Genomic DNA, 71362 nt, shown 5'->3' with positions numbered 1-71362 from the left:
TATTTTGAGGAACTCCTTCCACCACTATTGAACATTCTACAAAGTTGATTGTTTCTCTAAAAAAGAATATGCAATAATACAATCTGAAGTTATAAATCCAAATAACTCTCATAGAGAAAATATTATTATTTTTTAGATGGTTTACAACATAATTATTCTTAATGATATACAAATTATATCTTACATATCACGAATTATGTTTAATCTTTTTGTCTAAGGACAAAATACCACTATTTTCGTCAACTTTAACTTAATAGTAGAAATGAGTTAATTCCAAATTTTCTCCCAATATAAGAATAATTAATTGAAAGGAAGCTTACATTCATATACAGGTGCTAAATGGTGTCAAAACTATTGAGAAGCAATTTTAATGGCAGACGCACATAAAAAAAACATGCTGCCTCATTTATTTTGAAGATTGTTCATGAAATTGTTTTTGTAACCTTAAACGGTGTCACATTTATCAATAATCAAGTTTACATGCCGTTTACACTAGAAAAAAAAACATGTTGTCTAGTTTATCATGGAGATTGTTCACGAGATTGATATTGTTAACGTTAAATGGTGTCACAACTATCGAGAAGTACGTTAATGTGACAAATGCACTTGCACAAAACATTTTGTCATTAAGCACTTCCTAGCATTACCCCTAGGGTAAGTTGGTAACACTAAATGCTGCCACACCTATGGAGAAGTAACTTTACAACTTTTTTGCACTTTAAAAACATGTGGTAGATTAATGGTTAATTATATTTTTTAAATGTTATAATTTTTAATTTTGATTTTTATAATAAAAAGATAATTTTTAGTCGTCATAAAGTTATTAAGTAATTTATTTTAGTTTCGGTTGAAATAAAATATATTTAAGTGTATTTTAACTTTAAGAATTTTGAATGCATTTTTATAAATATATTTATAATATTATAAATAGTTATTTCAAAAAAATAAATAAAAAAATTATATCTTTGAATAAATTTAATATAATTTTTTTCAATTTAAATTAATTAAAAAATACATGTTAATTTGACACCAAAAATTAAAATTACATGCATGATAATTTTATAGAAAATAAAAAATATATTTTTATATAGCTTTTTTTAACAAAACCTCAATATAGGTAATTGCCTTTAGTAGGTATTAAAAAGATACTAATTTTATTTTAGAGAACCTAACAATCAATAAAAAAATCAAGTAAAGTAATAAAAAAAAAGTATGAGAAACAAGTAATATATAAAAAAATTTAAAAAATCAAAATAAAAAAATTAATAAAAATAAAGAAACTAAAAAATAAAATTAAAAAATACAAATCATAACATTCTCTAAAATTATTATAAAAATAAATATATTCATTAAAAGACTATTTTCATTCAAAGACTTTGATGGAAGTCATCTTTTTTTGGTGAAACTTTGATCCAAGTCATATATATATATAACAAGTCTTCAATTCAACGTCAGAGAATTGAAAATGGAATCTCTTTTATGTCATCATTATTTTTAACCATAACTGTTTTCAATTTCTTTATGAATAGTTGTAACTATGTACAAATAGTTGTGATTTTTTCATAGTCTACAAATATGTATGACAATTAATATTTTCTTTTAATAAAAATTATTTCCTTTTATAATGTAAAAAAGTCATACATTTTTCTTCTTCTTCCTAAAGTCCACAATCAACCTAACACCAACGCTCTTTTTTCACTTTCTCTATCCAAAATTCAATCCCGAACAAATCGCTTCTCTTCTTCGAATTCCAACACGCTCTTTTTTCTCAACTAAACCTAAAAAGAAAAAGCTAAAAATTCACGATTCAATAAAATGTCGCGTTTGGTAGTAGCAGCATGAACATGCTGCACATGCTAGTGTTAGAAGTTAATCATTATTACAACCAAACATGGTCTTTAAAGGAAGATTCTTCTCTTCCAAAAAATCTGATACTTCAAGTCCAGATGCTTCTTCAAACAGTCCTAGATCAATCTCTTCGAATTCTCCTTCTAGATCCGATAAGAAAAAAACTAAATCAACCGTTATTCAAACCCTAACTTCTACCGCCGGAACCACCACAAGTGGCGGAGGAGGTGGAGGAATTATTGGAGCCTCCGCTGCTAGCCGGAAAACGTTGGTTAAAGATGGAAGTAAGAAGAAAGATGTTGTTAAGGGAAAGGAGAGTGAGATTCTGCTGGAATCTCGCTCTCGTTCCGGTTTGAAGAAATTGAGTCCGGCGACGGCGATGGAGGTGAAGGAGTTACCGTTGACGTCGCCGTATTCTTCTTCTTCTTCTTCGTCGACGGCAGCGGCTTCTGTTTCGCCGATTTTGGCTTCGTCGTTAGGATTGAATAGGATAAAGACGAGATCGGGACCGTTACCGCAGGAGAGTTTCTTCGGTTTTAGAGGTGATAAAGGAGGAGCTGCGGCGGCGCTTGGTGCTAGTAATCTTTCGAGGCCTGGTGTTGGGAAGAAGAAGGATGTAGGGAGTCAGAATAGAGTAGGGTTTCGGGAAGGTTTGGGAACTGATGTTTGTGTTGATAATGGGAGTAGTTTGGATGGTATGTCGGTGGGGAGTGGTGTGCAGTCGACGGAACAGAGTCCGGTCGTGTTGCCGCCGTCGCGGTTACAGAATGGTGAATCCTCTTCTGAAGCAGGTATGATTAGTGCTAATCTGTGTTATAATCTGTTATTAAGATTATCCTTTTTTGTAATGGATGATGACATTGGTGATGGTAGTTTGGTGATGATTATGTGATGTGTGATGATGGTATGGGAATGTGTTTGCCTACTTATGAAAGAGAATTATGGATATAAAATGGATTTCATAGTTTTGTAGTCAGTTAAGTCCATTGTGATCTTAGTTTGGTAAGTTTTGATTAATGTTTTTGTCTAGAGGCATTATTAACTTGTTTTGAAGAATGGTTTAGCTTTGTTTAAATTTACTTATTTGAGCTTATCTATTGGTATAAACACACACATGTAAGACTGTTTGAGAGAACTTATAGCAAAAACTTATGACATGTCTATAAGTTATTTTTAGCTTATTTTCTTAGGCTCTCTAAGATAACTTGTGAAAATAGCTTACATAGGTTATATTGAAATAGTTTGACTTTATTTTATCTTTTGTTATTTGTTATAGAAATATAGCTTATACATAAACACTTTTATGATAAGTGCTTATGCTAAGGAATATGGAAGGAATTATTCTGATTTCTAGCGAGTAAACCGGGTAGTAATATCTTTATCGGATTATTAAGAGATGTTATCTATTGGATGGAATTACAAGTTCACACGTAGAAAGAGCCATGGCTTCAATACTTGAGAGGGGAAGGAAGAAGAGTACATGATAAAAGTGGTTGCTGGATTGTGCAACTGTGCATGCATCAAAGAAAATGATCAATTAATAATAATAGTCTATTTTGAATCCAATTCAAATGGGTGGTAGATAGAACCCCTAGATGCTCCCCAAAAGATGTGCAAAGTCATGCTTGTTTTATTTTTTTATTTTTTTATTAAAAATCAAACACACACTTGTTTTAACTTTCACCTTTTTTGCTTGGAATTGTAATTTAAAATTTCGATTATCAGAGGTGAAAGTATTAAAAACTTGTTATTTATTAATTCCATGAAATTGTGTTGACAATTGGAATTGTAATTCTGATATACACCACAAGTTATTTGGAATTCGGAGGTCCAGTTTTAATTCTGAGGCTCAAATCGAAGTTCAATTTTGTCAGACAAACAGGACCATATTGATATTGCAAGTGAGTTTAAGAGGGTACTTTTGAGGGAAAAACAGTTCTTGGGGAGAAAAGTCTTCCTCACCCACATAATATATATTATCGGAAATTGTCTGGTTTGGTGCATGGAATTTGACTTGGAAGGCCTGTTAGAATTAAAATTATAATTCTATAGAATTAAAAAAGTAACTAGCCTAATCTCTTTGCAATTCTCAGTTTGGATTGTAAAAATTATCAATTGAATTCCCAGGCATTGGAATTTGGAAATAAAGTCTTGTTTCTCCATACTTCTAAGTGTTATTTGTAGTACTGGTACAAATTATTATAAAACTTGTATATTAATGACATAATGTTCATATATATAGTTGCAAGTATGATGATATGTATTGGGATAATCCTGGGTACCGGTACCATCAATTTGATTTATATTATTTCAAAGGCGTTATCAATAAGATTGGCAGATTAGAATTATTAAGCATACATTATGACCAGCCTTCATTAAGGAGAAAAGTTGTGTAGTTCAAATAGAAAAATTATAAAATCTTCATATTACAAAACATATACTTTTCCTTTTGACATATCATATTTAGAAGGGGACCATATTGCTACTATTTTATTTAATCATTTAACGACTAAATGACACTTTTTGTGAAATTGTTGGGGGAATACAGACCAACTGAAATCACTACATTTTGAAAAAAAAAATTTTAATTGAAAACACTGAAAGTATAGTAGTCTTTTTCAGTAGATGAGGTTTGGCTGCAATAACTGAAAACCATGGAAAAAAACTAGGTCGGGTTTGACTTAATCAAGTGTTGACCTAAAAAACTAGGTCGGGTTTGACTTAATCAAGTGACTGGGCAACTAATTTGAACACCAGTGAGGTTGGAAAAACAGAATCTGATCAGGCATAAAAAAACTCATAAGTTGCAGCCAGTTTTTTGGATTTGATATAAGTCAATTAGGATTTGAAATGGCTGGTTTCCTGGCATTTAATTGGCTTCCTCGTGTTTTGACTAAAAAGCAGTTAGAAAACTAGGGCATCAGACCCCATAGAAAGAGACACTAAGTTTAAACACAAGAAGGCTAGAAATTTGCTTTGAAAATAATTTCTTCTTAGCTGTTTCATCACTTATATTATATATGACAAGCAAAGTAGATGCTGTTCAGAATTTAACACCTTTGTGAAATAACCAACCTCTGATCAAGATAAATAAATTTGTACGTAACGATAATAGTTGAAGTACCATAAAGCTCCTGCCATGGTGGGGGTTGAGGGAAGAAATACACAACTAAATGTTACTAAAATATGTTTTTTTTTGAAGTTATACAAATATTATTATTTTTTGTTACTGAAATATTACTGTGACTAAATATGGTAATTGATCCCAATATCCACAGTATGACTTCTGGACTTACTGCTGAGTATGCTGTTTTTAATACCAAAATGTTTCTTTCGCTCATCATATTACTTTAAACAGGAGCACAGGCATCATCACAGACTCAGACTGGAGACTTAAGAAGTGAAGATGTTTGCACTCCAGAGGTACTGCAGGGTGTGGAGCGTGTGATATCTTTTGTAATTGATTTGATTAAATTGAATTTGTTTGAATTAGTTTTTGTACTCTGTTCATGTGTTATGGCAAAAAGACTGATTGTTCCCTTTCCAGACAGCATATGATTTTGAAAATCCGAAAGAATCTGAATCTCCTCGTTTTCAAGCTATATTACGTGTCACAAGTGCCCCCGGAAAGAGGTTTCCTGGTGATATCAAGAGTTTTTCCCATGAGTTAAATTCCAAAGGTGTCCGGCCCTTTCCATTTTGGAAGCCTCGAAGATTAAATAATAACCTTGAGGTACTTTACTTTCCATTTTACATTGTATTGTGGAGGTTATGGTTTGTGTTGTAGGAAACATTACTTTAAAATGAATTTGCTTTTCTTTATGTGCAGGAGATCTTGGTTGTCATTAGGGCTAAATTTGATAAAGAAAAGGAAGAGGTGAACTCTGAACTGGCTATTTTTGCAGCAGACCTGGTTGGAGTTCTTGAAAAAAATGCAGATACTCATCCTGAATGGCAAGAGACAATTGAGGACTTGCTAATTTTGGCCAGGCGCTGTGCTATGACTTCATCTGGGGAGTTTTGGCTTCAGTGTGAAAGCATAGTTCAGGACTTGGATGACAGACGTCAAGAGCTACCTCCAGGGACGCTAAAGCAGCTTCACACTCGAATGCTTTTCATTCTCACACGGTGTACTAGGTTGTTGCAATTCCACAAGGAAAGTGCCTTGGCTGAGGATGAACACGTTTTCAATCTCCGTCAGTCCAGAGTCTTGCATACTACTGGAAAATGTATTCCTCCTAGTGTGGGAAGGGATCCCAAAAATTCTAGTTCTTTAAAGATCTCAAAAGCTTCATTAAAAAAAGCTCATAGCCAAGAGCAGAATACCTTGAATTGGAAGAAAGGTACTACGAAACCAGAAATTCAGCTGCCGCCTGCTGATGATGATTCTTCAAAAAACTCCGAGTCTCCTTCGGGCAGAAATCGAATGGCTTCTTGGAAAAAATTCCCATCTCCATCAGGAAGAAGCCCAAAAGAAACTGCTCAGTTGAAAGACCAAAATTATGGGACAGTTGAACCTTTGAAAACATCAGATAAAAAATTCATTTCTGATATAGATCTCTCTGTTGCCAAGCCATCTGAGCTTCTTGCTGTCAAAGATTCTCATGACCATGCTTCTAAGCACCAACACAAAGTTTCCTGGGGCTACTGGGGAGATCAGCAGAATAACAGTGAGGAAAATTCAATAATTTGTCGAATATGTGAAGAGGATGTACCTACTTCACATGTTGAAGATCATTCAAGGATTTGTGCAGTTGCTGACAGATGTGATCAGAAGGGTCTGAGTGTCAATGAGCGCCTTGTCAGAATTTCTGAAACACTAGAAAAGATGATGGAATCATCTACTCAGAAGGATTCCCAACAGATGGTTGGAAGTCCTGATGTAGCAAAAGTGTCAAATTCAAGTATGACTGAAGAATCTGATGCTCTTTCCCCTAAACTTAGTGATTGGTCTCGCAGAGGCTCAGCGGATATGCTAGACTGTTTCCCTGAAACCGAAAATTCAGTTTTTATGGATGACCTAAAGGGATTACCACTTATATCATGCAGAACTCGTTTTGGTCCCAAGTCTGACCAAGGTATGACAACATCATCTGCAGGGAGCATGACTCCTAGGTCTCCTTTAATGACACCAAGGACAAGTCAGATTGACTTGCTCTTGGCGGGGAAGGGTGCTTATTCTGAACATGATGATCTGCCACAGGCAAGCTTTTATTTTAACCTCTTTTATATACGACTATTATTTCTAATTTGTTGTCCTAAACCAATTATGCCATGGATGTCATTATCCATTAAATTCAGCATTTTGTATCAAATGGTTTTCCCTATGTGTTCAGCACTGTGTTGTGTTTGATGTTGGTGATGCACAATCCAGTGATTATAACTGTCTCTAAACCAGCCTACTATATTTTTTGGATTGTTGTAGATGAATGAACTTGCTGATATAGCGCGGTGTGCAGCCAATGTTAGTCTGGATGATGATCGCACAGCGTCGTATTTATTATCTTGTCTAGATGACTTGAGGGTTGTTGTAGAACGAAGGAAGTTCGATGCACTTACTGTGGAAACCTTTGGAACACGCATTGAAAAGCTAATTCGGTTAGTACTTCTCTGTTATATATTATGCAACATGTCTCTATAATGACAGTGCCTTATTAATAATAAGGCGCTCCTAGCGAACATTGAACTTCAGTGAGTGAATTCTCAATGAATAAATTTTGGTGTAAGTTCTAGTTGAAGACACTTTTGATGTAAAATATGATTTTTTCTAATGATCAGACCAGCTGATGTTAGTATGCTAGTTGCACTTGCTGATCTGTACCTCTTGTACTAAACCTAGTTATATATTCTTTTACTCATAAGAAAATATTAGTTATGAATTAGACTTCTTGCACATGTTATGCATGTAGAAATTTAAATTGTTTACTAAGTCGTGCCTTTTGGTCTGGCCCGGATTATATCTGAAGTTTAAAAATCTGGAGGGTATCATTATACCCCTTGGACCCCCACTCGCCCCATCATTGCCACAATTCAATATGAACTTTATGGGTTGTCCTTTGCAATTTGTCGACGATTATTCTTATTAAGTTGTAATTTGATTTTGCAGGGAGAAGTATTTGCAACTTACTGAGATGGTGGATGTCGAAAAGATAGATATAGAGAGCCCTGTAATTGATGATGATGTCATCTTGGAAGATGATGTGGTTCGCAGCTTGAGAACAAGCCCAATTCACTCTTCAAAGGATCGTACCTCTATTGATGACTTTGAGATTATAAAACCTATCAGTCGTGGGGCATTTGGAAGGGTTTTCCTGGCTAAGAAGAGGATAACTGGTGATCTTTTCGCAATAAAGGTACCTAAGCTTGTTTTGCATGTTTGATACATATGAACATCCATTAGTCCACACATTTCATTCCGAGTGTCTGTTTTTGCTGCTCATTCATGTAGCTTTTAGAAGAGTTGTTTAATAATATTGGGTTACTGTCTGTTGAATTTTGTGTGTGGTGTTTTATTAAAACTTATATGTCAATGAATAATGTATCTTTCATATTCTGCAGGCAGTGTTCCGTATGAATTTTTAGAATCTACATTACATTCTTCCAACAGAGTCTGACCATGTTTTTTTCTTCATTATTTTGCTAATTTTCCTTTCCTCTCTGGAAAGTAATCTGTACTAATTATTCTGGTATTGCGTTGTTTATTACTTTGTCATGTTCATCTTTCAATTGTACTTTTGCTTCCAAGGCAATTTTAGTTTTATTGCAATGCATTTTTGGGATATTGCTTTGTTGGGATACCTTTAACTTACTGTGTTGTAATTTTGTTTCTATTTCTTGTTTTATGCTTTCAAGCTTAATTCTTTATCATATTTAACTGTTTGCGACAGGTTCTTAAGAAGGCAGATATGATCCGTAAGAATGCTGTAGAAAGTATATTAGCAGAACGTGATATCTTAATTACAGTGCGCAATCCTTTTGTGGTGAGTGGATCTAACTTGTTAGATATTCCATTTCTATTTTGCTTTGAGAAATGGTAACCTTGTTCTAACATTTATTTTAATTTTATCAGGTCCGGTTTTTCTATTCTTTTACATGTCGTGAGAACTTGTATCTTGTCATGGAGTATCTTAATGGCGGTGATTTGTATTCGTTACTAAGGAATTTAGGTTGTCTCGATGAGGAAGTTGCCCGTGTATATATTGCTGAAGTGGTAATTATGGGCGTTCACTCCTCCTCACTCTTTCTGAAGATGTAAAATGATATTTTATTTCATTGTATTATAATACAAACTTTTCATCCAACTGTAGGTGCTTGCATTAGAGTATTTGCATTCACTGCGTGTGGTTCATCGTGACTTGAAGCCTGACAATTTATTGATTGCACATGATGGTCACATCAAGGTAACTACTGACTGGTTTACTTTCACATTGTATCCTCTTGAGTTTCGAATTGCTTGTGCCCTGTGGCTCTCTCGAATATAGTCTATACTTTATGCATGCTCAGCTAGTCAACTAAATTCTTTTTTCCTGTATCTACTTTTGCAGTTAACAGACTTTGGACTTTCAAAAGTTGGTCTCATCAACAGCACGGATGATTTGTCTGGTCCAGCAGTGAGTGGGACATCCCTACTTGGGGAGGATGAATCTTATACATCTACATCTGAGGATCAAAGGGAACGACGGAAGAAGCGTTCCGCTGTTGGCACACCTGATTACTTAGCTCCTGAGATACTTTTAGGAACTGGACATGGTTCGTATAGTCCCGTTTTTATGTTTAAGGTGGTTTGTTTTCTGTTTTCTTTTTCATCTTCTAAAATGTAGATTAAACTTATCTCTATCATGGATATTTTTAAGGAATAAAGTAAATCTTCTGTTTAAATAAACTCTTAATGATGCTAAACTGTATGGAAGGGTTATTAGAGTGAAGTAATGAAATTAAATGAACCTTTTGCTATTACAGTAGCCTGTTGATTTAGTAGTAGTTTTACTATTACATTATGTACTTGTGAATGTTGTCAGGTATTCTTCTTGTTGATTTATTATTGCAAACATAACACCAGCAAAATGTTTGTTCAAATTTTGCAGGGTATACTGCGGATTGGTGGTCTGTTGGAGTCATTTTATTTGAGTTGCTTGTCGGTATTCCACCCTTCAATGCAGAGCATCCGCAGGTTTATACCTTGCTTCTTTGTGTGGTGAATATTTATATTTTTGTTCTGTTGGTAGTTTATTGAATTCTCACTACAGATTATGTAATTTCTTGTGTTTGTAGACTATATTTGATAATATTCTTAATCGTAAGATACCTTGGCCTGAAGTTCCTGAAGAAATGAGTTTTGAAGCACATGATCTTATTGATCGGTAATGAACATGCTATGTTTTATTTGTACATTACTGTTCTTGTCATATATGTATTACGAATTTTTTTTTTTAAACTACATAATTTGTAACATCGATTCTGTGTTTGTTTAAATACTTGAGTGTATTTGCTATATGTTAGTTCAAATATGGCCTTTGCTGACATAGTGACATATTTTGTATAGCAATCTGTGTCTCAAGAAAGCCTTTGACATACTAACTAGGACTACTAAGCAATATGTAAACCTTAATATGTTCTATTTTCAGATTATTGACAGAAGATCCTAATCAAAGACTAGGAGCCAGAGGGGCATCAGAGGTGATATAATATTTTGTATCTTATAATCACAGATGCTTGTTTTCTATGATATTTTTTTTCCTTTCAAATGTTAGACTGATAGGCACTTAATAATCCAGGTGAAGCAACATGTTTTCTTTAAGGATATAAACTGGGACACACTTGCCAGGCAGAAGGTATGTAAATTGCATGTTTGGATAGAATGTCCAAATAGTCGTTGTTATCAAGTAAATTATGTTTCAACGGTTCTCATTGTGTTTGTTTGCATTTGGAGATTAAAAGTAATTCAATTCTGCGGCGAGTAGAATTGATTGTGGGAAAAAGTGAAACTTTTTAGCTTTTAAAACAAGTAGAATTGATTCTAGATTTGGGATCCACAAAACTCCCAGCATTTATAATTCAGAAGCGTTCCTACTTTATTACTCCCTCTGGTCATATATATATATATATAAGAAGTAAAAAAAAATACAAAGACCAATGAAATCATTTAATGCTATAAACATGATGGTTTATTCCAAATATGATCCTATATTTAATGTGCTTGCGGAATAGTGAGATACACTTATATAGGATAAATTCATTTCTACTAAATATAGAATAAGGCTATAAAAGTAAAATAAGTAATTAAGGCATCTTAAAATGTCTTTCTCTTCAATTTGGGACCAATAAAATTCCAAACATTTTCTTATGTATAGGACCAAAGGTTGTATCCAAAGTCAAATCTTCTAAACTCACTTTGAAAATATCATTACCAACCACAAATATTTTATTTCATTTTATTTCAATTATATAAAAATCAGTTATTTTACAATCGATTCTTTCTGAATTTATTGTACCCAAAAGCAACCCATGATAATTCACCAGAGACAAATTTTATTCTTAATATTTAATTGTACTGTCAATCACTTGATTTTGCAGGCTGCATTTGTTCCTGCTTCTGAGAGCGCTCTAGACACCAGTTACTTCACTAGTCGCTACTCATGGAATACTTCTGATGGCCTCCCATATCCTGCAAGTGATATGGAAGATTCCAGTGATGCTGATAGCTTAAGTGGCAGCAGCAGTTGCCTAAGCAATCGTCATGATGAAGTGGTACTGCATTTATTGACAATGCTAAATGTAAAATACGGACTGTTTAAGTATTGTGAGCTGACTTCCTTTTGTTAATATATCTATACACAGGGCGACGAATGTGGGGGTCTTGCGGAGTTTGATTCTAGTTCTTCTGTTAATTACTCTTTTAGTAATTTCTCCTTTAAGGTAATTCCCTCAAATCTTATTCTATTTATTTATAACCTAAATAATTATAGTAACTTTCATGAATGTTGCATGGTATATGGTCGTTGTTTTCTTATCACTTAGACTTGTATTTATTGTGGGATGAATAAGAAGAACAGCTTCTCCCCAAGCCTCCTAACTTTTTTGACATATTTTGTTTGATAATCTTTTCGACATTTTCTTTTTGGTCTTTTGCTATTTATGCTACACACATCATCGATTTTTGCCTAAAATTTGTGATTGTGGTTAATGTTTTCATAATTCTGTTTGCTTCTCAGAATCTCTCTCAGCTCGCATCAATCAATTACGATCTCACCAAGGGATGGAAAGATGATCCCTCAACAAATTCTAGTGCATAGCTGTCTCATCTTCTGTCAAAGTCCAGAATATGATTTTCGACCTATGATGCAAGCAAATTGGGAGGCATATAAATCTTTTTGTTGTTTGTATACCTTGTACATGTATGATTCTGCAGAAAACATTTTATTTCAAAATGCCTTTTGTATTTTGTATCACATAAGTCTTTCATGTGTTCTTGCTGATCTAATTTGTATTGTTGGATTTTGCAGACATTTAGAGACTCAAAGTGGTTCAGGATGTACTCTGTGTATTAGGTTACAGGACACAATAGTGAGGAGTTTCAATATGTCGGTTAATTTTGTGTATGAATTGAGGACTGTAAATTGTAAAATGCATATCACATTACCTTTCCTCACAGTGTTCTGTAATGTACTTCCCTAATATGCTAGTAATGAGAATACATCCCATTTTGTTCAGGCCACTGTAATATTATTTACTTATATATCTAAAATTGATATGTGAAATTTCTTATTGAGTCCCCTTCGAGTATCTCACTACCTTAACGATCAATTTAACCATTTACAAGCTGAAGCCATAAGCTTGCTGACATAGTTTCTAATTATTTTATTAATTCATTATGACTTTTGGACGAAGAACATTAAAAATATCCTTGCTTACAAATTTTTATTAAAGTGTGTTTATGACTGGGCAGTTTAATGGATGTCAACGATTGTTTTCTTGCATGCAATGGGAGAAATAATTCTTTCACTATTATGTAAAATAACAATTTTTTTTTTTATACAAGATAACATTTTCATTTATCTAAATCTGTCACTGCTAAGTAAATTTATTTTAAATCTTTGTAATTCTTGAATTGAGTTGACAATCTTGAGTATTTCCTAAGAAATGAAATATAGACAAAAATTTAAATAAAATATTAATAAATTTAAATTAAAAATAATAATTTATTTATTTTTGTTTGTATCTCATCATAGAGAGTAAATATTAAATTATTGAGAAATCCACATAGTGGCAATATAATCCATCAGTCTAAAGTTGTGAAGAAAGAAGAGATACTGATCCAATGTTTGTGATCTTGCCATTATATAAATTCCACTAATTTTCCTAGACAATTGCATAGAATAAGACAACAATGGTTGAATGGGCAAAAGCATCCAATGTAGCAAAATAATGGGATTGCAATCTTTGTTTCTCCTCATCATATCATCATTTGTTTTCAACCTTATTTGAATATATCACCTCAAAATCTTAACAAAAAAGAAGCATCAAAGAGTGGTCTAGATCACTCATACCAACAAAATATGGCAATGCAGTGATGCACCACAATGAGGAAACAGTAGGACCACTATATATCATAAATGCTTACTTTGAATCGCAGTACCACTCCACTATGTATTATTTTGGTCCCACCATAAAGTTACAATTTTGATAGCTTGTTTTTGGCAAGACAATTTTGGTTTGTATTCACTTGAGATAAATTTTTTGGTTTGATATTTGAATTTCAAAATCTGCATCAAGGATAAGAATGTATTTGCTTATGATAGGTACATTTACATTACCAACTAATATAGACTTTCCAAGTTTTACACTAGGTGCATAGTACTCCCTCTATTTCATATCTTTGGTAGTTTAACATTTTTGTACATATGTTGAAATGTAATTTAGTTGATGTATATTTTACTAAATTCCCTTATATTTATCATTAATTGTGATATAAATTTTCATTTTTCAATGTAAAGACTATATATATACTCAACTACAAAATATCTGGTAAACATAAATAATCTTAATTATATTAAGGGTATAACTGGAAAGTAAGAATACAATATAATTTGAATTTCTATAACACCAATTAGTTTTTTTTACTAATATAACACCAATTATTTTGAAGAAAAAATAAAGACTACCAAAGTTTTGTTGACATGGAGTATCCAACTAATTGATCCGTGTTTGTTATTAAAATTAATAATACAATTTACAATGATGTCCAAAATATATTAGCTACAATTCATCTTTATTTATATCACATACTTGAATATTTGTCTGACTCAAAAAAAAATTTATGTGGGATATTCTAAAACACATTATTTCTTCTACTTACATAAAAATTTGATGTGGAATATTCTAAAACACATTATTTCCTCTACTTACATTTTATTTTACTTCACCAATATGCAAAAGAAACCTTTTCACCTATCCATTCGATTGAGTACATTTCTTTCATAGCATATGTTTTGCAATTTCAACTCTAATTTATCACCCAATAACCGATCAATACACTTATAAGACTCTGATTACTCATCAAACATTTCATTTCTATAACTCATATATAAAAGAACAAACCATCCAATATTTTCAAAGCGTCACAATGCAAGTTCTATTATTTTTCAACCACCTTATATGAAATGTAACTAAACCACACTCATTTATGTAACATATTCTTAATTCACATATACTTCAATAATATTATTGGTATGTTGTCAATTATCTTTAAAGATAATATATAACTATCATTACCTACGAGGTGAGTTTTTCCTATGATGTTGAATGTGTCTCTCACAATCTTTTTTTTGTTTATATAATTTAAAAAAAAAACACAAATTATAATCGAAACAATATAAAGATTAATAACATTAAATATTTAGAAATGAATAACTTTTAACCACTTCACTATTTCTAACCATTTCAGTAACATTTAATAATTTCACTATTTACTTGAAACTTTTAATGTCTTAAATATCCACAAACCTATAATTTTTGGCAATTCGCTCTTGAAATTTCTTGACCATATCAAATAATTATTTAAAAATTCTATTTCACATTATCATTATTTAGATAAAAATAATAGTTAAAATAATTGAAATTGATCTCCATCCAAAATACCACAATTATAGAATTTGGTTACATTTTGTATTGAATTTTCATTTGACTTGACATTTGTGTAACTAATATTTTTATTATATAAATTTTATTATTTATTATTATTTAAGATTTGAACCTTAAAAAACTTCTATTTTTCTTTGTAGTGTTATTTTAATAAACATCACTTATATTTGCACACATAAAAAATTGTTTCAATATTTTAAATAATATTATAAATATTATCTTTAACAAACTATTACTCATAAATAAATATTTAAATACACCATAAAACAGACAATATCATATATTTTATACAGTATTACATTTGTCAAATATAGAGTTAGAGATATCATATTTTATACAATATCATAAATAAATATATCAAATTTTTTGTTTTCATTACACATAGAGTTTAGAGATTGTTTACTTTTATTGGAGGATTGGAGAGAGAGTGATAGTTCTCATGCTACAAAAATTATTCCTTTCTTTTTCAGTATCACTATTATCTCCAACTGTAAAGCTACATATAAATCATCACAAACTTTTTACACATGGCCACAAGACAATAATTACACTTTAGCATTTTACACATTCATATAATAACTTTTTGACAATTTATCCAAATAGGCCCTTACTGAGTTTGTGCTAAAAGTATTCTTTTAAGAAAATGAAATGCTTTGTTTTCTAAAAAAAATAGTACACTTAAGGATCAAAATTCACTGAAAATTAATTTTAATTTTACCAAGATCTCTTAAGGAATTGTTAACAAGTGTAAATTATATTTATCATAATTTTAAATTGCAGTTTCAATCACAGTTACATTATAAACTTTTATATTAAAAAAAATACGGTCAAATGCAACTTAAATTACTACTGTAAAACCATGTTAAGGATTAACATCCACATCTTGGTCCAATACCAAGTCAAGGAAGAGTCAATCAAAGTTGGTTTTATGTATTAATCGTCCATTTTTAACAATTAGAGGTGTTCACAAGACTCAATAATTCAATTGTCAACTATGAAATAGTACTACCAAACATGACAGCAACTAAATATCATCTCACTTTCAACAGAGAAAAAGGTTTCACCAAAAATAAAAGTAAATGCTAAAGCAGGAATAATAATTACATCAACAAGAATCTACATCCAATAACTTATGGAACAGATATGCATTCCCCTAAGACATTGATTGTGAAGAAAAAGAGGATAAAAAGGAGGTGACACTACAAAGTTGAGGTGTTGATGAAAATTGAGGCTCAAGCTAATAAAAGTTACAACATAAGCACATGATTCAAGAAAAAGATATTAGTAAATCAGCATTTCGTTCCTCGAAATTGCATTCATCATACTATTTAGTCCCTCAAATTTACAAAATAACAAATCAGTCATTTAAATTAAAGATTATATCAATCAAAAATATATCTTTAGTTAATATCTATCCAAATCAATAAAAGATTTGCATATTGACTTAAATAGTCTCTTTTTGCGTTAAGATAAATATAAAACTTTTAGAATTGTTGTGCTAAATGATTAAATTTACTTAGGTTGTTCAATTTAAGAGACTGAATTGCTATTTCATAAATTTACGGGACTAAATTGATCGACCCTTACAATTTCAAGGTCTAAAAGATTTACTCAAAAACAGTTCATCAGTTGGTAAGTCAGATAGAGTCGAACTCATCGAGAAGCGATATCGTCAAAGTCATTGATGAAATCAGGTTGTTGAATTTGGTCTTGACTCTCTTTCAAGCTAGATCTATGCAACTCTTCTATGTGATGTCTCACTTGAGATATCGAAGGGCGGTTATCGGGGTATGTGGCAGCACAATCTACAGCAAGTTGCAACAACTGAACCATTTCGTCTTCGACATTTTGATACCTAAGGAGTTCAAGATCAAAGACTTCAGAAGTCCACTCGTCTTTAACAACCGATTGCACCCATCTAGGAAGGTCCACTCCTTCCTCGTTCAACACAGCGTGAGTTGGAGCCTTTCCGGTTAAGAGTTCCAAGAGCAATACACCAAAACTGTACACATCAGCCTTCTGAGAAACTTTTCGAGGATCGGTAACCTCAGGAGCGCGGTAGCCGGAAACCCTGTTGGGTGTGGGTGAAGGACCAACGAGGTGTGCAAGACCAAAATCAGAAACCTTTGCATCATATGTTTTGGTTAATAGGATGTTAGATGACTTTATGTTTCCATGAGAAACATTAGGCCCTTGTGAATGTAAATACTCGATGCCGCGAGAAGCTCCGAGTGCAATGCTTGATCTCATTTCCCAATTCAGTGGTGTCCTGCCCCCTCCTTTGTTTCCTGCATAAAAAAAAAAAATGAGCTTTCATTTTGCCATTGTTCATTTATCTTAATGAATAATATGTCATGCTCTATTTCATTTTTAACATAGTTACAAATTGGTCAATGTGATCTAAAAGCTGATTATGATTCTCAACTATGCAAGACATATTATAAATCCTAAAGGAAATGTAATGCAACTATGCATAAAAGGAAACAAGTTAATTGAAAGTGGAAATGCAATGCAACTATGCAAGAAACTCAAATGGTTACCGAGCTCCAATGAAAGTCGAATCGATTGAGGACATCCAAGTTCGAACCCTAATTGAAACAATTTCTAGCCAAACTTCACTTACCTCCTGTCCGAACTTCAAATTACCAGGACCCAATTCCTCTAGAAACCAAGAGTTAAGACAAAAGAAATACCGAAATAGTAAAGAAATTTGAATTCATAACAAGGAAATTAAGTGCAATATCTTTTGCAAAATCACAGTGATTCTAGCAAACTTATCATGATATCAAAAATGCATTAAAAGATATAGAAACATGAATGAACATGTGAAAAAATGAAAAGTAAAACTCACTCACCATGCAAAAGTGCAGATAAGCTTCCCATAGACAAATAATCATGAACAAGAAGCTTCTCATCTCTACTATAATAGTAAGCCCTAAGAGGTGCCAAATTTTCATGAACCATTGCACCAACCCTCTCAATCTTCTCCTTAAATTCCCTTTCACTAATACTCACATCCCTTAACCTCTTCACAGCCACCATCAAAGGACCAACCTCCAAAACTGCCTTATAAGATGTCCCAAATGTCCCTTTCCCTAATACCTCAGCAGAAGCTCTTAACAAATCCTCCAAATCAAACACCTTCCCAAAATTCCCAAAAAAAATCAATTTTTTCTCCCTACCACCATTCACCACCGTCACGGCCGAGGTCGAAGAAAACCCATTTTCATTTTCATTTCCATTTCCATTTCCATTTCCAATTCCAACATTCTCAATCTCAATTCCATCTTCACCATGTTGGTTATGCTTCAAAGTAGCTGCAACTTCATCAATTGAACTTGTCTTTTCACCATTCCTATTCCTACAAAGAAGAATCAAAGCAAAAACAACAAACAAAAGAACAACAACAGAACCAATTACAATTCCAGCTATAGCACCACCAGATAATTTTCTTCTCTTATTGTTCTTCACAAACCCTTGATTTTCATCAACAACACTTGAATTACTATTTGCACCGTTTTGTTTTCCATTTCCACTATTTGCACCCCCACAAGGGTTAAGTGGTTTTCCACATAAGAAATTACCCAAAAATGAATCTTTACCAAAAGTTTGCAACTTTTCAGGAACTGAACCGTTTAGCATGTTGTTTGAAACATTGAACTGAGCGAGTTGAACCCGGTTCATCTCACTTAAAGAACCAGTGAACCGGTTGTTTTGTAAATATAGGGTTTTCAACCGGGTTAGGTTCGTGAACCCTACCGGAAATTGACCGGAGAAGTTATTGGAAGCCAAATTGAGACGGACGAGACTTGTCAGACGGAAGAATGTCGCCGGAACTTCGCCGGAGAGAAAATTCTGCTGGAGGTAGAGGTTACGTAGTGAGGTGCATGCGGCGAGGTCGGAGGGGAGAGGACCGGAAAGAGAATTGAAGCGGAGGCTGAGAGTGTGGAGGTTAGGGAGGTCGGAGAATACGCCGGCGGGAAGTTCGCCGGAGAGTGCGACGGCAGGGAGGTGAAGCTGAACAACGTGAGTGTGGTTTTGGTCGCATTTTACGCCGGACCAGTTGCAGGGAGTGGCGACGGTGGTGTTCCAGAGTAGGGTTCTGCCGCGTACGGCGGCGCGTAGAGTTAAGAGAGCGGCGCGTTCGGAAGTGAGGTCAGGTTTTACAAAAGGAAGAAGAATAGTAATAAGGAAAAAGAAAAAGAAGGAGAAATGAAACTTAATTTGAATTTGCATTTGAATTTGAATTTGAGTTTGAGTTTGCATTTTGGTGAAATTGCAATGTGTTGTGTAGTTTCTTAGTTTGGTTTGTATAAGAAAGAAAGAAGAAGAAGTGTTGTTACTTTAAAAGTAAAACATGTGTGTGTGTTTGAGAGAGAGCAGTTATGGTTTTTTGTTTGTTCGGTTGTGTGAGTTTGGACTTTGTGCAAACACGACAACACAAGTGGAGTAAGATAATGGAGAAAACAAACAACATTCTTCATATTTCATCAATCAAATAATACTTTTTTTTTTGGTAGAAAAAAAAATTAAATATTACTTGAGGTTGGTTTGCTTGAATTTAGAATACTCCATGCAACCACTACTTACTTTAGTATTTTTTTTTTTTATCTGAATTTCAGATTTTCTATAATTTTTTAATTATGTATTATTACTATTTTTTGTAAAACATATAAATTGATACTATTTTTAGAATAGTCTACATAAAAAATTATTGAAAAATGACATAACTGTACTAACGAATGAACTATAAATAGAAAAAAAAGTTAAATTATGCATATTAAGAAATATTAATTGTAACATTTATTTTATGCAATTTCAATAAAAAAAAATTAACTTATTGTCTAACTTATCCTCAATAATTAAGAAATTTTGTCATTAAAAATATAAAAAAATTATATTATGGAATATAGATAGATTTGATTGCTAATGCGAATGAGTTATAGATGAAAGTGATAAAGAAGTCACAAGTTTGATAAAAAAATACTAACAATATTGTTTAAAGCTTAAATGTAATTTTGATCATTTATCTTTTATCTAATATTTATTTTGATATTTTATCTTTTTTTCTTTATCTTTTATAAGTGATATATTTTAGTCTATTTCAGAGTCATTACAAAAACTATAGCTATATTTAGTCATTGAAATTTATTTTAACAATTGTCAATATGTGCCTACTATAATATTTTTTCAAAAACAACATCAATTTAACCAAATAATAGGCTTACATTTGATAAAGATCTCCTTGCATACTTCATCAAATGAATGATATTTATCAAAGTTCTATGAATTTTTATCTCGTCCTCGTTAAGTTTGTACACTTAACTTTATAATTGATCAAAGATTAAACCTCAAGAGTTCATGACAATTATTGTACATTTGTTTAAAAGAATTATGATGAAAACGACTAATATTCATTATCTATAAAAAAATTAAAGGACAAAAAAAATTATAAAATAAAATAAAAGATCAAAATGAATATTTAGTAGAGATAAAATACCAAAAATATATTTAAACCTAATTAATAACATTGGTTTTTAAATAGGAGATATGTTATTGATTTTTGCTTGTATTTTATTCTAAAAAATATGAACTAATTTTGCTTATATACCATTCCAAAAAAAATACTACCAAATTGTCTTTGAATATTAAAAGTTAATATTGAATGTGCAATACACACATAATTTAGTAATGGTCCTACATAAATTATACACATTAATTATACTACTAAATTTTTTTAATATACATAAAAAGTGTAGCGTATTGTAACTTTGATACATGATGCAGTCAAAAATTTATATTAATTATTAAAATATTTGTCAATTTTTTTCGGACCTTAAATAACTTGTTAACTTAGTGATATAGACGTTGATATGGTATATGATCTGTAAACGCAAGGGTACTTATTTGCAATCTATCCATGTACAATTTCACAAAAAACAACTTCTACTAATTTGAAATATAAACCAACCAATATTTTGCCCAACAAAAGGATTGCACCAAACATATCCAATATAAACAAACACAACCAATATTATGTTACATCATTATATCATAATTGAAAGAAAAAAAATTGCAACGGCCACTTCATTCTACAAATTTAGAAAAAAGTCTTCAAAATACAACTTGATGGATAACATCTTCAAAAGCCTTGGAGTCGATCCTCTTGCCATAATGTCATTAGTACATAATATTTTACTAAGTGAAATGATAAATATAATAAATAAACTTATATCATGTTCAAACTTACCGTCATTTGAAATCTTTTGTATTTTTTCTTGATGCTATTTATAGTATTTGACATCCACAAATTATATTTTAGACTTTAATAGAAAATCAAAATAATATATAAATATAAAAAAAAATAAATGAAAATAATGTAACACTTTGAACAAAATAAGAAAACAGAACACATAGAGCATAATTGGTTTCTTAAAATGAAAATAACCTACCTCTAAAACTCAATTCCAAACCAAGAAAATAGAAAACATGGAATTGTACCTAAGACAGTAATCATATAGTAATCGAACAAGAAAAGGATGTCTTGCTCAACTAATGGCCAAAAATGACATTTTTTTAAAGTCAGGGCAGTAAAATAAATACAAAAAAATTGGCCATTAATTTAGTCAGTTCAAAATTATTCATAATAATTTTTTGTTTTTATCTTAAAATTTACTTCTTTATTGTAAGTTGTAGTAGACCAATCAGTAATTTACTGGACCAGTTCGATCCCACCCCATTTTTAAATACGAGCTAAATAAATCACATTAAAAAACTTGTTATTTTAAATCATCATACGTATTTTGAGTTGAATTTTAACATTTCACAATTTATACATTATACATAAATTATATTATAAAACCTGAAGTGTGCCTCTTTTAATATTTTTTTCTCTATAAAAAAGGAAAGAACATAACGGAGTTTACATTGTATCGGTGGAAGAAAATTATTGGACGGAATGAAATTATGAAAATATAATAATATTTAGAGAATAATATAGAAATATACTCCCTTCATTACAAATGTAGACATTTGAATTGCATATAATTGTTAAGAAAATAATTTGTTATGTTGATTTTATCAATAAAATGAATTTTGATTACTAAAATACTCTTGTTAATAATAGATAGTTGATTGATTAAATACATTGAAATACAATAAATAAGATATATTATATTAATAGAAAAAAATAACTAATATTTCATTGTTAACATTTTCTGATAGATAATGTGAGACAAATAAATATTCAAATGTGACACTTAATACCAAATGAAAATAATACTCATTCTAGAAGCAAAAATATCAACCAAAAAATTGATGTCTCAAATTTTAATAAACATTATATATATTAACTTTGTTATTATTATTTTTTGCTTATATTCATTATGTTGGAAATAAGGAATAATTAATATTAGATATATAATTTTTTTTTAATGTGGTCACACTATCTATATTCTACCCACCTCAATTTTATAGGAACCATAAAAGGAAGCATTTAATTAGCATCGGTGTGCGAAACAAACAAACAAAGAAGACAAAGATAATAAGTCATTAATGAGTCAAAAGAAAAAATAGCACGTGATTAAAAAATTTATACTTCTCTCCGTTTTTTTTCCATATTTGTATAATATATTTTTTTTTTAATTTTTATTTTTAAAATCTAATATAATATTAATTATTGATTTATCAATAGTATTTTTAGTTATTTATTACAGAGAAAGATATGAAAAATGAGATGATAAATAATTTAAAATATTATAAGAAAATAAACAAATAATAACATCAAAGGTAGAAAATTTCGTTGGTTATTTTAGTATGTGTAAAAAACTAAAAAATGACTAGTTCAAAAGAATGAATGAAGTATTTTCAACACCAATTGAGATATTATATATCAACTTAGAAATCACTAAATATGTTTTTGGAATTATAACAATGCATAACTAGGGCGAAAATAGGATAGGTTTATGCCACTATATTAATTTTGTAAAGTCTGAGTTTAAAATATTGATTTTATCAATAAAATGAATTTTGATTACTAAAATACTCTTGTTAATAATAGATAGTTGATTGATTAAATACATTGAAATACAATAAATAAGATATATTATATTAATAGAAAAAAATAACTAATATTTCATTGTTAACATTTTCTGATAGATAATGTGAGACAAATAAATATTCAAATGTGACACTTAATACCAAATGAAAATAATACTCATTCTAGAAGCAAAAATATCAACCAAAAAATTGATGTCTCAAATTTTAATAAACATTATATATATTAACTTTGTTATTATTATTTTTTGCTTATATTCATTATGTTGGAAATAAGGAATAATTAATATTAGATATATAATTTTTTTTTAATGTGGTCACACTATCTATATTCTACCCACCTCAATTTTATAGGAACCATAAAAGGAAGCATTTAATTAGCATCGGTGTGCGAAACAAACAAACAAAGAAGACAAAGATAATAAGTCATTAATGAGTCAAAAGAAAAAATAGCACGTGATTAAAAAATTTATACTTCTCTCCGTTTTTTTTCCATATTTGTATAATATATTTTTTTTTTAATTTTTATTTTTAAAATCTAATATAATATTAATTATTGATTTATCAATAGTATTTTTAGTTATTTATTACAGAGAAAGATATGAAAAATGAGATGATAAATAATTTAAAATATTATAAGAAAATAAACAAATAATAACATCAAAGGTAGAAAATTTCGTTGGTTATTTTAGTATGTGTAAAAAACTAAAAAATGACTAGTTCAAAAGAATGAATGAAGTATTTTCAACACCAATTGAGATATTATATATCAACTTAGAAATCACTAAATATGTTTTTGGAATTATAACAATGCATAACTAGGGCGAAAATAGGATAGGTTTATGCCACTATATTAATTTTGTAAAGTCTGAGTTTAAAATATTTAAAAAATATTATATCTGAGATTAATTTATTATTTTTAGTTTTTGATGAAAAAAAAATATTTAATTATCTTTTAACTTTGAAATCTTTAAATAATTTTTTACACTCGTATCCAGAACATTATAAAAAGATCTTCCATAAAAATTTAGATTTTTATTTTTTATTTTAGATAATTAAATATAAATTTTTTAAATATTAATTAAAATATCAAAATAAAAATTATGAATATATCAACTTAAAAATTAAATTTTAAATTTATTTTTTGCGGATGAACTTTTTTTAATATCATAACAATAATGAAAAAATTAATTAAAAAATATATGGCCATTCATGCACTAACTCTCGTTTGATGAACTTTCCTTGTTGTAGTTGTTCTAGGACTTTGAATAACCCTTCATTAATTAAATTTTGTTTTTCTTTAAAAAAAAATCAATACAATAGAATTTTCATTGGTCCCTCCTTTCTATTGTTGAGCTACAACCCAACAAGAATCTCAAACAACACTCTATTTTCATTCTTCCCTCGTATCAGATTTTTAGATACTTCAACATAATGTTCATAATATAGGATCCATGTAAAAGACCGCCATGTTCTTTTAACTTGTTATGCAATAATCTCTAATATAAGTTAATAAAGTGATTATTTTAATTGACATGTTATAATTTTATGAATTTCTTTTTCAATTTGTAAATTTTTAGAATTTGTTTTATCCAATATTCATAATTTCAAAGACAAACTTACTATTTATTCACAATTTCAATGTAACATTAATTACTTTTTACCATTTGTATCTTTTAATTAATATTATCTACATCATTCTCAAGTTATTATTTTTCATTTTACATTTATGATATTAAGAATCAACAAATTATTAAAAAAGTTAATATAGTAAATTTATCATTTTGTTAATAATGTAAAATTGTCATCTACAATAAATATTTCAAGGGTTAGAGGGAGTATTATATAAAAGATAGATGTAAGACCATTCAACAAACATTAATATCACAAGTCACAATATCAATAATAACTTCACGTTTACAAAGCAAATGAAAATTTAGAAAATGTATCTAACTCATGACTAAAATAGATATTAAATTAGAAACTAAAATGGGAAATCAATGACATATAGGTGGGATTTTTGTATACACACTTTCTTGAGGGCTTTCATAGCACATTGGTGTCCACAAACACATGCAACATCGATCAACACCAAGTTAGCTGTTTTTAAGGGTTTCTTGTTGGAAAGCTAGCTAGTGTTGGTTGCTTATTAAACTAAAATAACTTTATACACAAAGATGGATAACGGCAATAACTTTCTATTTGGTTACCCATGTGATGACCAAAGTAATACCTAGACCTACTTTTTCAACTACCAATAAATAATTGTTTTAAATAAAAAAAAAATCTACTTACCTAGGAGTATTTATAAATAGATTTTAGATAAATTATTTACTATTTAAAGTTCTTCGAATATCAATATTTTGAAGGCAAAATAAATTTAAAATTAGTATATAAAAAAAATAACATGATATTGAATAATTAAATTTTGGGTACCATACTCAATAAAATATGAGAATACCAAAGTGTTGACTATATACCATATATTAGTTGTAGTAATTTCAATTTGAGGTAGAGGTAAGAAGAAGTTGTATCTATCAATATTCATTATTGGACGTATTAAGATTGTGTGGAAAAATGGTTTTTGGGTAGGTCAAAGATGAGTTTTTTTACCTTTATAATGAATAATATGTTGACTCTTTGGATTATATTTAAAGACAATATAGTAATCGTTGTTATAGGAGTGTTCTTTCTTTCTTGGTTCTCCTCTTTTACTTGTAATAAAAGATCTTAAATATTTGTCTCTAAAAATATACATTTTTTCACTTTTAGTCACATTAAATTCTTTTCCACGTGACGGAAATACATGTCATTGATTCCTACACAAGATTAATAATATCACATGTAAGATAAAGACTCTAACTCGGCATATATACAACTTTCTATTAATATTAATAATAATAATAAAATTTGAAAAAAAATTATTATTAATAAGAGTGATACTAATTACTATCTTACAATTTTTCCAGCAGAAATTTAAAGACGGAGAAGAAGATAGAATGAGTTAAAGTCTATGTAAAATCATTAATCATATGTGGCAACAATAACATGTATTAACATATAAGCATCAAATAAGGTAAAAATTGGCAGAAGGTAATTAATCAATTTTAGAAATATCTGAGACCAATGAAGGACAACCAATTTGCAAAAACTAAAAGAAGAAATCTCAATAGCTGCATAAGCAAGAAATATATTTAAATAAAAATTAAGGAGGCCAACAACATTTTCTATTGCTTGTGCTCCATAAATATAAGTTTCGTCTAAGTTTCTTATATTGGATTGTGTGAAGAAAATATGTAATTAGATACAGTGTAGTTAATCTTAAGAAAGGATTGTCTTCTTTATCACTCAACTATTTGCAGGAGTTTGATTTAATATTGACAAGTAGATTATAAAGTTAGTGAACCGACATGCAAATCTGCATTTTTTTAGAGGGGATGGATGTTTTTTATTTACAAGAAAAGCATATACTGGTCAATTTATGTTCATTGATGAACGACATTTATTACTCAAAGTTTGGTTAGCAACAATTTTTCTTGTATTTAGATTATCTGCTGTCAAAGGTACACAAAGTCATACAGTGAGTGAATTTAACAAGGTTGAATTTCACGGTCTTTAGTTTCAAGAGAGAGATGATATTAAAGAATTAATTTTCTTTCCCTCCAAGAATAAAAACATTAGCTTTCCTTAGATTAATTTCCTTCAAATGGAAACCATAGGTGGGGGATAATCAAACATCATGCAAAGTACACAATTTAATGAAGCATAACACCTATACAAACCAAAACATCAGAAATCTTCCATGATGATTACTGTATGCATAAAGGATGAGGATATCTTAAGTAGAGAGAGAAAACATTAGGGACAATTAAAATGCATCATGGAAAAGCAAAGCATCATCTTTTCTTTAGCCAAATGTTGCAATGAGGAAGGATTTGTAGACGCTCATAAACTTGGCCACAAATGCTGCCAATGTAGAGAGAAAAAATATGGTCAGCAAGCAATTATTGTATAGATTATGTACCAACATATATTCACTTTGTATAAAGCAATTGCTATAAGCATCGAGTCCACAAAATATGGAGTCTATATTAGAGTTTCGAGTAAACCACCAATTTTGTCCCTAAATTTACATCTTGGCTACTTTGTCGATCAAGTAAATGATAATAATCAGTCCCTAATGTTTGGTAATATCTGACCTGTTAGTCCCTAACATCTTGTTAAATCTATCAAATTAGTCACTTGTTTTTGCCAATGTATAATAGCATGGACAAACATGTAGAAGTGTGACAAAATATTATGAACTACTTATTACTTTCATTTACTTTAGAGATAAACTAGGGAGAGAATGTGCAAATTTAAGGACACAATATGGTTTACTCTTAAGAATTATCCATGGTAAGCAACAAGCTCATAAAGATGTAACTGTTCATCCGACTATTTCACACATTCAGATCAAAGTACCTTCGATGTGAAAAATTGCTTTCTGTCCAAGGCGCATTCTATGCTCCTGGTTCAAAGAGGGGAAGAAAGAAGTATCAGCAAATCCTTACTTTGAAGAATAAGTAAAAATGGCTACATAATCTTCAACTATTTACTTACATAATTCCAAGATAATGAGGAATATATTTGGGGAATAGAGGCAAGCATTAAAAAAAAACAATAGAAGAATGCTGCTTATACATCAAAAGTAGCAGATCATCAGAAGAATTGTTCCTTAAGCTAACAAATTAGGTAAAACTAATACAGAAGGCTGGAGTTCATGAAGAAGACGTTATCATATACACTAGCTGTTGACATGAAATATCTATCATATTGATAATGCACTTACATAATATGCTGCCCAATGGCAGATTTCATGCTTCAGTTCTGCATCTAGTTTCCTCAATAGCTCATAAAGAAGCCTCTGAACCAACAATTATAACGTCAAAGCAAGTGTGAAAAATAAAAATCAAAGAAGAAAAGCCATCACATAGGGACATTGTTTAGCAACAGTTACCTTCAAAATGATCTCAGGAGGAATGCAATTGATCAGCAGCTCATACAGCTTTCCCCGAACTTGAAACAACCTAAAGCATAATAGCATATTATGTAAAGGAGATAAAGCATGCATTGCATGTAAGCAAAGCATGAGACTAGTTGACAACACAATTGGGTAGGCACTTTATAAAAATGAAAAGGTTCAATCAAACATTTCGTTTATCATGAAAGATCATAAAACTGTAAACCACATCAAAAGCAAACCTTTTTGGGCTCTGTTCCTTCATTATGTCAGATGCAATTTCAGAAATATATTCTTCCCAGTCCATTGGGGAAATTGTTTGTTTGTCGGTGAAAGGATACCTACAAGTAACACACGACATGACAATATGCAAAAGAGATGAATATCTGAGACTATGCATCCCATATTACACTGAAAGCTTGTGGAGCTTACTGTTGGACGCGGCAAGTCTCAAATGACAATATGGCCCTCCTTAAATTCCGGTTTGATTTCTCTGCTATGCGAGCAGCAAAACCAGAAGGAAGTTGCAGCCCTTCTTTCTTACCAATGAACTGTAAAACTTCAACAATCTGCCACATGGATCTCCAAAGATTCAATAAAAATGAACATTCAGCTTATAGAATGGATATGCTAATCAAGATAAGTATACATAACAATGTCCCTGTTTAGTTTCCATGTAGTTTTCATGTTTTGGGCTTACACCCTCTAAACTTTAATTTTTTTTTTTTAAATTATGAAACATTGACTTAACAACCTATTATCATCGCAATAGCAGCAAACCACCTGGTAGAATATTATACATCTGTTGGAAACAACTAACAAGCAAAAATAATATTCTAAAGAATGAAACAACTTACTACTAACAACCCTACCGTTGAAAACAATTGCCTCAATGCTGAAAAAAAACAAGGGAAAAAATTTCTTGGGTACTACAGCAGACTTAAAATTTATTTACCTGTTCTTCACTTGGTGCATTTATTCGTAAATTAAGACAACGGGAGCGAATTGCTTCCGTGACTCTTGAAGAGCTATTGCAACATAGAATTAATCTGCAATAAGAACTGTATTTCTCCATTGTTCTGCGGAGAGAATGTTGGGCTTCTCTAGAGAGTTTGTCAACATCATTGAGCACTAGTACTGATACAGAATAAAATCAAACATCAGTTTGCAAAACTGAAGCAAACTAAAAAAGAAAAACAAGATAAGTAGAATGCTCGTTCATCTTGCCTTCATCATACAAGCCAAGATGGAGAAACTTCTTATTTGACATAGCCATAAAGAAACATAATCTAAAAGCAGTGCATGGGTAAATTTGTCACTATCAAACCAATTAATCAAAAAAAAAAAAGAGAGAGAGAAAATGTTTCTCAGCACATAACAATTGAAAGATAGCACTCAAATATGCAAAAAGTTCCACACTGTTTATTGACCATGCAAAGATTCCTTCTTTTATTGTCTAAAAATAACACTCATGTATAGGTTAACAACAAAGAAACCTTTAAATCGTTTCTTCCCTTTAGTATCAATGGATTTATTCTTAGCCATTTCTTTAATTATTTCTTGAACAATGTTTCCACATTGTTTATTGACCATGCAAAGATTCCTTTTTTTATTGTCTAAAAAATACACTCATGTATAGGTTAACAACAAAGAAAGCCAGTTACCTTTAAATCCTTTCTTCCCTTTAGTATCAATTGGTCTATTCTTAGCCATTTCTTTAATTATTTCTTGAACAATGTATCTGTCCTGAAATCCTGCATCACTTGGAGTCATTTCGATGTGATTCGCACTTGACAGTGTAGTCAGCTCTAAATCAATAGATCTACTCCCAGCCTGAAACCAATTCACAAGTACTTCAAATAATAACAATAAACAGCTAAATAAACACCAATAATTCAGTTTACTAGATACAGAGAAGATCCAATGCAGTGCGCATGATATTGAAATTTCCAAGGATCAAGACAAAGATATGGTTCACTAACTAAAGTACAAATAAAATCTCCTAAACTATACCAATATAAGAGTGCTTCTGATAAATCACAAGTTTACAACAAGTCAACAACACAGAATGAAAAGAGCAATGTGAAAAGCATGAAGCTTACATCCACTTTCCACGCCCTATTTTCCACCTTCACCTGAAATATAAACAAAGACAATTTAGAAACGCATCAAATTACAGCACCAAGAATTCTAGCATAAACGCAATGTCTACAAAATTACAAATACATACTGTCAAAAACTCAGATACATTATAACAACATGAATAAATAAAAAAATCTTAATAAAATTAATTTAATTTGAACTCAAATTGTTTTTTGGTGCTCACACAGAATTGCATTCTGAGAGAATAAACAAAAAATATACATTATTTAAAAAAATAATAAGTGAAACAAAACACACTTAAGAGTGAGAAAAAGGGTACCTTTTCGGCACCAGGTCCAAACATTTGACGAAGAAGAGCCATGATTAGTGTTTTCTTGCCGGCGCCTGATGGACCATAGAACAGCAAATGAGGGCAATCATGTTCAGTAACCTGCAACAAACAATCCAATCCAATCCAAAAGCAAAATTGAAAACATGATTTTTAAAATAAAAAAACAAAGTGATTGATTCAAATAAAAAAGGAGAGTGAATGAGAAAGAGTTACCAATTTCTTGAGATTTTCAGCGATGTCACTGTGAACCATAACATGATCGAGGGTTTTGGGACGATACTTATCAACCCACAGCATCTTTCCTCACTATGTCCAACAAAGGCTAAACCCTAAACCTTAGATAAAGGAATGTCAAATGGGGCAAATGCATTAAGCTATGAAATATCGACACTATTTTCTTATTTTATTGTTAAAAAAGGAAAAGTTAGTGGAAAATCAATTCCCGCCAAAATTGAGATATATAGTTGAGTTATTATTATATATATCTTGGAATAATTTAATAATTAATTAATTTTTATTTTAGTAGTGGAATAATTATACAAGGGAAAAATATTTTTATGTTGACAACTTATATAAATAGTTGATTGAGTAGTTATTTGATGATATAAATTATAACTATTTGTGAAATAATAAAATTCAGAATTATTGTCTATTGTCAATGTAAAATTAAAATAAAATGAGAGAAATGATTTTAGATATGAGAAAGAAATTACACTAAGTAACGTACCACACATACATTTGTGTAAAGTAAATGAACATATTTTAAGAAATTTTAGCATATTCCTTTCTAAAATACAAATATAAATATTTAAAACTAGATTTAATTGAATGTATGTGTAAAACTATGTTAGATGATTACTAGGTATATATTAAGTCTTCTATCATGATTATTGGTTATATTATTTTTTCTTTGCAAATAGTTATATATTCTCATTCCGCATAATTTTTTTTTATGTCCTCATTTGACATAATATATTGTTTGATCTCAATGGAAACTTTTTGTGATTTCAACTTTTGACTGAAATATTAAGGTTTGAATAATTGTCAATTTGGTTAGGTTTTTTTTAAGTATGGGTTAATCCTACATAGTTTTCAAAATAGAAAACAAAAGTGAATAAAATTTATTTAAGGTTAAACTTGAAAGGTTGTGATTTTATATAGACTAATAGTGTAAAATTGAATATTAGATGATGAGGAACAAACATATTACGTGGTGATAAATTGTTACAACTACAGTTTGAAGTTAGCCTAATGTATGATCATTGAAGTGATATACTTCAGAAATTTCCCAAAAGCCAAGTTTCATTCTGATAGTTTTTTCACATAATTTTCCTGCTGGAATTAACTTTTACTAAAAACAAGCTCCTATCAAATCATTTACAAGAAAACGTACTCTACCAAATATAAGGAAAATCAAGCCCCCTACACAATTTCCTTCTTCAACTAGCATTAGGAATTCTGATAAGTATTAGTTTAATACAGCTTAATACTCCATGTTATTTGCACATTTACACCAAAACAGATATTAAGATAATGACACAAATTACAACCACTTTTGCCATTAATCGTTCTCCACATGTGATTGCTAAGATTACAAATATGTATGAATGACACACAGACATTGCCTAACTTTTGCTTGCAGTGTAGAAAAAAAGGGGCATGTGTGTCTCCTTGAACTTCTCAAGATTTCTGGTCCAACATGAGATCATTGAATGACAGTGAATGTCACACAGCTTGATTTGAAGGAGCAGAGTCTAACATGATAGACTTTTGTTTTTCTCTAGATGTCATCTGTGGTTCTTGAAAATTACAAGGAAAAGAATGATAACATTAGTAATTGGCCTCCAATTTCATGAATCAAATGTTATGCATGGCAAATGGTGACAAATGAAATGTCTAAAAGCAAAAAAGACATGGACAAATTGAAATTATTGTTGTTCTTAACAAGTAAGAGCATCAACCGAATATGTCCTATACAGTGAGATTCCTAAGTCCTAACAATAGGTCTTGTCTACAATGTTAAATTTAAAACGTTAGCATATTTTACATTACATGATTGCCGGTTTTCCTTCCAATTGTTCATAATAAGCACAACAGGACTAAAAATGTAAATCAGTTGTTATTTTTCAGAATTGGGATGCTCTACCATCACAGATTATATATCTCAGCTGTTAGATGAAGATCGTATGATGATCAAATGACTCATTATTTAATATGTATTTTAAAGTCTAATTTGGTAAGCAAATAATATGAGTTGTTCAATCTTCATCGAACAGTCGAGTTTTCTTGATTGTGTGACTGTGCAGGGAATTTTGGTCCTCAACATTTTTCAGTCCCCTAGTTTGGTCAAATTGGAAACTGCAGCAGTGTTGTTAAATGGCGGCCTTGCAGAATGGCGTGACGGATTTTTGGATAACCATCATAGGCAATTTGTGAACAGATGCTTGCTATGTTGGTGCCATAGACCGCAATGGCATGTTTATATTGAAAATTGTTTTGCTTTCTGCCATATTCCGTCTTCCGCCATGAACAACATTAAACTGTAGTAGGTTTTCATCTTGTTGTTAGGATATATAGAATAAAGGAAAATTAGAGTAGTTATGATTTGTTAGAGTAGTTAAGAAGTTAGTTAGTTATGTTTTTGTTTTGGTAGTTGAGTTTGTTTGGTAACTGAGTTTGATCTTTTTCAAAACTTAGAATTTTCTGATATTCCGGTTGAGGAGTGTGTCTGCTTATGAGGAATATACTCTGGTATATCTTTTCTTTCAATAAAATAGTTAATTCTTTGTTGGATTCCTAATCTGATTACAAGACTAGAATATTAACAAAACATTAGATAGCAACTAAATTTTAGCAGGTCCTATGTTGCTTCCAAAATATTATCTACAAAATGAAACATTTCAAACAGGGGATAAGGAGATTAAAGGACGGTCAGATCTTACTAGAAATGATGACCTTTGGTCTGGTCTTGAACAGAATCTTATGTCTAATGATTCCAACAACCTGTAATTCCACCTGACCACAACTTTCTCCATCCATATGCTTGACTTTCTTAAGCACCAACAATGGCTTCTTCAAGGGAACCTTTGACCCTGTCAGTTCATGGTACCCAATAATTAAAGTGTAGACTTCCTGAACAACAAAAGAATGGACACAATATTAGTTCTTTCCTTTTTAAGAAAAAAGTGAGAGTGGATTCTAATCATTCTAAAGATTATATCAGAAACTTATGCAAATTCGGATTCACTGCATCAGCTGTCGATTTGAGATCGATCGACTTACATTACACCTTGACCAAATCATCTTAAATAATTCTCACCATTGATTTGAGACCAGAAAACTAAGATCAATAGACAATAACTATGTCATGAAGTTACTGTATGGTATCCAAATCTAGACTCTTACAGTTGAAGAGATAAAGTTGATCTATTTTTTTCATCAGTAACATCAATCCAAAGCTACGTTTTCCATGTGTACAAATTTATACAAACAACATAGGACACTTGAGAAAATTTGTCTAATGTTTCCTTGTAACTTGACTTAAACAAAAGTGATATAAACTAAACAACTTTATCTTAATAATCCTTCAAGATTTTGCACAGATAATAAAAAATATCATTAAACATTTTTTACTCTAAAATATTATAAATATATTTAACTAAATTAGGAATCCAATGAACAAATAATAAAAGCTTTCTTTCCATGTTAAAAAATATCCCATCACCAACTTTGTCCCTGACCATCTAATACTCAATCTCTTACACTATTAGTCCATATAATCTCTTTCAAGTCTACAAGAACAAGTGTGCCTTATCCCACTAAACCTTTTAATTCTACAATAATCTTTCCATCATGATAGAGAATGAGATATATTAGTTGGTCATAGTTTGAGGTAAAAATAAAAAGATGAAAAAGAATATAGTAGTAACCTGAGAAGAAGGACGACAGAGAGTGCCAATTTGAAGGCCGGCGAGGGATTCATCAAAACCAGGTTTTGGTTCAACAACTCCTTGTAGTTCAATAACACCCCATTCTTTGCAGTTTCCTTCATCACAATTGCACTTCACACGAATCTGCATATCTTTTTTCCTCTCTTTTTCAACTTCAGAATCAGTTGGAAAAAGAATTTCAACAATTATTAGCAAGGAAGCTAGTGACTAGATTTGTGTTGGAAAAAATATTAAAATGATTAATTATATTCGTGAACATAGTGCATGACTAGTTCCACTTTTCCAGGAGCCAAAATCTTTTTGGAGGTTCAAAATTGATTTTAACCTGTCTGAGTACTATTGAACATAATTGATTCTAAATTGAAGTTAAAATTTGTAGCTTTTAAGTCTAAATGTGACTTTTACCACAAAATTTATTGTTCATTTCACTTTTATGCGAATATACCAAAGCATAAATCATTTTATATTCAATTCACTTTTAACTAAAATTAATTTAGCAAAATCAATTTGTATTGCCACAGAACCAAACACACACTTCATCTAAAATCAAAGTTGCAAACAAACACAGATATCATATTGTATATAATTAAAACATGAATACAGATAAATCTAACTCTAAGCATCGAATGCGAAATTGAAAACAGAGTTTGCAGAATCTGTAACACGGAAGTTTGATTTATGCACACCTTTACAAACTGCAAACGGCACGATGCGAAGCGCAGATGCACAGACTGAGATATCGAGCTCCAGCAGACCGGCAGGACGCTGGGGTCTGAGGCGGCCGGAGTAGCAAGGTGCAGTTACGGTTACGGCGGTTTAGGGTTCTCACTTCTTCGTGCTCAACACTTTTTTTTTTTTTTGTTAAAAGAAACGTAAGTGTTGGAAATGAATGAATTCCCGCCAAAATTTAGAGTATAGATGAGTAATTTTTTGCGCCATTCTTTTAGTTTAACTTAAAATATTAATAATCAATTAATTAAAAATGATTAATTATATTATAATTCTATTATTATTATTACTTTTTTAATTTAAAATATCATTGATAAAAATCAGAATCTAATCAATCAAAATACATTGATTTATTTAAAGAGTTGATTTCACTACAATTTGTTAGATATTATTATTACATTATTCAATTTTAAATATAACGTCTCGATTTTATATCTCTCATAACTCTATTAATAACTATTGCAACTCTCTTCAATATATTTACCTCATTCTCTTCTTCATCGTTTAAATAATGATTTTTTTTTTTAAGAAACATTTAACCAATGACTTAAATGTACATTCAATTCGTCTATCTCTATTTTTCTTAATTCACAATTTTGATCCTTTCGAAATTAAAAAATATAAGATATACTTATGAACGTACATAACTAATGCAAATATCAATCTTTATTATAAAATAATTTTACACATACAAAAATAATTATTATTGTTTACCAATGTTTTTTCTGGTTTTTTCTATCGTGCACAAAGAAAATAGTATTGCATCATGCATAAGTCACTGTCATGGTGGAAATTATGAATTTTCGGATAACATGTTACCGTTGTAAAACTCAAAACAAAAAGGATATTTGAAATCTTAACAATAAATTTACTTTATCAAGATACAAATTATTATTTTGAGGAACAATGTCAACCATCTACATCAGCTGATTCTCTTCATATCCTTTGGCAAATTTACATATGTAAAGGATTCACAGACCTTGCCAACATGAAATCAAAATTTCATTGTAAATTCACATCTTAAAATACAAGACAGGAACATGTTTCAACATAAGCAGCCACCAAAGGTTGTTTACTTGTTAGAATGGGAGAAGAACATCAAGGAAGGTGAATTCAATTACTCATCTTAGGTGAGAATTTCGGGAGAAAATTACCAACTCTTGCTCGAAAACGGAATAGCGTGGCTCAAGTGGTCGAACTGGAACACTCGAAGAAGTATGAGAAGGAGGTTCAGAGTTCAAACCCTGACTTACGGGGTGGCTTTCTCAATTTCGGCCTCTTGTAGTTTGCAAATAAGCTAAAATGTTCTTCACTCATTTTCCACCAATAAATCCTCTACAAAGAATCAAGGTGTGAAAACTAAAACCTTTTCAATTTTTTACTTTTCTTACTAATCATATCCTAAATTTTTTTCAATGTGTTCCTCTTCTGTTAATGAAGGATTAGGTTCTTTTGTGGAATAACAAGTGCTTAGACTTTGCTATAGATTTTAAAATCCATGTTATAAAGAGAACAACAAAAATGGAATGTGGAACTAAATTGTTTTTTTGGTGGCCAAATCTATGCAACAGTGCTGACGACGACGAAACTTGGCTAATTGAAGCAAACCTTTCTTCAGACTTTCCTTTCCTGTATACATATGGAAATAGGTAAGACTAGTATTATCCATTATTCATGAGCGATCTCTACTTGGAAGATTGATAACGAAAAACAACAGTGAATTTGACAAAATCACAATGGTACTGTGATTTTGTTGATGATCTGAAGTATAGTTTTTATCAAAATCAGTGTGGCACACCTGTGATTCCTTCAAATTACAATTGAAATACATGAGGCAGTTTTGTAAGTAAAAGTGAAAACGAAAAATAAAAACAGAACATTTTCTCAAACCAAACAAGCCTGTGTTTTTTGAAAAGCTTCATGTATCTTCTGACTTTGTTCAAGACAACTTACATAGTCTAATTCACATATTCATGCAAAAAAGTTCATCATTGTTTATATTAAATCAGAATTAGCATATATAGCACACCTCTACAGATATATACCTTAAGAAGTTCTTGATTGATCCCCATAGAGAATTTGCAGTTTCGGTTCCCTGGCTCGAGTCATCACTTTTTGTATCCCTCTTCATGAAATCATTGAATTTTCCTTTTGGTATACCTGGAAAGCACATTTGTGAAAAATCTTGGATGATATTTTTCTTTTAAATTTATGATCTGCATAATTTTAAAAATTTAACTTTCATCAAATAGTATCCAAGTAAAATGAACTATTACCGAAGTCATCAGAAGAAGACGATGAATGAACTTTCGTAGATGCTCTCAGTGAAGCTAACTGCTCAACAAGAGCACGTTCCGTGCCACTAGAACAACGATTTGAGGAGAATGAAAAGAAATCACAACTATAAGAAACTTCAAAAAATACAAGTAACAATGTATATTCATTTATCAAAAAGGCCTCATGTTTATGGTAGATTGTAAACTAAGCAGTTATATTCAAAGAATCAATGATTTCTTTCAAGATGAATGATTACTTCAAGTGCAAACTCAAATTTCATTTGCAACTGCTGGATGTTCTTCAATAACAAATATTAAAGTCATGTTTGGATAAACAACTTAGTTAAGCGCTTATAGCATAAACCTTTCTCATATAAGTGCTCATGTACAAGCTACTTCTATAACATAACATAAGATAAAATAAAATAAAACTTTTAAATATAAACTATAGTTGTTTTCATTAGCTATTATGAAGAAATAGTGAAATTAAGCTGAAAACAGCTTATGCTCATGTCATAAGTTGTTTTCATAAGTTTTCTCAAACAATCTCACAAGTATTCTATCCAGAAGTATTCACAAGACTCTAAACTAAATAACGATTATAATTTGTTTTTTGATGGATATAAGAAAGTAGTAAAGATGGTAAGGAAAAAGAAAATACATACCTGATATCTTTAGGAATAAGAACATTTACAACAAAGTAATGATCGCCTCGAACAGATTGTTTATTCCTGTTTGGAACTCCCAAACGCGATAACTTCACTGAATGTCCATGTTGAATCCCAGAAGGAATTTGGAGGTCCCTTAAACCTTCAACAGTTTCTACCTGAAATAACAAGATTAGTGTTATGAATGATTGAAGCACTAAACCATGCTAAAAAGAACATAAAAAGGTAGAGTTTTGTAGGTAGCACAGTACAGAACATTTGCATTCTGTTCTATGTTTATTAAAGATCTTAACCAAATTCTAATTCTAATCAAATCCTAATCAAATAACTTACTCAAATATAAGCAAATGTGAACTAATCTATCCACATTTAATGTTATTATTATTCCAAAAGATAATCTTAGCGCGTGTTTGGATACATGTTTGGCCAACTTTTTTTATATTCTGATGATTTTTGGCCAAACATGTATCCACGTCGACATGATTTTTAACATTGACGCAGTTCCAAACATATGCTTAAATTAATTCATTCATGTTGTGAGGAGATAACCATTATAATTAGGGGTACGTTAGCAAACATATTTCTCTTTTTACATAAAATCAAGAAAATTAATGTATTTAACTATCATCCTTAATAAGTGCGGAAGTAGGTATTTTGCTTATAAGCTTCTAAAATTCAAGATAGGATTCTAAAAGTAGGGAAATATCCCTAAAATAAGTAAAAAATTCCTTTAATGAGAACGTTACCATTTTTTGTGTTAATGAATACCTTTTTAACAGACCCTAGTATTGCTTCAGTGAAGTCAATGTTAATCTTTGAGTATAAATTGAGACCCTCTCTCCAAATTCCTTGCTTTTTATCGACATGGAGGACAACAAAAAGATCCCCAATATGACGCCTGAAAAAAAATGCACAAAGCTAATGGTCAGCACTAAGCACTTAGATGAGTTGAATCACAGTGATACTGACAATCTTTCTACTTCTGGTTGCAAATCAATAGTCCAATAAAAACGAGACCGAGTTTTTCCCACATTTTAAAAAATTCTCAGACCATATGATATCATTTTCCATCATTGCACAAAATGGACCGGAACTGTTTTGCGGTAATGTGTGATAATAATACCATGAGTATTATTAAGCATAGGTTGTCATTTTCCATCATAGGGAAATTTATTATATTTGTATTAAGCAAAAGAATGTACACATGCTGCTAGTCCATGTATTAAAGCTATATGAGGGTATAGACTTAGTTACATGCTGCTAACCTTCTTTTATCAAAATTCCCTTCTCCTCGAATTTGCATTGTGTCTCCATCATTGATGCCAGGTGGAATGACCACTTCCATTTTTCGATTAGCTTGCACGTGACCGCTGCCGTCACACTTTCGACAACGGTCCGTGATTATCATGCCAAGACCACCACACTTAGAGCACGTAGAAACCTGAGTATTACACAGCATCATGAGTATATTCTTGTTATAATGTCTCGAGTATTTAAATATAAATGGAAATATGGGAAAGATCCCTAAAATAAGTAAAAAATTCCTTTAATGAGAACGTTACCATTTTTTGTGTTAATGAATACCTTTTTAACAGACCCTAGTATTGCTTCAGTGAAGTCAATGTTAATCTTTGAGTATAAATTGAGACCCTCTCTCCAAATTCCTTGCTTTTTATCGACATGGAGGACAACAAAAAGATCCCCAATATGACGCCTGAAAAAAAATGCACAAAGCTAATGGTCAGCACTAAGCACTTAGATGAGTTGAATCACAGTGATACTGACAATCTTTCTACTTCTGGTTGCAAATCAATAGTCCAATAAAAACGAGACCGAGTTTTTCCCACATTTTAAAAAATTCTCAGACCATATGATATCATTTTCCATCATTGCACAAAATGGACCGGAACTGTTTTGCGGTAATGTGTGATAATAATACCATGAGTATTATTAAGCATAGGTTGTCATTTTCCATCATAGGGAAATTTATTATATTTGTATTAAGCAAAAGAATGTACACATGCTGCTAGTCCATGTATTAAAGCTATATGAGGGTATAGACTTAGTTACATGCTGCTAACCTTCTTTTATCAAAATTCCCTTCTCCTCGAATTTGCATTGTGTCTCCATCATTGATGCCAGGTGGAATGACCACTTCCATTTTTCGATTAGCTTGCACGTGACCGCTGCCGTCACACTTTCGACAACGGTCCGTGATTATCATGCCAAGACCACCACACTTAGAGCACGTAGAAACCTGAGTATTACACAGCATCATGAGTATATTCTTGTTATAATGTCTCGAGTATTTAAATATAAATGGAAATATAGTCACTCAAATATATTTTTAGTCTGTATAAAATTTTATGTCAACACTTTTGGTCCCCAAATTCCATCACAGACTGGATGCATCACTCCATACACAGTTTTTAAGGCATAATGTTCATTTGGTGTTCTCCTTGACCACATTCATGCAATTGACTTGCGAAATTTGAGGATTTTTTATTTTAAGAACCCTAAATCTCAATATTTAAATTACAAATAATAATTAAATTAATAAAAAAAAGTGTTAATAAATTGAAACCTTCCACATCATTAAAAAAGTCCACGTGTCAAGTGTTACGTGGACTTTCGTAAGCAACATAGGCTGAGAGTTAACAGCAGAAACCAAAAGTGTTGACAGGAAATATATTGGGGACTAAAAGCCGAGGAAATTTTTTATAGGGACTAAAAACAAAAGTTATTTTATAAACACTAAAAACATATTTAACTCTTACATCTATTCAAATTAAATTACCTGAGACATCATTCCAAAGGGTGTTTTCTGGGTTTTCTTCTCTCCTCCTTTGCCGCCACAATTTGTGCATTGTTTAATGCTATTCTTTGACTTAGCTCCTGTACCATCACAACTATCACATGTCTCATAACAAGAAACTTCAATCTCCCTCTTTCCTCCAAAAATCGACTCTTCAAAGCTTAATTGAAGGTCATACCTGCATTGTCGAATAAAATCACTTTAATTAATGGTACATTTTGCACAAACTTGTTAGTGTTTTACAAACAGGTATTTAAAATAGCATGCAAACATGAGACGAAATTTACCGAATATCATGGCTACGGTTTCTATCGTTTCTCAAATTGAAGCCAAATCCCCCATCATCACTAAATAGTCCATCCGAACGACCAAAGAATGCATCGAATAAATCAGAAGGATCAACCTAATCAATTAAAGGCCAAAAAGAAAATAAATAAGAAGTACTTAGGTGGGAAATGGAAAAAACCGAAACAGTTTTAATTTTGTAGAACTACATCACCATATCAAAGAGTTTTAAGTTTCACTTTGACATCGCGGAAAGCAAAATACTTGAATACATTATAAATATAGACATACCCCCGAGGCATTGGCTGGTCCGCCATTTTCTCCTTGTAGACCTGACTCACCAAAGCGATCATATAAAGATCTTTTCTCATCATCTGATAGGACCTATTTGCATACTTTGTTACCAAGTGAACAAAAAGAGACAGACGCAAATATGGTACATAAAAGTTATAAACCATAAAATAAGACATGTATCCATAAATTTCATTAATTAATCCAACCTTGTATACTAGACAATGTTGTCAAATAGCAGCTATAGCGGTGCTTTAACGCTATAGAGGTGCTTTAACGCTATAGCATAACTGCATTTTAACAAACCGCTATTGTTTCACAATACGCGGTTTAGTACATTGTATTGTCAAATTGTGGCTATAGCAACACTATAACTCTTTAGCGTAGCATAATTTGAACAAACTGTTATTTTTCACGATCCGCGATTCACAACACTAATACTAGATGAAGGAAACATCACAATGCCAATGTGCAGACCATAAGCAAATGGAATAGTAGAACAGAAGATGAAAAAATAATGGATGGTATGAGGATTAGAGTAGCAGCTTCTTAAATAAAAAAATAGATCATGTATAGCTAACAATAGAAAATATACCAGTGTAGCGGTAGAAGAATTACCTCGTATGCAGCACTAATCTCCTTGAACTTCTCCTCTGCTCCGGGGTTTTTGTTCATATCTGGATGGTACTGATCCCAAACATATAAACATTGTTATAAACCAACTATTCCAAAAGCTTATATTGTTGGATAAAACTTACAAGTACATTAATGGTGTTACATCTAAAATACTCCCTCTTACGTGAGCCCTTTGGGCTTGTAGTGTGGATAATGCACTAGACAGTCCTAACTAATGCTGAAATTCAACCTTTACTTAGTAGTGACACAAAAAATTTATTCTAGACCACAAGGTCATTAAGGCTCTAATATCATGTAATGAACCACCACTACCAAAAGTTTAAGTTTTGGGGAACGCTGCGCGAGTGATTTTATATCTAACATACAAAACCTTAAGTAGTATATTACCACAATTATAAATGGGCCAAATAGTTTATAAACATTTTCTTACAGCCTTTGAAATTCTAATTTCTGTTAAGTCCGACAAAAGAAAGGTCTCAAACAATCTCAATTTCCAATTACCATGGTTGTTAAACTCGAGAATCTACGTAATCTCACAATATCTTTGTAGATTCGACTTGTAGACTCGCATGAGTTAGTCAACACAAAGAAGGAAGGAAACGAATCATATGAAAAAGAAAGAATACTGCAAGAACAACTAAGTCAAAACAACAACAGCAATAACAAAAATCTAAGTCTTGTCCCATTAAGTGAGGTTGCCTATATAGATCAAACGAAACGACATCATAATGTATTATCATGGATCCCATCTCAAGATAGACCATTCAATATTTCTCTACCTCTAACCAATCTTATTTTCTTATTAGCTTTTTACTACTCAACACTCAGTTATACACCATATCAGGTCTCATAAATGTACATTAAAATTTTCCTTCAGGTGATACTGTTCATCCAAACTACACCCCCCCCTTCATTTAGATTAGCAAACAATTATTAGTAATCAAAGGATCCCAATCAACAAATGCTAAGAAAACATAGTAAACACAGTTAGGATTAAGGTAGTCGTTTCTTGAGGAAACATATTTTTGGCTACAGAAAGATCCAGAAACCAACATTTTAAAAAATGATACTACCTCATCTTCGCGCTATCATTAAAAGGTCTACTTATTTTGTTAGATTTTAAAATGGGAAGTGAAAACAAAATCAATTTTTAACCACAACTATGCCTAGTACTTTATACTATAAAGTTATTTTCTATGAAAAACTGAAGCAGGCATAGATACGACACCTACATTCACACATAAATACTGATAATAATTTAGGAAAATGGAAGTTAATCTAATCATGAGTGCCAGTATTGTACGAGTGTCAGACACCAACACGAGTCAAACACCAAGACACATGCACAAACACAGACACTCAAATACGTATTTAACCTGAAGTATCAGTGCTACATATTTCCACTACAATTTATTGTTTACTACTCAACAAAGTAAAACCTAGTTTACCATAAAAAGCAATATTAAAAAAAAGGTGTGCACCCCATATGAAATTGAGAAAAATAAAAATCTAATCCTCAATTGTTACAAAGCAATGACATCAATAATCTAGAAATTAACTAAAATCTAAAACAAGGTGACAACTTTAAGCATAAATTTCACAGAAACCAAACAACCCAAATTCCAATTCCCCACCAAAAACCAAACACAGCCCATCAAAATTACCACTTCAAATAATCAAAACAAATAACAAATTGCAAAACCCAAATTTTACAATTTCTTGTTTTCTACTCAACCAAGTACACCCATATGAAATTAGGAAAAATAAAAATTTAATCCTCAAATTTTACAAAGCAATTACATCAATAAGCTAGAAATTAACTGAAAACTAAAACTAAAACAAGAAGACAAATTTAAGCATAAATTTCACAGCAACTAGCACAACACTTAACATGTCTCAATGTCCAAAACCGACACATTGATTACATTCAATTAATCTATTTTCTCGAACTATTATCAGTGTCGACGAATTTCGTGCTTTATAGTTAAACACCCCAGATTCCAATTCCCCACCTTTTACTCCATTTCACCAAAAACCAAACACAACCCATCAAAACTACCACTTAAAATAATCAAAACAAGTAACAAATTGCAAAACCCATTTAAAAAATAAAACTAAAAATCAAACCTTTCGAGCTAATTTCCGATATGAGCTTTTGATTTCTTGCAAAGAAGCATTGCTGCTAACATTCAAAGTTGAGTAGAAATCTGTTCCACCTTTGGCTCTGACAATTAAAGCAAAACGGGAGCGGTTTCTTCTTGTGGTTTTGAAAGTGAGGTTTGAAGGGGTGGGAGTGAATCTTGTAAAGGAGGCAATGGTGAAAGGGGAAGAGGATGGTGGTGAGTGGATTGTGAATTGCATTGGTAATTTGTTTTGGTTTTGAAATGGAGATGAAGGAATGTGAAACATGGTGATAATTTTGATGATGTCGTGTTTTTGTTCAAACTAAGGAAATGAAAAATTGAGAACATATGAGGGGTTTAGTTCATGTGATTTTAGAGATTATTGGACATTTTGGTAACTTGGTATTGGTATAGGAGTAGTAAATTTTCACCTTCAAAATACTCGTACAAATGCTAATTATCATCCATAATACTATTTAGAAGTATTACTTGGAAATAAAATATAAATAAAAAAATGTTTGAAAATTTTATATATTTAATAAAAATTTAGTTCAGATACATTAACTTTGTAGGTAGTATTTTTGTTTATATTTTATTTTAAAGAGTATAAGTTAACGAGTTTTTTCATCTTTATGTTTGAGACGATTATTTATTTAGATCGGTTCGATAAGTTAGATTATTAGATTGTTTAATTTATCTTTAGATAAAAATGCGACTATGAATGTTACGTTTAATAATATTAATGGAGGAGAAGGGATTATGTGGAGATGGATAATAAATAAATAAAAAAATAGTTGAAAAATTGATGTATTTATTAAAAATTTAGTTCAAATACATTAATTTTTCAAGTAATATTTTTATTTATATTTTATTTTGAAGGGAGTATAAGTTAACGAGTTTTTTCATCTGTGTTTGAGACGATTATTTATTTAAATCAATTCGACAAGTTAGATTATTAGATTGTTTAATTTATTTTTAGACAAGGAAGCAACTATGAATGTTAATTGTTATGTTTAATAATGTTAATGGAGGAGAAGGGATTATGTGGAGATGGAGAATGAAATTCGTTGTTGGAAAAAAATTTATGTGCAAAACCACAACCATGTATTTGAAGGTGTGAGTGGTGAAATGACAATTAATCTATTAATGAGTTTACCAAATGTTATTTAAAGATGAACTTTTTTTTTTTCTTTCTATAATTGAATATTTTGTTTGGAATAAGATGGTTCCCTTAAAGATTTTTTTTTTTGCTTGAAGATTATTGCATGATAGAATTTGACGAAAGATAATCTTATTTGACATAGGGTTAGTAATTTAAATTTCATTATATGCTCGGGCGATTGTGGAAAAAGTGAATCGTTACGACATTTATTTTTTGAATACTTTAGAGATATGTTGAGTTATGTGTTGAATTGGTTGGGAATGTGAAGTATTCTTCACAACAAAACCTTGCAATATGCTTTATCATTTTATGCTATGATTGGCGGTAGAAAAGTAATTCCTTATAAGTTGACTTCATTTAGTTTGCATATGGATAGAGTATATAAAAAACACGTAATTTTTTGTAATCTTTAAACTACATCAAGAGATTGATTGTTATCTTTCTAATCTAATCAAATTTTTATTTTGGTGGTGGTTGAAAATAAAGGGAAAATGATGACATTAAGAGTTAAGTGAGTGTTGCTTAAATTCACTTATTTGTGTAGGAGTGGAAGTATAATAGCTTAAATAGTTTGTTGGTAGTGTTGTGATGTGTCAGAGGATTGTTATTTTATAGTTGCTTTGTTGATTTTGTACATACTTTATTGTTACTTTGTTCCCTTTTCTTAGCATTTATTTTGTACATACGTTTTGACTTCTTAGAAGAAGAAAAAGTCAAAGGTTTTTATAATAGAAAAAGTTAATGATATTAATTATATAAATATATCGTTATTTTTAAATTTTTAACTGTAATATATATGTCTAAAGGTCGAAGGAAAAATTAAAAAGTATAAATTTTTTTTTGAATGATTCATGTAACATATTATTATAGTATTTAATATAGTTTATAATGATTAAATATTTTCAATTGTATGAATGTTAAAAGTGAGGTTAAAAACTAACAATACAAATCTAATGAAACATAAAAAAACCAATTAAAAGAAAAACTTAAAAATAAATAATCTTAAAGAACTATGTGTCTTGAATCTATCTATTTTTCGAACAAAATACATAAAAAAGAAATATATTTTATTTTTAGAAACGAGGATGAATGAAAGTTGAATTGTTTTGGTATTGAAAGTTGAATTTAATTTAATTTTATTTAATTTTTTAAATATGTCAAATGACAATTTAGTTTATTAAATTGAAGAACCTAAATCAATTTAACTTCTCTATCAAGTATCTAGACATATCTACTTGAACAGTTTCATGTTGCATAAAAATAAGCATTGTTTTTAAATTATGGTGTTAAATTATTTATAAAAAAAACTAAATTGACTTAAAAAATTTAATCTAACAAACTAAAAAAAAAATTTATAAAATATTAATTTTAATAGAATTGTACTTTGATTCTTGCTTATGTGCAAGTCACGTACTTGTAGATAAAAATATATTTCATTAAAGTCAGATTATCGTACAAATATTAATAATCAACAATATTAAAGTATATTTCACACATATAAAATTATCATTACCTTTCATATGTGAATAATTTTTGTTTTTTATGCAAGAAGTGCTAATGTCTTTTATTTCGTCTCTCTTATTTGTTCTTTTCTTACATCCAAATATAATATATTTTATAAACTTATCTCTAAACTAAATTACACCCTCTCATAGTTTCTTGTAACTCAAGCTATTGAATTTTTCTTCATCATTCATTTCCAAAAGTCAATGAATGCCACTCTGTTCTCTCTCTTGTATATTGCAAAGAAATCACTTAGAAAATCATAAGCAACACACACCATACCCAAAATATTTATCAATAAATTCATCAATTTCCATTCTATAAAAACACAAACACAAATACATATATTCATCAACAACCAAACCCAATTTATCATCACAAAAAAAAAAAAAAATCACCAATATGTGTTGCAAACCTGGTTGGTTTTGGTGCATCTATTGCACAATTTCCTCAGTCGTGTTATTCGGCTTTATTTCTTCAATAATTTTTTGGATAGTAATTTCTCCCTCAAGTGTGAAGTTCTATGTAACGAACGTTGCTCTTACAGAATTTAACTTGACAAACAACAATTTATATTATAATTTCAAACTCAACATCACCGCGAGAAACCCCAACAACAACATCGTCGTGTACTATCGAAGAATCATCGCAATTGCTTGGTACAAAGACAACGAATTTAGTTACGTGAGTTTGGCACCCTTTGATCAAGGACACAAGAATACTACTTTTCTCGGGCCGATAGTGTTTAAAGGGAACAATATGATAAAACTTGGTCGTAAACAACTTGATGAGTATAGCGAAGAGACCCGTTTGGGAATTTATGAAGATTTGGCTGTTGATTTGGATGTTCGAATTCGAGCTAAGTTTGGAAGGTTTAGAAGTGGTCGTTTTAATCCACCAGTTGTTCAATGTCGTCGTTTGAGAATTCCTTTGATTTCTTCTTCCAATGTTAACTCATCATCAACACATACTTTTAGTAACAAAAGATGTAGCAGCGGTTCTTTCTTTACAGATCGTGATGCAGATGCAGGAGATTGATATCAAATTTATATAACTATGTGAATTTTTTATATAGTATTTTCTTTCCATCACTTTCCTTCAATTTACAACATACTATATATCATGTGGCTGTAACAATATTACATTTTATTTGAATATACAATACAATGTGTTTGTTTATTTCTATCTCTTGTTTGTTTAAATATCTTGTACAACTTACAAACATATTAAAAGGACACACAAAAATCTAAACACAATGTATTTGACATCAAAATTTTGATGACCAAGAATTTTCTTCATGTGTTATTATTCACCTCATTTATTTTGTTTTTATGGAATGTTGTTAAGTTTTTTTATTAACAAGCAAAGTTATAACTATATAGTTTTATAAATAAACATTGAGAGTACAAGAGGACATTGTACTTGGATAAAAAAAAAACAAAATAGCCAGTAAATTTTAACTGATAAAAAAAAAAGTGTGTTGTTAGTATTATCATTTTCTAAATATGCAAAAAAATGTACCAAAAAAGACATAGGTCTAACCAAAAATAATTACAAACCTAACATTAATCTTATGTTTTTATATTGGGTCCAACTTATAAGGTGACACATGTCTGTTTTTACAAAGTCATTTCAAGTTTTATCTCTATTATATGTAGGATTTTTTCAATACACTTCTCACGTCCATTATCTTTAAATTTGATATTTGAATATAGATAGTAGATGATCTAATGAATAGACTGTAATATTATATCAAATTTTTATATTGAGATTAACTCATCTTTATAAAATTAGTTTGTAAGGTAATGAGTGTCACTCTTAATAAACTAATTTTAGTCTTTATCTCTATTTTATGCATAATTTATGTTTTTTTCAATATCTAAGAGATCTTACTGACATGTGCTATTGGAACATATGTTAAAGATTCTTAAAGTAGAATTTTTGTTGTTCAATAAAATCAATTTTGAACTTCCAAAAAATTAAATGCACAGATTCTAAAATAAAATAAGTACATTTCAAAATATGGTATTGGAGCATAAGTTTAATTTACCATATTTAATTTGGGCAAATACAAATTTTGTAAGTTACTTTAAACTTTAGTTACTTTTTGTTCCTTTCTACCTACAATTATTTGATGGGTTTAAAATATAGGTTCAACTTAACTTAATCATAAAAAACTGACTTTTAAGTTTTTTAAGATTGAAATGTCTTATTCATATTACAATTAATATGTGACTCTCGTTAAAAAATAAATGATTAGTTTATATACATTGTCAATTGTTAAAATAAAAGTTTTTTATACATTTGAAACTATTATATTATTAAAACGTTTGACTTTAACTATAATTATTTATAAACTTATATATATTAATAATTGTGATTTTTGTCAATATGAAACATTTTACACTAATAATATATCATTTAATTTTAAGTACAAAAACATTATTAGAAATTAGAAAAATCGAATTAGCAACAAAAAAAAATTAGTAAGAGAAAATAATAAAATTCTTCTCTAATTCTTTCATTGTTTGGAAGGACATTGAGTGTTGCACTAAGTTCATTCAATTTTAGTGACTTGTAGACACGCAGAAATATGAGAAAGTATGAAGCTAATGTGTTTATATTATTGTTTATATAGTGTGACACGGATTTATACTAACCGATTCTTCCTCTCAAAATTAATAGTTTTCAAAGCAAGAGGAATACTTGACATTGACATATAATATATATTGGATGAGTTTGAAAAGTCAAAAATAAAAATGTTTGATTAATTTATGTGCAATATGTCTGAATTGGATAGTATCTAGTGTGACTTGGTTGATGAGGGTGGCATTAATCTATAAGAGGATAGTAATGGATCCATTGAGAAAAGATTTAATAATTTCTATAATTTCTACATCATACAATAGTTTTAAAGATTTTAAATTTTAAATTTTAAATTTTAAATATATCAATGGTACGATGAAAAGATTTAGTTAAAGTATGATTTAATAGTTTACATTTTTATTTTGTTCTTATCTTTTGCTTATACACTATGATTTGCTATAACCTAAGTAAAAAAAAAAACAAATAATATGAAGACCCAACTCATTGAAAATTATTTGGCCCCTATGTGACCACCAAACAATGAGAACAACACTACTATATCACTAGCATTAACTTCTAACATCATCCTCATCTAAAGTTGCACCTTGAAAAATGAAAAATATAACAAATTTGACACCAACAACATCTAATTAATATGTACAAACAAAATACGGTACACAGAACTAGGATCATGTTTCCCCAAAACTACATCACATGTCATTTATTACTAAAATTTGATTTTCTTCAAACATATTATAACTTAATTATGTTATCTTTAATTTATGGTGCGTTTATTTCATTTAAAATTAAAATAAAATAATCACTTTTGAAATATTACATGTTATAGCTTTTAAAAAAAATGAAATTTAAAAAATGATTTTTTTAGAAGTTGAATTTAGTAGTTTTTAAAAAAAAATTCACTTTTTATAATTGTCTTTTTTATATAAAAAAGATGATTAAGCAAATAAATACAAAATAACTTTTTTTTTTTAAAAAAATCTCTAAATTATGAAATATTAAAATTACTTTTGTAAAATTAAAAAGAATCGGACTCTACATTTATATGAGCATACTAAGCTTGATCATAGCATTTTACTAAAATAGAAGTAATAGAACATGACTTCAATAATTTCTAATTACTTCAAGTATATGATATTTTCATATTTCATATCTCTACAACCTCATTATTACTTGTCAGTGAAGCCATTTAATTGAGTTGTAATCACTCGGCTTCAAAAGTCAATGCCTCTCTAGTCTCTATTCAATGTATTTCAAAGGAAATTTTCTAGAAAGGCTAAAGCAATACCATGAACATGTTCCACCATATTTCATCAATAACATCTCTTGTATAGCTATATCAATTTTCCTCCCAATCATAAAAAACACTCTCACAAATCAAACCTCACAATGAGCTTCAAACCTTGTTACAATGTGTTTTGCACCTATTGCACGATCTACATTCTTATGATCTTGTTCTTTCTTTTCTTCATCATCCTCTCAATAATCATCTCCCCTTCGAATATCAAGTTTCATATAACCGATGTTTCCCTCACAAAGTTCAATCTCACAAGTGACAACATCTTATATTATAATTTCAAAGTCAACATCACAATAAGAAACCCGAACAATAATGTCATAGTATATTATAGGAAGATCAATGCAATTGCTTGGTACAAAGATAATGATTTTGGCTATGTGAGTTTGACACCCTTTGACCAAGGTCATAAGAATACCACTTTTCTCAATCCAATAGTGTTTGAAGGAAATAGTGTGATCAAACTCAAACGTCAACAACTTGATGAGTATAACGACGAGACAAGTTTAGGAATTTACAATGATTTGGCTGTTGATTTGAATCTTCGAATTAGATTTAAGTTTGGTAGAATTAAGAGTAGTCGTTTTGATCCACCAATCGTACAATGTCGTCATTTGAGAGTTCCTTTAATTTCAAATGGCAAAGATTTAGCAGACTCAACACATCCTTTCAACGGTACAAAATGTAAAACTTATTATTTCTTTGCACATGATTCAGGAGACCGATTTTGAGTAGGAGACCGATTTTGAGTACATGTAGCCAAATAATCTTCATCTCATATATTTGTAGGATTTTATTTTTATTTTCTAAAGGTGCCTATGCAATTGAGATGGGACCTTAATTGTGGCATTTTTTTATATACATGCAATTGGTAGTGATTAATTTGTTAGGAGGAGAGATAAATTGTCATAATAGTTAAATTGTTTTACATGATAGTTTCATTTATGATTCTCTTAAGAAATTTTAAAGTAGGAATCCTATGAGCTTAAATCTCATTTAGTAGGAGTTACTTAATTTCTAAAACCGTTGAAAAAATAAATAAAAGTTTCTAGATTGGCGGTTAATATATTAATTGTTTGTATGGTTTGAAATATAATCAAGATGCCAACCTAGGAAAAAAAATTATATTGACCAATACTTCCCCTCAAGTCTCAACTATGTCCATGACAATAGTTGTGGGATAATGAATCATTTTTCAAATCATGAGGAGTATTGACGTTTGAAAAGTCATAAGTTAATTTATTTAATTATTTGCAATTTACAATTGGAATTTATATATATAAGATTTAAATTTGTTTATTTTGCAAATTTACGAATTAATTAATGACTTTATTTCAAATTGTAGTTTCAAATACTTATCAAATGTGGACATTCTATACATAGACGTCGGAATGTCAAATATCATATTTGTCTACTAATAAAAATTATTATAAAAGAGAAAGGAATCAAATGATTGGATTCATAAATTTAAAACAGAATCAATTAAGAGTAATCTAAATTAGTCAATTTTTATTTATTTTATGACCAAACTCCTCCAAAATAACATAGACTTTCTCTTAGAACTAAAATATTAAGATAAAAAAGAAAATTCTAACAGAGATACAGTAATTATATATTGGTTTCATTACACTTTTTGTTATTGAATACTGATCTAAACCAACAAGAAAGATATGAATATGTCTGACAGGTTATCCTATCTGATAGACATTTATCACCGTCCAATAGACAACTTTATCCTAAATGTCTACACACTTAATATTTTATTTAAAAAAATAAGGCAAAACTTTTTTAAAAGTCAGATACTTATTTATATCAGACTCTTCCTAAACTAAACTAGACACTTATTTATTAAAAATCAAGCCAACGCTTTTTTGAAAGTCTATACACAATTTAAAGATCTTTTAAGCTAAAACCGATATATCTAAATGATACAATAGCATATGAGTTTAATTTGTATATATTATTAATGTAAAAAAATTTAAACATTCGACAAATCATAATCAATCATGTGAATGACTTTATAAATAGTTATGACAAAAGTCAAATATTACTAATAATCTAACGATTGTGATCAATTGATAATATAAAAAAGGTTATATAACAACCCATAAAAGACTCGGTAAAATCTATAACCTTGTTTAACCATAAACTTTTGAAGTTAAAAAGACTATATATCAACCACCTTTGATGCAAGGTGAGTTCTAAAATATCCACAATCAATTAAAATCAACCACATGTAATTCATTAACTATGTCAAAGTAAAATTCAAAATAAAAAAGTTAATAGAGTACACGTAGCTGATTTTAATTGATTGCCGGTAACTTAACCACAATTTTACAAAGGTAACCTAGAATTTAGTGAAGATGCAATTGTAACAATGAGTTTTGAAGAGCCTATTGCAGCCTAAAATTTAATGCTCTCCAAGGCATTAACAGTTAACTTTTAATATGAAAAGGTCATGCACAACAATATACTCTTCACGTGCATACCACTATGATTAAGAATATACACTAGCAATTTATGTCCTATTTTGTTTGGACCCTTTTCATTTGTTCACTCTTTGTTTGCATGTTGTTGTCAAAGATAAGAAATCATTCAAGATCAAATCACTCTGGTCAGCTTACTTGCATCTAAAACTATTGGAGTTACATATACATCAATGATAATTGTTCTTCATAAAGGCAAAATAAATCAGTGCCATAAGAAGTCTAACTTTGAGCTTCAATATTAATTAGCAAATTATACCAAGTTAGAAAATTAGAAAATAACTACAGATTGCAAGCTGTTCTTACATGTCAACCTTTTATCTTTGGTGCTTGTTTTCACGTTTAAGTTCTTCCATTAGTAGATGTGCTACTGATTCATATCCCATTTCCTTAGCTTCATTTCAGTCAATCAAAGAAAGCAAGTAAGAAAAATGTACAAGACTCAAAAGAGATATGAGCAAACATTACTACATACATGTTTGGATTGACAGTGTCTTTGGAACAATCACATCGACACTGACGTCCCAATGTCAAATCAAAATGATAATAAAGAAGCAACAAATAGTAGAGTATCTAATCGTGTGGTACTGCCGTGATTTATTAGTCTTGCAAACACACTTTGTAGTTTTAACAACATTGCGGTGCCACCGAGGTTTTACCAAACTCACTGTCAATCTAAACATTCACCATAAGCTGCAAAAATAGAAAGACTAACCTTTGTGTATTGCGATCCCAGTTGGGGGCATCTTCCGTTTCCGTAGGCATATTGAGCTACATACAATTAAGGTACAAAAATGGAGACAGCATCTTGAATCAGATCAAAACAAATTTTCTTTAAGAAATTCTAAACACATTTATGCCTTGCATATTTATAGTATCTAAACCCAAAAGGCTAATGAAGAAGATGCTGAACTTTAATAGTTCTACCTGTTACATATCCAGTAAGGTTTTATTCCTTTCTCTTCTATGCAATGTGGGCACATCCATCCCTTGTTCTCTCTTACCACCTCAATTTCTACAACAGAAACATAGTGAACAGTTTCAAACTATCAATTTGAGTCATTTTCAGTAAGTATTCCTCTCTTCTAGAATATCACAACTCAAATCAAAGCACAATTTATAATTTTTTGAAGAAACAAAATTTCCAGTCTATGATATTTACTCCATCCTAAATTGAAAATACTGAATAAATAACCTGTTTTTTTTTACAAATGTGATCTCAATATGCAGATTATTTGGCTTAAAATATAAGTAACATCAAATAAATGTGGCATCTAGGCTCTTATTTGGGCACGACTTTTTGTTCTTACCTATGTAGCACCAACACTTCAAGTCGAAGTCATTTCTGGTGTCTAACATGTGTCGGTCACCGACACGATAGCATGAGGTTACATTCAATCATTTTTATTTTTTTAAATTATTAACTGTGCTTCATAGGTTTTATGTCAGTGTTTCATAGGTTCTTACCTTCACCATATCGAACCTTGAGGCAGGCTCTACAAAAGACACCATGGCTTGAGTGGCACACTGAACAATCAGTCTTTCCTGTTGGGAATGTACACAGTGAAACTGTTAAAACATGGAGTAAAACCGTGTGAAGAATGCAAAATAAAATAAAGGCATGGCTCAAATATTACCTAAACAAGGTTCATCCACATCACAATTCCCACATCTTTTGCAGTCTTCTTCCCCACACAATTTCTTTTGCCTGCATTTGTATTTTGCATCATGGTTATCAAATAGAATATCAAATTGCGAATCAGAAGACCTATTTTTCAAATCTTTAATCAGAAACTTATTATGAATCATAAGATATATTGTCGATAAAAAAACCATTTTTAATTAAAAACAAGTGACATAACAAAATTATAAGCTGATATACCATAAATGAACCTCAAAATAATTCAAGATTCATGTCATATATCAAATGACAAAAGAAAAAAAGGTTGATTTTACAAAGTTGCCAAAAAAAGTGGTTGGCTACACTAAATTTAGGAAGTGATTCATTAGAATGAATCGGGATTCAAGATGTGATTCATGTCCAAAATCCAAAATAGACACATTCGAGAGATTCATATTGATTATTGATTGTGTTCGGTTTACTATCGAATCGGGGTACAACTCACGTGTACTTTAAGATACTGATAACCATATTTTGCATTGCAATGTCATCATTTCTTATCTGAATACAACACACACGGACACATACGACCATAAAGAATGCTGTACTCTTTTTTTAACACATTCTTTAGGTCTGGTTTGTTTTTAAAAAAAGTCAGCTTAGTTGCTTCTTAAATTGATCATTTAATAAAAGTAGTGCCGACTTCTTAGAAAATGAAATAATCATAAAGAGTCTATTCTAGCAACCGTTAAAAATAGTGTGAACTTTCTACTCTCAATAAGAAACTAAATAGCATTTTGTGACAATAACAAAACTAGGTTACTAACTAATCTTTTCTGTGAACCATATAGTTAAGGGGCAAAAGAATAAGGACCTGCAAAAATGGCAGCATATCCCCAAAACTGGATTGTAGACACTGCCTCTACCCTTGCTATCGCAGCGCCGGGCAGAACATGCGGCTGAAATAAGAAGCTCTACATCCTTCCGATTCAGTTCAATGAGAGGTGCATTGGCAGGCCTATTCTCTTCTTCTCCATTATCAGTAGTTACAATCCATCTCTTCTTCTCTTCTTCCCCTTCTTCTGTAGTTACCTTCTCTGACATCAAATTCACTAAACCATCACAATTCACAGAGAGTAACATCATATTAATTTATCAAAAACTGAGAATAACATCAAAGTATAGTCCTTGAACCAATGTGGAAAAATACCTTGTCATACAAAGGTTTGGCGGATTCTACTTTAAAAGAGTTGTTTATTAGTATATTTGATAAAGAGACTAAACTCTTAATATGCACTTCCAAAAATTAAGATACAATTACTGCAATAACTATTTAAATACTTTTTTTTATTACGGATTCATTTATATGTAAGACAAAAAGTAACGACACAAAAAAGTGAATATAATGACAATTTCCTATCTTTAACAAATCAATTAGGGGGAAAATAGTTTAATTTCTACACACGGTCATATTTTACACATCCGTCTAATGATATGTTGTGGCATCATTTAGTAAGTTTATCATATACAAGTTCAAAATAGTTTCACACTGTTGTCAACTAAGTTTGTAACAAATTGAATCATACGCTGTAAGAGTATGAGTTCATATATTGCTATGTGAGGACTTTAGCTAGTAAACTGTACTTTTGTTTCTGCCGGATCTCTTTGTACCTTGGCAAGCTTCCGAGACTAAACTCATCTAAATTTTTTCCTATAAAAAATGAGTTTAATGGGTATAGACTGATAGTATAAAACAGTCATCCAAATTCCAATGAGAAACCACCATTTTGTTTTATCATGTCACACCACCAATTTCAAAACATCCTTACAATACAAAAGTGGGGTGATTTCGCCAAATACACTATTCTCATAAGCTTGTTTATGCAAACCAATGAAAATATTAAATTTAGCTACTCTTTCATAAACAATTTCATCTTTTTTTCTAAATTACCCTTAAATATTTATTATCTCAACTCACTTGTTTCTCTCTCAGCGATAAATAAGCATAGATAATTTTGACAAAATAACATTTAATCAACTTCAACATTTGCAATTAAGTTCTAATTTAAAAGACTAATATGACACTAAGAGTAAATAAATGTTTAACTGCAATGCAGTATCATAACCATTCATGAACATGACTTGACAGATAATTATGGTAAAATTCAACTATAAAAATTATTTACAGCGATGTGTATATAAATTAAATCGGACTATATATTTCAACAAATACAATAAAAATAGTCAAGTTAAATAAAATAAATGTTTATTTTGCTACCTTTTCTAGAGTAACAAAAGAAATAGGGTGAAAACCTTGTTTTGGTGTAACAGCGTTGCTAGGGTAACAAATTTTCAAACGATGAGATCGGCGCAGCAGAAGGTTGTCGTCGGTGACGGCGGCGGAAGTGGTGCCGGTGGCAGCAACGTCCTTGATTCTCTGTGAGCGGCGCAGGGGAGTGAGACCGTAGACTCTTTTGACAGATGCACGATGCTTTTTGGTTTGAATAGAAGCTTCTCGAAGCTTCGAAACTTTATTCAAAATACCAAGAGATTCCAATCGAACCTTCATTCATTCATTCATCAACATAATCATAATCATAATTATAATAATAATCATTACATTTAATTTATTATTAATTAAAATTAAAATCATAATAATGAAGATTATTTGTGTGTTGTGTTAATTAATTAATTAATTAATTAGTACCTTGTTTTGTAACATGCGAGCGTTTCTGAGAGCTTCGTAGTCGCATTTTGATTTCTCTCTCATTTTCATTTTCACTATTTCACACTTTTTTTCTTCTAAACGAAACGACACAATAGTCACTGTGTGTAATGAATGAAATGAATTATAACGGCTATATTTTGGTTTAAATGTTTTATCACGATGCTTGCATTTACCCAATTACCCCTTCTTCTCTAAACAATTTTTTTTTTGTTAGCTTAAAATTTGGTTTTTAGAAGAGAACAACTTAGTCGATTGTTTGTATAAAAAAAGAAATAGGACTATGGTGCACTTAATATATGTAAAGGGAATACCAAGTTTTGACATAGTTTTTTTTTTCTTTTCAATCTTAGTCTTTCTTTAATCTACTTTATTTATAATTATATTCTTTCTTTATCAATTTAAATAATTGAGTTTTTTAAATATTTACATCAAGTTTTGGTGTAATTTTCTTTAAAAAAAATAAAAAATTATAATAAAAATATATTTTAAACACAAGGTGTACTAACAATATAAATTACATAGAATATATAAATATCATACTTTTGTCTATAAAAAAATGAGCATCAATACAATTAAATTGATTCATAAAAGTTTGAACATAACATACAATGAAAATATCATTGAACGAAATTATAATAAAAATATTTGTCTTTAAATTTGAGTCAACACCACAAAACAAATTTAATATTATTTAAGACTTATTCAACCTTAAAAGTTTGTTGACAAAAAAATCATTTGATAACTTATTTTTCATATTGATCAAACTCAAACTAACCAAATAATATTAACCAAATAATATTCAAGACTTGATGACAATACTTTTCACGCCTCCCTAACCCCATAACTTGAATAGGATGATTCAAAACAATATTAGGAAGAGCACATCAATATCTAACCACTTCAAAATAGCTTCCACACTACACTTAACTATAGGAAAATCAAAGAACAAATGTTGTGCATCTTGATCCATTCCGCAACCTCCACACAAAACCTTGAGTTTGTATCTAGAGATAAATTGTTGGGAAACAATTGTGAATTAAATGGTTACGTAAAAAGAGACACTTTCGAAGAGGCTAGTTTATTCTAGATAATTTCGTATGATGAATGTGTTTTACATTCGGCATTCGACACCAACATCTAGTACACCTTTTTCACAACATAAAAGTGAAATAAAAGTGAAAATTAATTGGCCAAGCAAGGTCTATGCTATTTTATTTCAATTTAATTGTTGGCGTAAACTATTTTATTTTTAATTCTCTCTTTATTTATTCAATAAAAGTGAAATTGGAATTTTTTATTTTGATTTTTTTAAAAAAATAGAGATTAAAAATGAATTAAAAAAAATTATAAACTAAAAAGTTGAGAATTTTTCATCGAGACTAAAATTTATTCTACCCATTTTTTTTCTTATGGATTCAATTTTTAAGATTAGATCAATGCACTCAAAATATTTAAGACCGCCATGATAAGAATGCATGATCAATTATTTATGGTTATAATATTAATTATTGATTTGCTCATTTTATCAAAATTTCACTTTAGATGAACGAAATCAACAAAAAATTGAATAAAATTGGAGAAATGAGAAAAGTAATATTTTTTTTTTTTAAAGAAAAAAATCTTCTTTTCATTTTATTTGGTGGTGTCTACCCAATATTTTTCTATTTCCCCTCATTGTATATTCTCTAAAACCAAACAATAGAATATATATATATTTGTGATTTTGTTGTTCGGATGCAACATTTTTTGTTCGTTGTCTTTGCGTGACATTTCGTTCTTTTGTCTTGTTACGGTGTTTTAATTTATTTTAAGTGTGTATTTTATGTGTTTGTTGAAATGATTAAGAAATACTTAATTCAGTTGGTATCACACCAACAAATATTTTATTTCTTGAAAATTGATGAAATTAAAGGTTATGGATCTTGCATTATTCTTGACCAATAACTATACATCGAAGAAATTAGTTTGATTATTAAAATTAAAATTTTGATTTGATAATTTCGAATTGGATTATAAAATATTTATGTATCAATCATACATTTTTTATTTTCTTGTTGATCTCAAAATATTGATGGAGAATATGTCAACTCAATACATGATCAATTTAATTATAATATTCTCATTTTAACAAAATTTAGTTTTCTATGAAAAAACAATGAAAGTTTTCAAACGGCCTATTAATGGACACAATTGAAAAAAACAATACTATTTTAAAAATTAAAAATTTATTTAGAAAAATTTAATGTACAAATAAACCACTCATTTTAGAACGGACCCACCCAACTAATAAGAAGCAAATGATTGAACTTTTTTCATTCATTCATTCTAATTCACAAATTTTACATGTCGGACAACAATTGACCATGTCCAAGTAGTATCTCTACTCTCCTAAAACGTAGCTATCCCAATTGCAATTGGCATTGATTTATTCAAAATCACAAATTACATCATTATCCATTGACTCACTCTCACTCGTCGTCTCAAAACAAAACGACTACACAATACAAAGTGTTCTTCTAGATTCTACATACTTTTTTTTTACTTTGGACGGTTCAAACCGGCACATAATAGTTTTAATAGAAATAATAATGAGTCGATAATTCAATTGATAAATATTGATATAATTAAATTGAATATCATATCTTGAGTTCAAATTCGAAAACTCACAACTGTGTGTGAATTTTTTAGAGTAATTACAGCATTCTATTTATAAACAAAAAAAATATTACTTCTTAGTTAATGCTTATTTGTTAAGTTTATGTTTGATTTCATGTTTAGAGTTGTTATGCTTGATTTTGGAGATATAAAATTGATTTGGACATGTTTTGTTGTTTTTGAATAAAATTGATTTTAATTTGATGATAGAATTTGTAGTTTTTTTAATTTAAAAGTGATTTTTATACTAAACTTAATTGTTCAATTTACTTTTTTGTTTGCAACCTTCTAAATTTGTGAGATAATGTCATTATAATCCTATAATGTATAACGATATAAAAATATATCTTTAATGTGTCTCTTGTTAGTAATTTTATGATAAAAATGCTAAATAAAAGACATATTTGATTCTCAAATTAACAATAGAAGACACATTCAAAAACTAAAGTGATTGGCAAAATATCACATTTACAAATGTTTTGGTAATTTTGATACATTAAAGGAATATAGTATTGCTATGTCACATATTCATTGATGTCATAGATCCATAGATAGCTATTATCGTTCTTATGTTACTTTGTTCTACCTTTCACCACTTTGTGACATATGTCTATCTTCGCTAGTGTTGTTTAAAATCTCATTTTTATATGTTAATGTTAATGATTAATTTATTAATGGGAGTAATAAATGTTAATAGTAGGAATTGAACTCCTAACATTCTTCTTAATATTTCTTTAGTGTCTCAATCCAAATCATTATACTAAATCTTGAGGTACCCTCTAGTACCACTTTTTTATTTTGAACAATCTCTTATCTGATACTGTAAAATTTATTTTGTATGTCCCCTTTTGAACGACTCACACCTTGATAAATATCTCAGTTAATAAATTATACCATGAGACAATTAATTGTTGAATATAACTCTTTTTTCATATTCATAAAGCTATCATAACCTCTATGATTAGCTTATTAGGTAGTATAAATTGTTGGGGAGTCCTAAGATGCGAGAACCACAACAAACCAAATGCTCTAAAATCACAAGAGATTTTGACACCACATTTCCACTAAAAGCCTTAAGGCAATGGACATATGAATCATTCTCTTATATAAAAATAAAATTTAACACACCATGATCCATTCTCGCTCTTTCATCAAGCTGAGCCATGACTTTGATACTACTTGTTGGGAATTCTAAAGTCGCATGAGCAATAGGAGACTAAATATTTTAAGATTACAAGAGACTTTGAAACTACATATCCACCTTAAACCTTGAGGCAATATATATATGAATTATCTCTTTTATATATCTAATATTTAGTTCATTTATAATCGGTGTAAATACACTTAAATAAGAAGAAAAAAAGTCATCTAACTAACTATAATTATATCTTTCTCCATAATAAAATATAAAAAAAAATAATATGATAGTTAAAAATTAAAATCAAATATATTTTTAATTATTTTTTATTTATATTTTATTTTAGAGTAATATAGTTGTAGTGTATATTTGTAAATTCACATAATTGTAAACTCTCTTTTTCACCAAATTTAGATATACTATTAGAATCATAGCATAATTGATGTTTTTCCACCTCATTTGGATAGGGACTTAGAAAACATGATTGATGATATAATAAAATGATAATAGCCACACCATTGGCTTGAAACCCTGGGCGATCCACATATTAGACATCACCATCAACTTTTTTCTTTAACCTATACATAAGAATCATTCAATAATGTTACCTTATCATTAAGTTCTTGACTTAGTCTTTGCCTTTGTTTCTAATTTTGTACGGCTGTTATTTTCACATTGGGAAAGAGCATTATATGATAAAATTGAGAACTCAATTATATTAACATTTTAAATTTATCATATATCATTTGCAATATTCTAATAAATATATTAAAAACATTAAAAATATCTCGTTTAAAATCCAAAGAAACAAGATTGATAATGATATCTCATTTAAAATCTTATTTGAAAAAGTCAAAGAAATTAAATCAATGTAAAAGAAAAAAGAGTATACCTTAACAAAACAAACATCATTATAGACAAGAACAAACCTAAAAGAAATTATTAAAGATTTACTAAATAAAAATATATCTATTGATGTTTTGTAATTTTGTTCATTGGAAGACTATAATAATAGTATTTAAGACATTCAAAAATTAAAATAATTTAGTATTCTTCTATAATATGACGATGATATACTCAACATAATCTAATCATTCAAGTTGTTGAATGAAGATCCGAATGTTCATATTATTTTCTATTAACAAATTTATATGGGGAACTATTTGATTTTTATCAAACTCTTTTAATATAAATTTGAGTGACTACTTTTTATTTTTATAATTTTTATTCCCATTTTTTAGTTAACAAATTTGATTGAATGACCAAAACTGTCAGATTTTAAAAAAATGACTAATTTAGTAAATTTATGAAAATAAAATGATCAAAATTGTAATTAAATCTTAATATAAAGTAATTTGATAAATATGATTTTTTTTTAATATTAAAAACGATATTGATTCATTCAAATAATTAAAACTCCCATCGACTGAGAATGATATAATTCAAAATCATTAAAAATAAAAATAAAAATGATTTTACGAACAAACTCAAAATATTCAATTAGTATATATAGATATAATTTGACAACTCTATTTAATAATAAAAATAAATTGTATACAAACGTCACATCATAAATTTGCATATTAGTGTAATTAGGTTTTAATTAAGAGACAACATTATGATATAGTATATGATTTATATAATTGAACGTCTATATAATTATATGTATACATATACATCACCGTAAGTTTTAAAATGTTGAAGATCGGCCACGGTTTTATAATTCTACTGATTTATTTTGTTTAGTGACTTCAAAAATATTTTTTGTTATTTTACCTATTGCAATTAATCAATGTTTTTAGTCTCTTTTGTTTAGTGATTTTATAATTCTACTCATTTGTACTTTAAAATAGAAATGTCTTTTTCTCTCTTTGCACTTTGAATAAACAATGTAATTAATTATTATTATTATTTTTGTAAGAGTTAAATTAGGTGATTGAACCATTTTTTAAATTAATTAATTAATTGGGCCTACTTAGGCATATGCGCCCCTTGTTTAATCGACTGTTGTAATAATTAAAAATTTGTATTTTTATAAGTTGGTTTTACCGTAAATACTCTTAGATGCTGATAATTTTTATTAAGACAGTTTAGGTTGAATTATTTAAGTTTATACATCGACATAAGTAAAATGGTTTGCCAAAGTTTATTAAAATAATGTACAATATATTCATAAATTATTTTTAATTAATTTTTATCAATTTTTTAAAATAATTTATAAAAATAAATTTATTTTATTTTATTTTTTCATATAAAAAATTTATACATTATAAATATGTGTATGTATCTTCATTTTTATTTTTATTTTTTAAAAATTTGCCCTGACAGAATAATATTCAATCTAAAATAAAAAATATTTTACAACTCATTAAATATTTAAAAAAATTAAAAATTTATTTCTTTTAATTACATTAGCAAGAGTCTAATCCATAGATTGCATATCCAGTTTTTTTATTAAGACTAGACAAATTATTGAAGTTTGTGGTTCCTCTAATCTCACATTCAATACAAATTTATTATTTATAATATTTTAATAAATATGAAATTGAAGATGTCTTTTCAACTCAATCATTTTCATCTATGTGAACAGCTTGAACTCACCTAATATTAGGACAATATTTTGCCATAAATAAAGACCAATTAGTTTGATGGAAGGTATCAAAGTTGTGCACAATAAGCGGCTTCTACCTTTTCTTTTTCCCTTTTCAAGGGAAAATGTGGCTTCCACTTTGTTGAGAAACAAAAAAGTTCAATGAAGTAAATACACATTGTGAATGCAAAAATACAAGATAGCTCTAGAACAATTTATGCCTTTAAAAAATTGAATACATAAATTTTAAGATATTATTTTTATATTTGATTCTTTAAGATGTGTATTTAGAGTATACTTAGATGAGATGGATTGAGTTTTTTATAATTTAATTAGAGATTATGAACTCGAATCTAATTAAGTGACAATACTCAATGTAGTCACTATATTTTAAGAGTTATAAAAATTAGGTTTAATTGTAATTTTTGTCTTTTTATTTTTACTAATTTACAGTGATCCATCCTCCTATTTTAAAAGCCGATAATTTTGGTTCCTTCTTCTAATTTTTTTAACTAAAAAATAATGACGTAAGATATTTAAATAACGTGACACATGATACAATAATATAAAATAATTAACATCCATTGAATTAAAATAAAATACAGTAAAAACTTAATTTTCAATTTCAAATTTTTTTTATATTTTTAATTTAATTAATAACATATAAATAATTAATACATCTAGATGATTCTATATCATAGAATTGTATGTCACGTCATTAAAAATGTCAATTCTTCATTTTTTAGTTTAAAATTCTGAAAGAATGACCAAAAGTATCAACTTTTAAAATAGAAAATCCATTTCTGTGAATTGATAATAATAAAAAAATTAAAACTGCAATTAAACCTAAAAAATATTGTAAATAAAAAAATTGTAATATATAATTGATGTCAATAAAAATTACTATTTCATGTTCAAATCGTGAACCCGATAAATAAAATTCAATCAAATATTATTTTAACGAGAGTTCATACTTAAATATTATCCAAATAATTCGACTTTAGTTAAAATTCATCAACTACGTGAACCCAACAACTTAGTTGATGATGTATGACTTCATTTTATGCAAAAATCTTACCAAAAATTGTTCTAACAAGGGATCGAAATCATATTATATTTGAACAATTCAACTTTAGGTAGAACTCTTAGGTAGAACTCGTTAATCACTTGGTCCAGTCACTTGATTGTTGATGCATGACACTAGAGCTACTAGTGGTAGGATTTTAAACAAAAGAACACATGTATTATTAATCATAGTGATAGCAATAGATACCATTCAGCCACAAACTAGAAGAAAAGTGTATATTATTACACATAGCTTGTTAGAGATACATTATTACCAAAGAATCAATTGAATGAAAGAATGAATTGAAGTTGTCAGTGGATTTTTCTATAGTTAGACCTCAACTACACTCTAAGAGTTCATAATTTGCTGTTATACTTGCCAACTCTAGCAAATCTTGAAGACATGAAACAAACTTCAAGGGACAAGGGACAAATTGACAATTGCGAATTTCCCCATTTTTTAATGAGATTTCAATTTTTCTATGTCCTAATGTATTTTCACTTTTGCTAGTCACATCCCTATTTTTTCGAGTTACACACAAATAGATTACTTACGTGGTTCACGTATGTAGTAAATTAAATTTACATACTTGAACTGAATTCACGTAACTTATTTGAGTGTAACAAAAAGAAAAAATATATAACCAACAAAAATGATATCTTGAGTGCTTCCTTCCGTTCCACCACTTTCTAGATTCCAAAAGCAAAGAGAGAGTGCCTAGAATTTACATCCTTCAATTTTAGATTGAATTGGTTTGTCTACTAAGCAATTCATCTAAAGCTTCTTTCATCCAAGCATATGGGCATATTTCTTTTGCTTCAGCCACACTCAACTGCATCATACAAATGAAAATAACTTTAGGACACCAACAAAAATCAAATCAAATTAAATAAACAAATAAATCTACTAAAGTTTTTTTAACCCTCTAATTCCAAGACAGATAACGAAAATTTGACCAATAATAGTTTCAGTCAATATTCGAACTCGGGTTCTTCTCAAAAATTCATCTTTAATTGAAGTTCATTATTAACCAATTAATAAATCTACAAGTGACACTTAATTAGAACCAAGGTTTTCCGCGGTCGCGACATCAAGATTTTTTATGTCTATGCGACTGCAATTGAGGCTACAAAAGTTGCACTTGAGCGCAATTCTCTGCAATAGCAAAGATTGCGCTGCAACGGTGAAAAATCGTGATTAAGCTATTGTAATTAGGATGATGAAATAAATTATGAAAGTTTAATAGGTTACACTTACCCATTTTCTTTTTCTTAAGTTCATTTCTGGCCAATTATCCAACTCCTTGCTAACAAGCAAAGGGAACATATACCCTTCATGCATAGTAGGTTGGCGTTTGCTCTTATAATACCATTTTCCCAAATTACCCTGCAAGAAACAACCATAATACACAAAGTAAGAATCAAAGGACCAAATTATTTTATGAAACAAAAAAAATTAATGTAAAAAAGTGATTGTTGATTTCAAATACTAACCTCAACACTGCCAAGTACTCCAGCTTCCTCTATGGTTTCTCTCAAAGCAGCTTGCTCCATGGATTCATCACTTTCCCAACCACCCTAAGGACAAAACAACAAAGAAAACATGTTAGAAACAAAAACAAAAACAAAAAAATAAAAAAAGTTGAAACATTAAAAATGAAACAAAATCCAATAGTTGTTGTGGATGAAGTAATAATACCTTTGGAAACTGCATTCCATGACCCTTTTGAGCACTGATTAAAAGAACTTCAATTTCTTTTTCTTGGGTTCCATTGCTTTTGTATCTATAAGGAATGCATCTGTTCATTTCCAAAAACATCACAAAAAAGTCAGATTAATAATAAAAATAAATTAATTAAATTCACAAAAAAATGTAATTTTTTTAAAAATAAAACATTAGAAGGAAAAGGAAAAAAAAAGGTCAAACATTTAAATCAATTAGAAGAAAACCCAATTGAGAAAAACCTTTTACTTCCAATGATTCAATTATAAAATAAAAGGGTACACATTAAAATCATTTAGAAAAAAACCTTAAAATTCTAAAAAATTTACAACCATCTTGAATTCAAAACATTAAAAATAAAAACTTTAAGAAACCCAATTAGAAGAAATAAAAATAGAAAGAGATAGAAACACACCCCACAACTTGTCGACAGCCTTTTTCATATCTTTGCAAATGTCTTCCTGTTCGAGGGGATACCAAACAGATCATATTTTCTAATTGTTGAGGGAAAAAATCATTATGAACTTTCTTAGAAAAAAGTAAAGGGTAAAAGAATTTGCAAGCCAAAGTTCTTGAAAGTAAGAGACCCATTAGAAAGGCTTTGTTATCTTTGTATTTGGTGATGAGAAAAAGGAAAGAGAGAATAAGAAGAAAATGTTTGTTGTTATTGTTATTATTGTTATTATAATTATAATTATGATAAGAAGATTTAGATGAAGAGGTTGTAATAAGAAACATGAATGTGTTGTGTTGTGTTTGAAACAACCTAAGAGATGTGTGGGGATATATATGTATCTACCTGTTCGTGAACACGTGTCTGCGCGTGGAAGTTACTATTTCATTCAAACACACAAAACCCGCATGGACCAGTGCGTTTACTCACGCGCATTTATTCATCAAAGTAAACGTTATACTTTTATTTATTTATTTATATTGGATTTTAAAAAATGCAATATCAATCTAGACTGGATTCGAGGTAATGCTATCAAACAACCGCTTTAGGTTTTTATGAAAATAAAAAATTTACAATTTATCAAATAAATATTTTACTTCATAAAAATCATTATGAACTTTCTTAGAAAAAAGTAAAGGGTAAAAGAATTTGCAAGCCAAAGTTCTTGAAAGTAAGAGACCCATTAGAAAGGCTTTGTTATCTTTGTATTTGGTGATGAGAAAAAGGAAAGAGAGAATAAGAAGAAAATGTTTGTTGTTATTGTTATTATTGTTATTATAATTATAATTATGATAAGAAGATTTAGATGAAGAGGTTGTAATAAGAAACATGAATGTGTTGTGTTGTGTTTGAAACAACCTAAGAGATGTGTGGGGATATATATGTATCTACCTGTTCGTGAACACGTGTCTGCGCGTGGAAGTTACTATTTCATTCAAACACACAAAACCCGCATGGACCAGTGCGTTTACTCACGCGCATTTATTCATCAAAGTAAACGTTATACTTTTATTTATTTATTTATATTGGATTTTAAAAAATGCAATATCAATCTAGACTGGATTCGAGGTAATGCTATCAAACAACCGCTTTAGGTTTTTATGAAAATAAAAAATTTACAATTTATCAAATAAATATTTTACTTCATAAAAAAGTCACATATTTTAATATTTTTATATAATTTTTTTAAATTTAATATTGTTTTAATAATATTAAATTAATTAAAAAATAAATATTATATGACATTAATTATATTAATTTAGTATTGTTATATTAAAATTTAAAAAATTCGTTTTAAATTTCATATTAATTTTTGTTTTAGACTTCTAAATATATTGGGATGGTCCTAATTAATGCAAAATTATCGTATGTTAGAAGGTTGATTAAGTTGATAAGTAATTTGCTCACATCCACATCTTAAATTAAATGTCACATTTTAAATTGTATGTGTTTCTTAGGAAAATTATAAATTAGATTGATTTTAATGATAAAATTAATATTATTTACAAAAATATCCTTATTACTTGTAGATAATGAAATATTTAAGTAGAGTCAAATTCGTTTCCTCTCTCCTTAAATATAAGAATTATTTGAAAAAAAAATGTTTATCTTTACAAAAATGTTTATCATTCTACGAAATCAATCCTTCTATTCTAGAATCTAACATTTTTTTGTTACTTGTTACGATAATTTGACATATTTTAAATAATGTGATATATCATACAATAAAAAATTAAGTTTGACGTATTTAAATAAAAATATATATTTTTGCAACATTAACTACATTAGCAATTTATTCAATAAGAACAAAAAAACAACGAATGTTTATAAATAATTATATGAATTGAGATATAATAAATAAAAATATGTTAATAAAAAAATAATTATACTTCAGTGGTGATATAAAAGACATATAATATAATACAATTAAATATTGCAAATGACACAATTTTAATTAGAGAAGATAGTAGTTTCTTACAAATTTTGCAAGGAAAAATGTCAAAATAAATGTTATTTTATATTTTTAATGTAGCAAAAATTATTATGTAATTCTAATTGTGCAATTTAATAATAATATGTGCATTGATTTCAATTAATTATCATCAATTTATATCCATGATAATAATAAATACATCATAATTAATATAGTTAATTAGTAAAATTAATATTATATTTCGTTTACAGCTTCTTTATGATTTACGTAAAATAGCTCAATATAACATTTATATAGTTATACTATTTCTCCTAAAAAAACACTTATATTTTTCAGTTGAAAGAAGTATAATAATTAAATTATAGTCAACTATGAAAAGTTGTTAAGAATTTATTTAAATAATTTTGGAAGGGTGAGGCTTCCATTAAATTTTTTAAACTACAAGAACCTAATCAAAAGTTTAATGGAAGGGTGAAGATTCCATTATAGGTGTATAATCTTGACAACTTACATATCATTGTTAATATTCAAAAACATTTTTTAAAGACATTTGTTAAAAAACCTTTAAATAATAAATTCAGTTATTACAAATTTTATGACAAAAAGTGAAAGGAGAATATTATAGTACTATTTTAAAATTTGTGTATTTAATTTGCTATTAAAAGTTAAAAATTAATTTCTTTAAGATAGATTTCTTTGTGTTAATCATTAAAATATATTTTGAAGACATTTATTAACAACCCTTATTAATTTCTAATATCAACATATACTCATGAAGGATCATATTATTTTTAATAAACTCATCAGTAGCTGGTGACAATAATAATTATTTTCGGTGTAGACTTAAATGACCACTTGATTGTTAAAAAATTACAATGGAAAAAAAGTCTCAAATTGACGGCATTGGTGACAAAATGGAACTTTCTCTCCGAAATAAAAATTAAAATAAAATATTAAGAAGAGAGCAGTCATAATCAATAAATCATAATCATGATATATATCTTAATAATAACTTTATATAAAAAATATATATCATAATAAAAGAGAAATAAATAATTAAGTGTATTCCTCGATAGCTCCCACGTATCAAAAGAGTGTTTAGATGGAAGACACGTATCATATCTTTGGTGCATAAATATTCATGTATTATTTACAATATTATATTTATTGATTCTTTATTCTTAGATTTTTAGAGTAACTATTACCCACAATTGAACAAACTAGTATTATCTTTCAGGTTTTAGAGTATATTTAAGATTTAAGAGTTGCCTTTCATAAATAAAAATAAATATACATATTTCTAAAACACCAACTTATATTCAAGTTAGGATTTTATATTAATTTCTTAAGTTGTCTTATAAAGAGCGTCCAATAAAAAATATAAATAGTTTTTTAGTAAAAATTTAAATTTAAATTCATCACATTTTAAAAATATAATCTCTTTCATTATTCAAATTTCAATTGGTATAGATTTATATAAACGTCGACATTAATTTCATTCTTGAATATAATTTAGTTATTGCATTTAATAATTAATTAACTATATTTATTAGTTGTTTTATTGACTATAGAAATATGATAATTTTTTTAATATATTAATATTTTTCATTATAAATATAATATAATATATCTTTTTTTTTAATACTTTTCCGATCAATAACATTTAACAACAATGGTAATATATATCAAAAGCAAAATACAATATTTATATTTATTAATTTTAAGTCACCATTTACTAAAATAAACTTTCATCATTCTTTAGTAAAATCTTATATTTATAAGTATAACTTTTAACATTTTTTTAGTATAATATCAAAATAAACTTACCAAAAAAATTTATATTTGAATTAATCATATTGACCATATAAATACAAAAACTATGAATTAGTTGTTGCAACTGTATAATAGAGTTGGGAGTGTGGTTCACATATTTCAAAAATATAACAGTCTCATTTATCTCAATAGTTTAATTAAAATCCTACCACTTAAATTTGAAAATAAATATAAATTTTTATAAATAAAATATTGACCATCCAATATAAATCGTACGATCAAAATAACATAATTATGTGATCACAAGATTTTGCGACCACACAAGAGCCTAATCCATGGAACACGGCACGAGGTTGTCATTTTCAAGCACGACATGGA

General features: G+C 29.3%; 9 protein-coding genes across 17 annotated transcripts; 3 read left to right on the top strand and 6 right to left on the bottom strand.

Moving 5' to 3' along the window:
* Positions 1-1644: 1644 nt before the first annotated feature.
* Positions 1645-12557, top strand: LOC101496611 (probable serine/threonine protein kinase IREH1). Of its 6 annotated transcripts, none has more exons than XM_004512705.4 (18): positions 1646-2639; positions 5207-5271; positions 5396-5581; positions 5678-7051; positions 7274-7446; positions 7955-8201; positions 8736-8828; positions 8918-9058; positions 9156-9248; positions 9393-9626; positions 9933-10018; positions 10120-10208; positions 10473-10524; positions 10623-10679; positions 11422-11595; positions 11686-11763; positions 12060-12242; positions 12351-12557. In XM_004512705.4, the coding sequence occupies exons 1-12, from the start codon at positions 1892-1894 to the stop codon at positions 10178-10180; spliced, it is 3501 nt and encodes a 1166-aa protein (XP_004512762.1). In that variant the 5' UTR covers positions 1646-1891; the 3' UTR covers positions 10181-10208; positions 10473-10524; positions 10623-10679; positions 11422-11595; positions 11686-11763; positions 12060-12242; positions 12351-12557. The 6 variants fall into 6 exon arrangements, with proteins under 6 accessions (XP_027193445.1, XP_004512762.1, XP_073220321.1 ...); XM_004512703.4 differs by having other exon boundaries at positions 1648-2639; positions 9393-9597; XM_073364220.1 differs by lacking the exon at positions 10120-10208.
* Positions 12558-16478: 3921 nt separating this feature from the next.
* Positions 16479-19392, bottom strand: LOC101497366 (probable inactive receptor kinase At1g48480). Its single transcript, XM_004512706.4, has 2 exons — positions 17844-19392; positions 16479-17276 (listed from the first exon to the last, which is right to left on the bottom strand). The coding sequence occupies exons 1-2, from the start codon at positions 19252-19254 to the stop codon at positions 16642-16644; spliced, it is 2046 nt and encodes a 681-aa protein (XP_004512763.1). The 5' UTR covers positions 19255-19392; the 3' UTR covers positions 16479-16641.
* A 7318-nt stretch (positions 19393-26710) lies between these two features.
* On the bottom strand, positions 26711-30862 carry LOC101497695 (replication factor C subunit 3). Its single transcript, XM_004512707.4, has 11 exons — positions 30693-30862; positions 30468-30578; positions 30148-30180; positions 29710-29878; positions 29001-29182; positions 28478-28614; positions 28288-28386; positions 28043-28112; positions 27875-27949; positions 27508-27553; positions 26711-27009 (listed from the first exon to the last, which is right to left on the bottom strand). Exons 1-11 carry the CDS (start codon positions 30774-30776, stop codon positions 26951-26953), a joined length of 1065 nt encoding a protein of 354 aa, XP_004512764.1. The 5' UTR covers positions 30777-30862; the 3' UTR covers positions 26711-26950.
* Positions 30863-31883: 1021 nt separating this feature from the next.
* Positions 31884-35317, bottom strand: LOC101498021 (uncharacterized). 2 transcript variants are annotated; one of them, XM_073364230.1, is made up of 4 exons: positions 35116-35317; positions 34409-34560; positions 33422-33611; positions 31884-32278 (listed from the first exon to the last, which is right to left on the bottom strand). In XM_073364230.1, exons 2-4 carry the CDS (start codon positions 34556-34558, stop codon positions 32205-32207), a joined length of 414 nt encoding a protein of 137 aa, XP_073220331.1. In that variant the 5' UTR covers positions 34559-34560; positions 35116-35317; the 3' UTR covers positions 31884-32204. The 2 variants fall into 2 exon arrangements, with proteins under 2 accessions (XP_073220331.1, XP_004512765.1); XM_004512708.4 differs by having other exon boundaries at positions 34409-34581; positions 35116-35316.
* A 641-nt stretch (positions 35318-35958) lies between these two features.
* LOC101498353 (uncharacterized) lies at positions 35959-44631 on the bottom strand. The gene is made up of 11 exons (XM_004512709.4): positions 44257-44631; positions 42112-42180; positions 41494-41586; positions 41205-41320; positions 40900-41095; positions 40184-40359; positions 39687-39816; positions 38100-38260; positions 37435-37520; positions 37204-37318; positions 35959-36787 (listed from the first exon to the last, which is right to left on the bottom strand). Exons 1-11 carry the CDS (start codon positions 44536-44538, stop codon positions 36601-36603), a joined length of 1611 nt encoding a protein of 536 aa, XP_004512766.1. The 5' UTR covers positions 44539-44631; the 3' UTR covers positions 35959-36600.
* Positions 44632-47131: 2500 nt separating this feature from the next.
* LOC101498694 (NDR1/HIN1-like protein 10) lies at positions 47132-48102 on the top strand. Its single transcript, XM_027337378.2, has one exon. The coding sequence runs from the start codon at positions 47320-47322 to the stop codon at positions 47953-47955; it is 636 nt and encodes a 211-aa protein (XP_027193179.1). The 5' UTR covers positions 47132-47319; the 3' UTR covers positions 47956-48102.
* A 2715-nt stretch (positions 48103-50817) lies between these two features.
* Positions 50818-51721, top strand: LOC101509801 (NDR1/HIN1-like protein 10). The gene has a single exon (XM_004512737.3). It carries the CDS (start codon positions 50911-50913, stop codon positions 51547-51549), a length of 639 nt encoding a protein of 212 aa, XP_004512794.1. The 5' UTR covers positions 50818-50910; the 3' UTR covers positions 51550-51721.
* Positions 51722-53412: 1691 nt separating this feature from the next.
* Positions 53413-57777, bottom strand: LOC101499020 (uncharacterized). 3 transcript variants are annotated; one of them, XM_073364218.1, is made up of 8 exons: positions 57633-57777; positions 57239-57488; positions 55800-56037; positions 54942-55012; positions 54772-54849; positions 54232-54319; positions 54020-54075; positions 53413-53698 (listed from the first exon to the last, which is right to left on the bottom strand). In XM_073364218.1, exons 1-8 carry the CDS (start codon positions 57699-57701, stop codon positions 53622-53624), a joined length of 927 nt encoding a protein of 308 aa, XP_073220319.1. In that variant the 5' UTR covers positions 57702-57777; the 3' UTR covers positions 53413-53621. The 3 variants fall into 3 exon arrangements, with proteins under 3 accessions (XP_073220319.1, XP_004512768.1, XP_073220320.1); XM_004512711.4 differs by having other exon boundaries at positions 55800-56022; XM_073364219.1 differs by lacking the exon at positions 53413-53698 and having other exon boundaries at positions 54015-54075.
* Positions 57778-65324: 7547 nt separating this feature from the next.
* Positions 65325-67595, bottom strand: LOC101499339 (nudix hydrolase 18, mitochondrial-like). Its single transcript, XM_004512712.4, has 5 exons — positions 67240-67595; positions 66801-66900; positions 66596-66679; positions 66360-66488; positions 65325-65934 (listed from the first exon to the last, which is right to left on the bottom strand). The coding sequence occupies exons 1-5, from the start codon at positions 67560-67562 to the stop codon at positions 65842-65844; spliced, it is 729 nt and encodes a 242-aa protein (XP_004512769.1). The 5' UTR covers positions 67563-67595; the 3' UTR covers positions 65325-65841.
* Positions 67596-71362: the final 3767 nt, after the last annotated feature.

Source organism: Cicer arietinum, chromosome 8, assembly GCF_000331145.2.
Source record: "Cicer arietinum cultivar CDC Frontier isolate Library 1 chromosome 8, Cicar.CDCFrontier_v2.0, whole genome shotgun sequence".
NCBI classification, from domain to species: Eukaryota; Viridiplantae; Streptophyta; class Magnoliopsida; order Fabales; family Fabaceae; genus Cicer; species Cicer arietinum.
This window is presented reverse-complemented; position numbering and strand designations above follow the sequence as displayed.

Coding starts and splice junctions, on each gene's coding strand:
- LOC101496611 (XM_004512703.4), top strand. CDS start 1,892: ATGGTCTTTAAAGGAAGATTCTTCTCTTCCAAAAAATCTGATACTTCA. Junction 2,640..5,206: donor TGAATCCTCTTCTGAAGCAG/GTATGATTAGTG, acceptor TACTTTAAACAG/GAGCACAGGCATCATCACAG. Junction 5,582..5,677: donor GATTAAATAATAACCTTGAG/GTACTTTACTTT, acceptor CTTTATGTGCAG/GAGATCTTGGTTGTCATTAG.
- LOC101497366 (XM_004512706.4), bottom strand. CDS start 19,254: ATGCAAACTCAAACTCAAATTCAAATTCAAATGCAAATTCAAATTAAG. Junction 17,277..17,843: donor CTTATCTGCACTTTTGCATG/GTGAGTGAGTTT, acceptor TTTTTTATGCAG/GAAACAAAGGAGGGGGCAGG.
- LOC101497695 (XM_004512707.4), bottom strand. CDS start 30,776: ATGCTGTGGGTTGATAAGTATCGTCCCAAAACCCTCGATCATGTTATG. Junction 29,879..30,147: donor ATAGGGCGTGGAAAGTGGAT/GTAAGCTTCATG, acceptor AATTGGTTTCAG/GCTGGGAGTAGATCTATTGA. Junction 27,950..28,042: donor CTCCTGAGATCATTTTGAAG/GTAACTGTTGCT, acceptor TTGTTGGTTCAG/AGGCTTCTTTATGAGCTATT.
- LOC101498021 (XM_073364230.1), bottom strand. CDS start 34,558: ATGCAGATTCGTGTGAAGTGCAATTGTGATGAAGGAAACTGCAAAGAA. Junction 33,612..34,408: donor TCTGTCGTCCTTCTTCTCAG/GTTACTACTATA, acceptor TTTGTTGTTCAG/GAAGTCTACACTTTAATTAT. Junction 32,279..33,421: donor ACCAAAGGTCATCATTTCTA/GTAAGATCTGAC, acceptor GTAATTTTCAAG/AACCACAGATGACATCTAGA.
- LOC101498353 (XM_004512709.4), bottom strand. CDS start 44,538: ATGTTTCACATTCCTTCATCTCCATTTCAAAACCAAAACAAATTACCA. Junction 40,360..40,899: donor CCTTTGGAATGATGTCTCAG/GTAATTTAATTT, acceptor TGTAATACTCAG/GTTTCTACGTGCTCTAAGTG. Junction 38,261..39,686: donor TACTAGGGTCTGTTAAAAAG/GTATTCATTAAC, acceptor TTGTTATTTCAG/GTAGAAACTGTTGAAGGTTT.
- LOC101498694 (XM_027337378.2), top strand. CDS start 47,320: ATGTGTTGCAAACCTGGTTGGTTTTGGTGCATCTATTGCACAATTTCC.
- LOC101509801 (XM_004512737.3), top strand. CDS start 50,911: ATGAGCTTCAAACCTTGTTACAATGTGTTTTGCACCTATTGCACGATC.
- LOC101499020 (XM_073364218.1), bottom strand. CDS start 57,701: ATGAAAATGAGAGAGAAATCAAAATGCGACTACGAAGCTCTCAGAAAC. Junction 54,850..54,941: donor TGTGGATGAACCTTGTTTAG/GTAATATTTGAG, acceptor CATTCCCAACAG/GAAAGACTGATTGTTCAGTG. Junction 53,699..54,019: donor TGGGATCGCAATACACAAAG/GTTAGTCTTTCT, acceptor ACTGAAATGAAG/CTAAGGAAATGGGATATGAA.
- LOC101499339 (XM_004512712.4), bottom strand. CDS start 67,562: ATGTTTCTTATTACAACCTCTTCATCTAAATCTTCTTATCATAATTAT. Junction 66,680..66,800: donor ATGGAATGCAGTTTCCAAAG/GTATTATTACTT, acceptor TTTTGTCCTTAG/GGTGGTTGGGAAAGTGATGA. Junction 65,935..66,359: donor ACTTAAGAAAAAGAAAATGG/GTAAGTGTAACC, acceptor TGTATGATGCAG/TTGAGTGTGGCTGAAGCAAA.